Source organism: Neodiprion lecontei, chromosome 1, assembly GCF_021901455.1.
Source record: "Neodiprion lecontei isolate iyNeoLeco1 chromosome 1, iyNeoLeco1.1, whole genome shotgun sequence".
Classification (NCBI taxonomy): Eukaryota; Metazoa; Arthropoda; class Insecta; order Hymenoptera; family Diprionidae; genus Neodiprion; species Neodiprion lecontei.
In genome coordinates, this window is record NC_060260.1 from 21908592 (window position 1) to 21980680 (window position 72089).

The following is a 72089-nucleotide window of genomic DNA, read 5'->3' on the forward strand; positions in this document are numbered from 1 at the left end:
TAGCCTACGGGAGATGGTGCTATTGAAGTAATGCGTGGATTTGAGAGAGCAAGTGGTTTTCCTAAAACAATAGGAGCCATTGATGGGACTCACATTCGTATAAATGCTCCAAAACAAAATCCAGTAGATTATATCAATCGGAAAGGATTCCATTCTGTTCAACTACAGGTATTTAATTACTATTACATTTAAGTATATTAATTTTGGTATATAATTTAATAGATTTACAAGGAGTTAAGTTTGTTTTGTAGCTGGTATGTGACCACAAGGCTCTGATAACCCATTGTTATGCTGGAAATCCAGGATCTGTTCATGATCAAAGAGTTTTTCGTTTGTCAGAAGTTGCAGAGTACTTGAACGATGACAATGCATTTCCTGAAGACAGTCATATTTTAGGTGATTCTGCTTATGAAATACATCAGCACTTACTTACTCCTTATCGAGATAATGGACATTTAAGTGAGAAGCAGAAAAAATATAATTATCGTCAATCAGCTGCTCGAGTTACTGTTGAAAGATGCATCGGATTATTGAAAGGACGAATGAGGAGCTTATTAAATTGTCTACCAATGGCAAGAGTCGATTTAATGGCAGAGTATATTGTTGCATGTTGCGTTATTCATAATATCTGTATTTTACGAGAAGATGAAATAACTATTATCACTATACCCAAACCTAATGACGAAAATAATGGTAATAATTCACGCGAAGTAAGACGTAATGCAGGAATTTTGAAAAGAGATATTATAATGAATTCTTTGTAATAATTATGATGGTTAATTGTCAACTATGTTTCCGTTCGGGATGATAATTCCTTAGCACTTAAAATCATGAGAATGTCATGAAAGTTTCTTTGGCAGTTGAAAATTTTTTCAAAGAAAAAAAAATATTTTCACGGAATATGAAAATTTCAAATTTTCCAAAAAATTTGTTAATACCATAATAATCTTAAGTCAATAACAAAAATTGAACATAAAAATTGCACAAAATTGAATTTTGTAAATATGAAACTTTATTAATTATAATAACATAAAATGTATTTTTTGGTTTTTAATAAAAAAAAATACTAAATAATCGTGAAAAGGTTATAATCTAGTTTGTACGTAGAATTTGATGGTTTAAAACTTTTTTTTCAATTGAATTTAAAAATATTAAAACTTATTATTAAGGAATTATTATAACATTAAATGTACTTTTTGGTTTTTAATAAAAAAAAATACTAAATAATAGTACAAAGGATATAATCTAGTTTGTACGTATAATTTAATGCTTTAAAATTTTTTTTTTTCAATAAAATTTAAAAATATTGAAACTTATTTATAGCTAATTTTTCTAGAACGTTGAGAAATTTTTCATCCATTTCCATTCGCTCTTTGTGTCTTTTATTTTTCTGTGCTTCGTGTTCTTCTTTTTGCTTCAGTCTTTTTCCTAATAAAGTGGCAACTGGTGTCTTCTTTGATTCTGAAATGAAATTCCATTTTTTACAATATTTTATTGAAACAAAGCTTTCAGACGGAATTAACCTACTTATTGAACATCCACTATCAGATCCTCCCATACTATCATTAGTTTCTAATGATTTTTTTGATAAACCCGTAGAAGATGCAACGGCAACTGGATCACACCAAGCTTTTTTGGAAAAAATCTCTTCCATTATCTAATAACAGTTAATGATACATTACGACGATTGGAAAGAAATAATGTCTGTATTATTATTAAAAAATTCGCTACATTTTAAAGCTAAGAATACTATTAAAGAATTTATACGAACATCAAAAAACTGCCAAGTCCTTCTGTCATTTCCTGATTTATTATTATGATCTTTAATAGATTTGTAAGTTTTTTTTAAGCTTCGTAGCTTTGAAGAACATTGTGGTCCAGTTACATCATGTCCTTTTACCTTCAATTCTTTGGCAACTTTTTCCCAAATTTTCTTTTGGGATATTTTTCCACTATAAAAATCTTTTTCCAATGCTCTATAAGACTCTAATAATAACAAAACACAAGGCGTGCTCCACCTATACAAAGAAGCTGAAATATAAACAAATGCAATTACAAAGTTAATTAACTCCGTTACATACTACATGTAATAATGAAGATAATTATACAATTGATCATTGTTTATGAATACCTTCGCTTTCTTGAGTTTCAGAGTTGGAATAAACAGTATCTTCTGTAGTGAGGAATTCTTGATCAATAAATTGATCTGTGTCAGCCTCAGAAAATTGAAGATTTTCATCAGTAAGATCAACAGACGTTGATGCTTGTGGTTGTTCGTTTAAAGCTTTATTCAAAAGTCGTGTCGCAAATTCTGCATCTATAATAGACAAAATTTTCATGAGTGAATGTTTGTAATATTTGTCATAGTTTTTTAAATAAAAAAAATCACAAAATTTCTAAACATCAGCTCACTTAGTTTTCATTCATAAAGATAGGTTATGTTATTGGGAATTAAGGAAAAATGAATATATTTGTATTCATTATAAGCTGTAATTAACTTTTTTAGAATTTTTTCATATAATTATATATATCTGTAGATGCACGTTGAGCATCTGCTGCAGAAACATCCACATCTACTAAAATATCTTTTTCCGCATTATATAGTGTCAATGTCACGGTCGCCATTTTTGTGACTTTTAGTTTTGAAAGTGCCGCTGACTTTTTCAACGCTCACTCCCACTGAGACATACTGATAAATATCGAAATCAGCAAAATATTATCAAATAAGTGATATTTCCATTGTAACAGTGAAGTGAAAATTTGAAAATAATAACGAGTTGAAACTCCAGTAGTATGTAGCAATATAATATTAATAAATACACAATGAAAACCACTACCTTTTACGAATAAAGGTTTTTATTATTCTACTTGATAGTTGTTGTTTTATTAGAAAAATTGGTGGCTGTAAATTTACTAATACGCAGATAACATGAATAATATTATCGATGCAAAAGAACAAATTTTCTGGAATTTTATACAAAATTTGATATATTTTAAGTCGTTGCATAATTCTTTCTACATGAATTCGAACTCTTGCGATGTTGTAAGTCAGATCTGTTTCTTCTTTCGAAAATTCTGATTTTTTTTCCAAAAATGGTGGCATAATTAAAAATACTCGTTTACCACTTGCATCAATGATAGATCTGATTTGAGAAAAACCTTTATCTGCTAAAACCACATCACCATCTTCCAATAAATCTACGAAATTCGATTCAATAGTTAATTGGGAATCACCTTTTCTACCGCCAGCAACTTTCGATTTGAAACAGATGAACCCAGATGGTGTGATTCCAATCAGTATTTTTGCTGTAAAACCTTTCTTATAATGAGAGTAACAGTAAATACGGTCGTCAACACTTGACGGAACATCTATCTTGAATTCAGTGCAGTCTATGATAACCCGAGTATTAGAGTACTGAGGTTTAAAACATTCCGGCATAGTCTTCTGTACGGCAGCTCTACTTGGCCAAAACACTAAATTTGCAGTTGACGAACTCAAATATTGTAAAGTTGAAAAGAATATCTTGGAGATAGTTGACCGATGTAAACCAAAGAAAATTGCTATGGCTGAAAATGTGAGGCCAGTTTTTATTTTCACTAAAAAAATTGAAAGCCTCTGTTTTCTTGTTATTGTAGATCTTTCCGATGGGTTTTCAGTTTTAGATAATAAAAAATTAAAGTTCTGGAAGTTCACTCCAGCAATATCTAATAAATCTTCATTGGTCTTAATAGATGGAAAACCACAGAAACTACGCTGTTTCCCATTTTGAACTATTTTATGTGATGCAGTTGGAAACTTGTAAAATATACAATCACTAGTTTTCCGTTATTTTTGCAGTTAACAGCATAACAAGTGTAATTCCACATACGGTATATTGTTTCTCATACAAAATGCTATCACAACACACGCTGGCTCAACTCACTACTCGCCACCCCGCGCGCTGCAATCGTTTCGCAGCTCCCCTCCAAGCAGCGGCTCACAGCGAATACCAGGCTGCCTCCATACTGTATATGCTCTGAGGTCGGATGTTACAGTTGCACTGCGCTAAGTGGCGGAAATGAGCACTACGCTTTGCCACACTATTTGAGTAACCCTCCGCCCGACGAGTTCCCAGACCTGAATGTAAAAACCGTGCCCTAATGAAATATCTAGAGATTTCCAGATATTCTTGATCTTCAGTTAACGTTCGCTCTGACGTTGACTGAAGAATATATTCAGTCAACGCCAGAGATTTAGCGGATTTGGCGCGAGCATATTATGTATAAGACATTAAACATCTACTAGTCTAATTGAATCATCTATTTAATTACCCTTCTTTTAGTAATAATTTTATGATTCGTGAAAAAGCATTCCCTACTCTAATTTCGAATTTCCCCGTACCAATTCCCCATTACCTCTTAGTACTGGTTGCAGCTACGGCAAGGTAAGTGGCGCTGACTGCAGAAAAACTTTTCCTCACCACGTAGCCGTAATATCCGACCGGAACGTCCGTATATTTTATCGACTATTGTTACTGCATGTTACTTTTATCAACTAACCAAACTCGAAGTACGAGAATCTTGTAACCATAAGAAATTAAAACAACTGTCTAACTATTTGGAATATCCCTAGATGGAAATAACTATGAAATTTACTAACCAAGGCTTAAAAACCATGTTACGAGATCTTCGTACTACAGAGAGCTATAATATTATTATACGTTACTATATATCACTATCATATTAACACCATAATTAACTAACACGATTATATCCAATTATTGTATAGCACTCGACAATGCCATTTGTGCATTCGGAGCTGAGAGCTATACTATAAGCAACTTACGCTTTACCATATAGCCTGGAGTATAGAAGACTGTAAAACCATAGATAAATGTATAACCAATATAATGTAAAGATAGCACTGCTGCAATAACCCATAAAACCAGAGACTGCAAAACCATCAAAACCGTGAATACTAATTATCCCGCATGAACTATACCTTCCTCCGTAACGCCGTATTGTAGGCAACACGTGCAACGTTTTGAAGGCAATGCAGATCTCCAATGTGGAGCCATACAGAGCTTCACCTAGAGAATACATTAGGAAACTTACCGACGAAACGATCAAAGGTAAATCAAGTCGCACCAAACTCAAAGATGCATACGTGGCAACGCCCAATGACAGGCAACCAACAAGTATAAAGAAAACGTTCTAGAAGCTTCCAAGCCGATTTATATCAATATAAGAATTAACAATTACAGAAGAGAATTATATACAAAAAGCACACATGTAACCTGCTCTAAAGCTATGAATTATCAAATTATTAAATACCCTAAATCTGTTAAGATAGTTATAACACAAACACCTAAGAATATTCGCAGCAGCGCGATTCTAATAATGTTAAGCAAATAGCAACTATGTTTCATAAACAATCGCTCTTGTACTCCAGGTGAATAACGACAGTAATCGATTATAATACATATGTAATTCTATATAGATACACGCTATAAAACTAACAAACGACAGGTAACCGATATGACATATGGACTTTGTAACGAGCAAGATAGTAAAAATATTAAGAAGTAAACAGGAAGAAGTTAAGTAGCCGAGGGGCCAAGGGGGGGCTTGCGCCTCAACAAAGAAGCTCACGCAGGTTGGATAATTACAGAACAAAGTCCCCGCACCTACACCACCGCACCAGTGCAGCGTTATACCATACGTAAAAACTTACAATATAGTAATAGCTAATGAACTAAGATAACAGGCGTGCATGCGGCGAGGATGTCGTGTCCTAATTAGAATTCCTAGAAAAAGGGGGAGGTGCGCAAAGGTGACCAAAAATCTAAAGAGGGGGATCGTTCTGCGCAACGATCGACCCCTATAAAAACGGCGACCGATCACCCGATCGTCCTCTTGATTTCTACCTTCAGATTCGTCATCTTGTTCCGGTACAGTCTCGCGGTAAAATCCGTTGGCCTTTTGCATTTAAACTTTTCATACAACGTTACTCTGCCCAAAAGTCCAGCGAGCTTTCAGCTCCATTGTGTCATATTAAGTTTAAGATCTTACACTGTGTAACTCCGTTTTTGTGACTTTAAATATTGAACTTATAAAATAAATCAAAGTTAATCAAAGTATCCAAATACATTAGAGTCAGTTATTCCGCTAAATCCTCTCACCAATCTACGCTGCAAGTCATCACATCCAGAATATTCTCAAAAAGGTAAGCCAATTAATTAAATCTTTTATCCAACAATTACTCCTCCTTCGGTTCGTTCGATTAGAGCGACAGAATGCCCGTTGCCCGGTGTATTTCAATAATTAATCGGTAATTGGTGACCCAAACTACTGATGTGAGTCTAGCTGTAGCTGTGTGTGAATGTTTCCGGTGTCTTACATCTGGAGATTTCCACTAGGTACCTTTCCGACGTCACACCACCGCGATATCCTAGTCCTACTAAACCATACTGAACTCTATTATGTCATTGTGAACAACCAAGGATTTTATTTTATTGTTAAGTTTGAAAAATTATTATGTTAAAAACTGGTGCGAGGTTGCTGTGTGACTAAATGTAATCAATTCTTTATACCTGGTGGTAATGTTACATTCTTTGTGCAAGTATTTCGACTTGAGGAAGTCTGTAAGTATTTTGAAAGAAACCAGTCCCTGCTTTAATTTTTCCTAATTTAATTATTACGAAATCTCTATCCAATATATCAATATCTTATGTAAAAAAAAATTGGTAAACTTTTCCCAAACATAAGATAATGCAAGAATTCGTAAAGAGATTCAAATAGAATGTGTATGTAGGTTGTGAAAATAAGAGGACAAGCTTTTTTTTGGAATGCTGTACACGGAGCGAGTGAGAGAGTGGTCTTATTTGATACCTCTCACTCGGCTGAAAGCCAGTCCTATCCCTTACCATTGCAGCGAGCCTTCCAGTTATATTAGAGTTCGGTGGTCAATGACGCTTCTATTTGCATCTCTTCTAGGTCTGGAGGGTAGAAGTAAGGAGAATCGACTTATGTGGGAGACAAGTTGAAAAAGTGTCCAGCTGTAAGCTGCAAGTAACAGTTCAAGAACCCACCAAAATAGCGCTAGCGCAGCTAAAGGATATGACATGAATTTAGCAGTTGTAATCGGAGTGAAGTGAGCTGAGTTGAACAATTCAATATTTTTGGTGACTAATGTAGTTAATGAAATCACAGTATACAAAACCTCAACTATTTACGTAGCCCAAAATAATTTAGTGAATATAACCCATAAAACTGCTGTGAGATAACGTGGAGAGTGATTTAATTTTTGTGAATTGTTGATCATACTTTTTAGTGATTTTGTAGTGTGTACTGTTATAAAATTTTTTAAAGTTTGGTCAATAATAGGTAAAGTTTGCATAGTGAAAAGTTGTCCAAGTGCACGAAAAATGAAAAATAAAAAGAATGATGCGCCTCAGTCTCTGTCTTTTTTCCGACCAATAGTATGTAAAATTTGCACATGTAGTTCTCTCAAATTTTGCACATGAACTTCTTTTATTTTTGGAAATTAGTTTATCAAAAAACAAAATTTATGTCAACGTTTCTCCATTTCAATATCATCTTCCATTTAATATTTATCGAATCATTGAGCGCTTAAAAATGTTGCTTTCTTTATTAATGTTTATTTTGAAAAATGTACCATAACAAAGCGGAAATCTTTCTTTCCTTGTTTACTTCTCTATCCAACTCAAATATCTTTTGTTGCTTTCTTCAAAATATACCCTTCTGCTACCGTAACGCCATCTTCAGTTGACATCTTTCGACGCAAGCTTTTTCGTACACAGAGACGGTTCTCCTTATCTCTACCGTCCATACACTTCTGGGGCCGGGCGGCCGGGTAATGAACGGTTGTCGTTAGTATGGCCAAAGCGTGGTCCTTGGTAGATTGTGTCCAATTTTCGGTTGTGCTTTGGTTTGCGATGTCTTTATATTAACACGTAAAATTATAACGATAGAACAGCGATAAAATGGGTGAAATGAAATCGAATGATTACAACAGTCTCAAAAGAGCTGAAAAATTCAGAAAAGTAGCCAAACATATCGAGGTAAAGTACCATCTCAAATATTTGTAGGTTATAACTTGATTTGATGTAATCCTACCTCGCCTAATAATGCAAAACTACAAATGCACTACGCATACCGGGCGGGTATAAATAAACGATTTTAATCGGGTTATTTTCAAGATTTTATTACTCAACAATCTCCGAATTCCAGGCAGAGGCAACTTACGGTCAAACACTGTTATTAATGACTCGATTATGTATATTTTGTTCTGAAATTTCAACAAATTTACCATATTTCTAGAACTTTATATTAAACATTTTCAAATATGTGCCAAAAAAATTGAAAGTTTTTATAAATCTTGAATGTATCTGCTTAGGAAAATATGGGGTGAAATTCGCACTAGTCGCAAGAAATGAAAATCCTTAACCAAGAAATCAGTTATTCATCACTTAGAACTCTAGTGCAATCCTTAAAAAGCCAGACTTTGCCTGTTACTTATTATGTCAATATAACTTGTTTGATGTTGTAGGATAAGTGGAAGCTCGTCCCTGCATTCCTCAAAGGCAAAGGCCTCGTTAAGCAACACATTGATTCGTTCAATTATTTCATTAATGTTGAGATAAAAAAAATCGTCAAGGCAAATGAGAAAGTATTAAGTGATGCTGATTCCTTGTTCTACGTCAAGTAAGTAGTATGACTTATCAAAATCGTGTATAATACAGGATGTCTAGCGACGCCGACTTCCTGGAAAACCGGGAATTTGAAAATGCCCTTGAAAATGTGAGAAATATATGGGAATTTCAAATAGCAATATGGAATTTTTTCATCAAATTGAACATGCATAAAATTTTGACTTAGGTCTAATAATGAAAGTGCTTACTCGAGTCATTTCACATGAAAATCATATATACGAAATATTATACTAGGTGTATAAATTAATTCTCGGCCCCTAGATTAAATTGATTTTACACCTATTTGAATCGAAAAATTTTTCCGTTATATAGGGCGTTTTGAGGCGCCATCTATGAGCTATCAAACCACTTAGTCCGATTGTGGTCCGATTAATCTAACCTCAAAAAACATAGTAAACAAAGATGTCGTTCGACAAGCAGCACTTGAGGCACTGCCTTCTTTTCGTCTTCCAACTTACAAGAAATCACAAGAAATGATTTGTTCGGCCTTGGGAGAGAGTGCTGTATCTTATAGCACATGTAAAACATGGTTTCAAAGTTTCGGGATGGAAATTTTGATCTCCAAGATGAAGATCATCCTGAAAAGCCATAAAAGGTTGAGGACGAGGAGTTGGAGAACCTACTCAACGAAAATCCTTACCAAACGCAAATGGAGCTTGCTCGAAAACTCGAGAGGATACAAAAGGAAGAGCGTTGGGTGCCCCATGATCTTACCCCAGCAAACAAAAGTCGACGCTGTGAAATTCCAATGAGCCTGCTGACCAGATTCAAACAAAAAGACTTTTTACATAAAATTGTGGCTGGGGATGAAAAGTGGATATTGTACGATAATCCTAAGAGACGAAAGTCGTGGGTTTATTCGGGGGAGCCGACAACGAGCACTGCAAAACCAAACATCCACGGGCCAAAATTGTTGTTGTGTAATTGGTGGGATTTCAAAGGTGTAATGTATTATGAGACAATCAAACCAGGGGAAACCATTACTGCTAAGCGTTATCAGGTGCAACTGATGAAATTGAGCGATGCTATCGAGGAAAAAAAACCCTTCAGCGGTAGTGGACCAAGGCAAGTGATTTTGCTGCAGGACAACGTGCGGCCATACACAGCAAAAGAAACCCTGAAAGTTACCTTCACGTTGGGCTGGGAAATTCTCCCTCATGCGGCGTATTCTCCAGACCTTGCACCTTCTGACTATTACCTTTTTCGGGCGCTACAACATCACCTGGTGGATACCCAGTTTCAATCTCCTGAGGAAGTCCGTCAGAGCATTGACGACTTCATCCAGTCAAAACCACCATCTTTCTTTCGAGCCGGGATCCGACAATTGCCCGATAAATGGAAAAAATGCGTGCAAAGTGACGGCGATTATTTTGAAGATTAGATCTGTATTCATTTTTTTATAAATAAATGTCAAAATTGTTGAAAAAAGGCCGAGAATTAATTTATACACCTAATATATTAACTCAATGGCAATCTACATGCAGTGTACGGAATGAACATAAATATGAGAAAAAGTATTTATGTGAAGGTATATTAGAATTTTATCAAGCGAATATTTTTGGTCAAGAAATATTATATCTTGGTACATTTCATACATTGTATGATTGTCAATCGACAACACTCGAGCGAGAATGAACATGCATAAACTCACTCGGCATACGGCACGGTGCCACATCGCAGTTTGCTTCGAGAGCATTACTTAATTTCAGTCCGGACCTATACAGTGAATCGAAGAGTATCAAACAACAGAGTGTCAACAAAAGAAATTGTATGACAAAAAAAAAGCAAAGAAACAAATCGCAAATTACAAGGTAAGTGTTGATTAGCTTTAATCATAGAATTTTGTGACTGTACATTGGCATAACAATATTTAGCCAATTTTGATTGTTCTGTCCTTTCCGAGCCGCTTCTAGGTCGCATAGGCCTCAGATTTTACTCCTCAATGCTAATACCCAAGTGCCAGCAGTTAAAAATACTGATTTGTTTGTTGTTTTTTTTTGCTAATATAAAAAAAAACACCTTTTTTACGTCTAGATTTCTGGCTATATGTATTACATGTGCCATAAATTTATATTATTATTTAATTTCAAATGCATTTCTCTCGTTGTAATTGTTATTTCATTGTAATTGTTATTTTTTTAATGCCGATAAGATGGAAATCTTTATGTGCTTAATATAAAAAAGTTGACATCAAAATTTAACAAATGCGGAATTCAGGGAGGATAGGATACACGTTCGGATTTTTCACAATAATAAAAACCAGTCGTGAATTAATTTACCATGTCTGTATTCAATTAATGAAAATGAGAATATGATACTCATTTTATATTTTGAATGTGCAATTAATTTCATATTGTTCACTTTTTGAATTTCAGTTGTTTCCACGTGGAAATGTTATATTTTTTAACTTTCAACTCATGATTTGAAATGTATAAACTTTAAACACATACAAAAATATATTTAAACAGGGTGGCCACTCTTCTGGAAATCCTGGAATTGTCAGGGAATTCATTCCAGGTCAGCGACTTTATAGAAATACTTTTCTTAGGGGAGCACATATGCCCAGAATAGAAAAAATAAAAACTTGCCTGACATATTTCGATAACCCTATGATGCAAGTAATCAAATATTTTCACCCTCGATCTTCTTTACCGCGAACTCTGTTAATACTTCGCTGCGTCGTACAGAAGAACTCAATTCTTGAAATTGTAATGGATAGTTGTCATTTATGCTGTGCCTGATTTGGTAGTTGTACGAACATTTATGAAAAATATTGGCAGTGAAGTTCGGTGAGTGCCAAAAAATGAATGAAAATCAATATTTCTAGTTTATTTGGCGAGAAAACTCGTCCGGGAAAAATTTGAAATTGGGTCAGGGAAACAGGTAAAAGTCAGAGATTTTTCAACTCAATATTGAGTGGACACCCTGTTACATAACTTTCCACGATATTGAATAATCTTTTAAACATTAAATCTTTTCATAGATCACTTTTCATTCGTTTAAAGCTTAAAGAAATGAATAATGCATTTGATTAAACCACATGTAACTCTGATTTTAGCAACAATATAATTGCACATTGATTAAAAAAATTAACTGTAGGTAAGTTGGAAAATTTGAAAGTTATCCACGTAATGGATAAAGTAATCAAAATCTATATTTTTAATCTTAATTTTTCTTTCGTTAAACTCCTATATCGGACTTTATTATATCATTCATCATCATATGTGATTTATGCAACTCATATATTATATATTTATACTTAATCGGATTACCCATATGTAATGATATGACATTCTCATATTCTCATTAAAATTCTTGATGGAAATTTGGTGCACGGCATTCAACATTCGCGCTGTGTAACAATAAATTAACGCTTGGTCGAACAGCATAACAATGAATAGTGTTTTCATAACCAAATTTAATATTATTGTGTATTGTCCGATAACATTTGCAAAAAATAAAATTTAAAATCAACGTTATTTTGCAAATGAGTGAGAGTTGCCGACATCCGATGTATCTAACCCTACCACACCTTCCAGAGCATTTCTTTTTATACTCTAAATCTCCGGCGTTTCAGATCTGTCTCTAACTACGTGGTTTTGATGTAATTCTGAATTTGCGTTTTTCCATTAAATAGTCAGTAATCGCAGTTTTTAATGCAATCTTACTTTCAATAATAATACTTCCTTTTTCTAGGGTATTGCAGTCATGCCAAAGAAACAAAGTTCCAGCCTGCATGGAATAGTGAATTTTCGTGGGTACACCCCGTAGATAAAAACCTGTAACAGGCACGCTGTGAATTGTGCAAGAACTGTTTTTCCATTGACAGTATGGGTAGACAAGCTGTAGTTCGCCATTCTATATCCAAGAAGTAGGAAGAGGCTTTATACAATACATCCGCTAAGGCGATACCTCTGGAGACTTTTTTCACACCGGTTTTATTTAAATACATGTTCTCCGAAATTGAAGTCCAAAAATTAGAACTCAGTAAATCTAAAATCCCATATGTAGTTACTAGACTGGGCCAAAAAAAAAAATGAAGAATTTTTTTTTTTTAATGGTACTGTAAAAACGTTGTTCATGACGACAAATGAAAATTATCCTGAAAGTTTGAGCCCTTAATATTAATATTAAGGGGTGTATCGTTACAGCTATTGATTTTTTAACAGTTACTGCATTTTTTTACCCAAAATCCGTCAATTATCAATCTAAAAAATTTTATCAATCCATATTTTTGAAGGAAATTAAATTTCCTACAAAAAAGCTCTCTTACTAAATTGACGTAGATCGAGCCGTTTCCTTGTAATCGTGCCTTAAACATTGATTTGTTTTTTCAAATTTATGTTTGAATTTGTGATTTTTGTAATTACCAGAAAAATCAATATTTTCATAGATCAAACCATTATTTTTGTGGGAAATTTGATGCTCTACAAAAAAGGTCTCTTAACACTTTTCATGAAATTCACTCCTGTAAAAGTTATTTGACATTGGAATTGTATTCAAAAGTAATTAACCGTTGATTTTGCGTTTGACATAATTCTTTTCACTTGTTTGACAAATTTAAGACTTAAATATTAAAACTATTTTTTTTTTCGTCGGATGGTTAAATTTTTTTCAAAAAATCGATATTTATTACGATATTATTCAGTTAAAACCTTTCTTTATCTACATATTTTTATTTTTACCGTATTTTACTAACTTGAATATTAAAAAAAAATTGGTTTCTCAAGTTATTTTTTTGTGTAGTAAATAATGTCGGTTTCTCAAGTTATTTTTTTGTGTAGTTAATAACTTGAAAAACCGATTTTTTTAGTAAAAATCTCAAGAAGTTGGAATTGATTCATGTGGTATGCATACGTTACATTGTGCATTCAAAGCTGGGATGCGCTGTACTGGTTGGGAAATCTTCGATTTTTTGAGAGCCTTGTATAACCTTTTTAAAGATGTTCCTTCTCGACGAGGTGATTTTATAGAAATTATTAATAGCACTCAATTTCCATTGAAATTCTGTGCAGTTGGATGGTTGGAAAATAACAAAGTAGCTGCACGTGCTCAAGTGATCTTGCCTCACATGAAAATATACTTTGAAGGTATCAAGAACACGAAGAAAGCACCAAAATGTAAAAGCTTTGGAATCATTGACAGAATTGTAAACGATGAACTTCTACCAGCAAAATTAGTCTTCTTCCGTTCCATTGCTGAAGAAATTGAACCGGTCCTTCGCAAGTATCAAACCGATTCTCCGATGGCGCCGTTCCTCTTTAATTCCTTGACTCTCGTGGTCAATGGTAATTATTGAAAGGTTAGTAAAAAGTGAAATTTTCAAAACTAATCCCGTTCGAAAATTGACTTATCTAAAAAAGAAAATCTGCTAAAAATCGCAGGACTTCCACTTAGGGTATGCTGCGAGAGATGCTCTTCGACAGTGCAAGAATGTTGGAGACATAGATATTTTAAAATTTCGCAAGGAATGCATGACCTGCCTGCACCTCTTTACTGAGAAAATTTTGGAACGATCGCCCTTGAATTACCGACTTACGTAGGCACTGTCATGGCTCGATCCTACAGTTATTTCATCTGCTAGTAGTGCTATAACACCTCTAAAATCGGCTTTCGAACTTCTCTTCCAAAGTAATCGTCTCTTTGGACACGTGGCAGATAAAGTAGAAAAAGAGTTTAGAACATTAACCGAGACCGAAGTATTGAAAGATATAGTGAAGAATTATAACAGGACCGACGAAAGATTTGATCATTTTTGGATGAGAACATTGAGAAACACTGACGGTAAAGATCATTTCAAAAGCTTTATTAAAACACTGCTCATTATATCATATGGTACTGCCAAATTAGAAAGAGGCTTATCGATCAACAAGGAGTGTCTTGTAGAAAATCTTCATGGACAATCTCTGGTAGCACAACGGCAGGTTTATGATGCTGTTATCACGGTTGGTGGAATGCGCAATGCCCCAATCACTAAAGCACTTATCTAAGCTGCAAAAAATGCTCACTCGAGGTATAAGGAAGCTTTGGTGCAAATAGCAGCAGAGGACAAGGCCCAAAAACATAAGAATGAAAAAAAGAAGAGGATCGCTCGGGAGCAAGGAGAACTATCAGCAACAAAGTTGAAAGTGCTCAAAGAAATAGACGAGAAATGAGCTAAATTGGAAGAAATTAACAACCAGGCAGTCACTTTGTCAAGCACAGCGACGAGGAGAAGCAGCTACGGAAACATTTCCGTCCTTAAAAATGTACAATCTCTACCCACCATGTTTTACTATTCTATAATTATATCGAGAAAATGATGCCTTTGTACTAGTCACTAAATTATATTTGTTTTTCATACACCCACCTACACGCTCACAATGTGTGTTGTTGTGTTAATATTTAATTATATTATTAATAAATATAAGCTATATAAGAGGTTTTCCATTTTTCACCTCAATTTCCTCACCACATCTCATATACTTACATGTCTTAAGCAGGGCATATGGATCATCAAGCTTCCCTTCTTTTGGAAAATTCAACTGATTCAGAGATTTATGTTCATCGACAAGCATATTATTTACTATTAGTATCATGCGTATTTACAGATTACCATTTGAAACAACTAATATTTAGTAGTTATGCAGCTCAAAATAATGTTATGAATGTCCGAGAATTTTTATACAATGACTGGGAAAATACGGGAATTTTGAAGTCCTGTGTCGCTGGACACCCTGTAATAGTATCGAAGCATGTGGAAATTATAATTTTTTGGTTTACAGGTACCTGAATGTTTACATTGGCACACCAGATGTTGAGGAAAGTTTCAATGTTAATCGCATAACAACGCCACATGAATGTCGACTCAGGGATCTAAACTATTCTGCACCTATATCAGTGGACATTGAATATACCAGAGGAAATCAACGCATCATTAGAAATAACTTATTGATTGGAAGGTAATTGCTATGATTCAAAGTCAAATTATACAATCTATATTTTGCTTTATGAAGCTGAAGCTAGCGGCTTCTTCTAATTAGAGTAAATTCTCATTCAAATAATGCAGTCCAGTTGAGTGTTTACGATTTTTTGAAAGTGTTCGATTTTTGTGCACTGTAACATTTTCCGTTTTCGACCTTTACTGCTCATTTTCATCAACCTTAAGGGTTCTGGCCACCCAGACTACTTGGTTTACATCACCGTTGCATTTTTTATACTTTACAAATTCACTAATTGCCAAAAAAATTGTTATGAAGTTTAGAATCCAATATCTAAATTTCGTACTAACCGGTACATCGATGTTGTGGACACTATTCAGTTTCTTTGCTATATGATTAGTATTCGCTTTCTGCTCCATTTCAAATTGATTGAGCGGGAAATTTCTTCTATATATACTTGTCGATCGACTCCTTCGAGACTTTGTCTCTCTGGGTCATGCGTTCATTTTTTTCCCATTTACGCGAAATTATAATGTATAACTAGTGATACATCCTTGTACGGTGCTTGCCGAATACTAACTGATGCTCTCAAAAGTCGAAATAACGTTGTCTGTCTTGAGGAAAATCACATCACGTAGCTCAAAGTATAGAATGGATGCATACAAAAGTAAACAATGGGATAGCTGCATGTTCTAAGCTGTGCAGGTCGAGGACAGTGGTTGAACCGTGTGATTCACTGCTTGCAGCGGCTTGACCCTTCTACCGAAAAATAGCTGTAATTTTGGCAATTTTGCGAATTTCAATATAAGTAATGGTTCAAATTATTTGTCATCCTTCGAGGTTAATTATAATTAAAAAAAAAAATAGTAAAGAAATTGAAAATTTTTGGGTGGCCAGACTCTTTAATGCTTGTGGCTGCTAGCCCTGAGCGTTGAAAGCCTTAATAATATTTTTTTTCAAATTTGGAATAACTGGAGTCTCATAGAAGTTCCTCAAAGTTTTCAAAAAGTTGGAATATTGATATTTATATTATAGTACTGTGACGTGATATTGATAGGCATGGAATAGTATATTATGCCTCTAGGGAAGGAAGCAGGTTTCTTGTCGAGCGTGGATGTTTGCAAAACTTATCTTCAATCTAAATGTGCGTCACGACATACTGCTTCCATCTCCAGAGTTTGTCTTTGATTTCTATCATCATATCTTGACCTTTCACATAATATAATTTTCGATATTTAGAATTAATGTTTAGCTATAATTCTGACTTTGTATTTAAGTATATCATACACATAAATTTTAGTAAAAACATTTCTTCAACTGACAAGGTTACCTTATGATTTATTACTCACCGATTTCAATGAAACTTATGTCGCGTGTAGGTCATGACTCGAACTTCAATTGCCCAAAGCTGAAACTTCAAATGGACACACATTTCCGAGAAAATCAAGTTCAAGTCTCGTTGGGGCAACTATTTTTTTTTTTTCCAAATTTTCAGTCCATTTTTAACTCCAACATTACTTACATTATAGATTTACGAGAATTATATGATTAATTAAGCATTTAATTAGAATTTTCTTCCCAAAAGCACGCCGTTCATAATTTTTTTCCGAGTTTTTGTGTGAAATTAAACAATAATTATCTTCGATATCTTTCATTTAATTTGTAATGGAGCATAGAGTAAAACTTAATCATCCAAAGCATCACTGTCAGAAGCAATTGAGTAAGAGTCAAGGTGATACGTGACGGAAAAACACGAGAAACAGTGACGAAAATTAAATAGGGGTCATTCCATGTCAAATCGACCAATGGTTGTACTCGACCCCTTTTGTTTTGGATGAAATTTGGTCAGAAGTTCTCATTCATCATATAAAGAAGAATGCGTATTTTTTTTTGGGGAAGGTTATGCTAATTAATTGCTTACTCATTCATATAATTTTCATAAATCTATAACGTAAGTAATGTAGGTGTTTCGGCGAATGTCTCATATATAATAGCGATATCCGTACCTGTAATGTGTGTCTCATATGTTCGAAAATTTAACGTATCTTTATGACTCTTGTTGCTATACTGTCTTTCTCTATGCATTCTCTGTTTATATCGTTTCTATGTTTACTTTTCTTATGTTCTTGTAACGTGGAATAAAGGGAACCAGTTGAAGGAAATCTTTCTCTTTATTTCGATCTCCATACATCTTCAAACTCTTTCCCTTTCACGAATGTTCTAGGATTAAAATTAATCAACTTTCTCTATCTCTAAACAGTAGGAATCGAAAATGGACTGATAAATTGAAAAATATATACATAAAAATAATAGCCCCAGCGAGACTTGAACTTTATTTTCTCGGAAACGGCTGTCCAATGGGAGTTTTTGCTTTGGGTAATAGAAGATCGAGTCATGGTCTGCACACAACATAAGGTTCATTGAAATCGATGAGTGACAAATCGTAAGATCTCCTTGTGAGCATAGTCAAAATTTAATACTCAAGCAAGAAAAATGCCTCTATTTATTGTTTCTATAAAGCAACTAAAAATTATGTTCTTGCACTTCGATGGTTCAGAACGAAAATCTGGTGTAACAAAGTATCGAAATGTACAGAAAATTTACAATTACCCACCCCGGAGCCATTCGTCAGTCTAATGTACATGCAGTTAATAGAAAGTAAAAAAAAGAAACTCGTAAATGAAAAACTGAAGTTACTTTTTCTTTTAGAATGCCCATAATGTTGCGTAGTTCCAATTGTGTTCTGAATAACAAGTCTCACTTCGAGTTGGCAAAAATGAATGAGTGCCCTCATGATCCGGGTGGTTATTTTGTCATAAATGGGCAGGAAAAGGTGATTCTGATCCAAGAACAGAAATTGAGAAACAGAATTATTCTGGAGGAAGATAACAAAGGTTGTATTGTCAGTTCATGCAACAGTTCCACCCATGAACGAAAAACTAAAACAAACGTTGTTGGGAAAGGCGGAAAATATTATATGAGACATAATATTTTTCAAGACGTACGTATTCTTTGTTCTGACGCCTGCATGTTCTAGTATTGCTACTCTTATAGTTTGTGTTGTACCCACGTCCGTTGACTGAAGATTGCTAATGATAGATATGCTTGCTTCAGAATAATATGCTTCGTTGGCTGTGTTTAGTGATCTTCAGTTAATGTCATGTCTTACCACACATAATGTTTCAAACATTCTAATAGATACGCTGGAGCTATCTGCATTCTGAATAATTCTTAAACAACTTTTCCAGGATATTCCTATTGTAGCAGTATTTAAGGCTATGGGCATTGTATCTGATCAAGAAATAATGCAACTAATAGGAACTGAAGAAGAATACATGAGAAGGTTTTCGGCTTCGTTAGAAGAATGTCACACAGCAAATGTTTTCACTCAAGACCAAGCAATCAGGTACTGTGTAAAAGATCTTTCCTCTTTAGTGCTTCCCTTCTTTCTCAAGTTTCATTCATTGTGTAAGCAGTAATGTTATTATTTGTATATTTGAAATGACAGTACTAGTTTTTTTATGCAAAAATCAATTTTAAGCGAGTTACCTGACAAACGTAAGTTTAAATTGTCTTCTATCTTTTTGCTTTACCCTTAATTTACAAATACTCAAATTCATTGTGACCCTTTCGAAATCCCTGGTAATTTTACGACCCACAGTCTTGAATGAGCCCCATTGGCGCTGCCGGCAGCATGCCTCAGGCGTTTTTCTGCTCATTGCTCAGCCTGAGGCGCATAGCTGGCATTCTCCTTCGGAACTGTGGGTTGCAAAATTAATAGGGATATCGAAGGAATCCGAATCAATCTAAGAGTTTGTACCTGTATTAACAAATAAGGTGAAAAATAGTACATCACGTAACGAGGGGATAAAGTCGACTTTTATTCCTGTGTTACATATAGGACTTTATTTCCCACTTAACTTTGGCCGCATTATTGACGTGAAAATAGGGACTCAATGTATCTTTTGCCATATTGGGTGTAAAATTGAGATAGAAATGGGTACTTTGTGTACGGAAAATATTCATGGAAAAACGCGTAAATCATGCTCACGTTATATGAATTAAATTAAAATTTAAAAAAAAACTTTGATATACATAAAAAATAATTGTCTCGAACTTGCAGAAAGAATGGTTGACAGCTGTGTCTGCTTTCTCTGTTTCCCTTTTTCTCGCTCTTACTCTTTTCAAACGCTATGAAAATATTTGTTTGTTGTGCTTGTAATATGCTGCAGCACAAGTGTCAACTGTAGGCCGCACCGAAGAACCATATTACAGTAAATTGAATAGCATGCGCTTTCCTCTACTTCCTGTTACACATTTTAAAAAAATGTTTTGGAAAAAAGTTGAGAGTCAAAAATATGCCACATTTGTTCCGCTTTTCAAGTCAAAAAAGTTAACATAAGGTTGAGTCAGTATTAAATATAATTGATTTTACAGATATTTAAGTAATAGAAGAAAACAGAAGCGATTTCCCACTAGTAAAATGGGCGTTGTTGATGAAATAAAGGATATCTTGGCAATAAACATCCTGTCACATGTTCCGGTGAGTATAAACTGCAATAGGGATAAGCGGTGCCCTTTGTTGCGAAACATCAACTATTTTTCTGTAAGGTTGTGCATTTTGATAGTACTGGTAGTCACAGGCAGCGTCTAGAGTTTACCGTAGAGCACTATACCTAGTACCAGGAGGAAGTCTACTATGTCTTCACATAAGTGGGAAGTGTCTGATAAGATGATATCATAGTAAGATGTCGTTTAGTCTCTTTCATGGATGATCTGATTGGACGAAATCACTTTAGTTAAGTAACCAGTTGGATACGTGACATGTTAGGCAGAAGGAGAGAGATATCATCCTACTGTTTTTTACTGGTTTTCACTGTAGTGTCTAAATTCTCAGCAGCTACACTTACTGCGTAAGCAATATCAGGGCGAGTTGAAGTTACAAGATACATTAAACCCTCTCATTCCAAACTTTTCCAAGACCCTTTTAGTATAAGTATTTTGATTTAAAAAAAGAGACTCATGATCTAAACGTGTTATCTGCACTCAAAGATGATAGTCTAAAGCTCCAATTTTAATTTGAAAAATCTTTTTACGTTTTTCAACAACAGGAGTTATTTCATCTAAACTTGTTCCTCCGAGTAACCCATCATCAATGTAGATTGCGATTAATAGCTTTTTACCAACTTTCTTCTTTATGAATAAACAGTGCTACAGACCATATCTTCTTTCTTCATGAAGTCTATAAAAAAATTATTCTAGGATCGTAGAGCTTTTTTTAACCAACATAAACTTATATACAGTCTGCATACTCTTCCGGTTCCATCATCAAAACACTCAGATTGTCTTATGTACATTTCTTCTTGAAGTTTCTTGTATAAGAAAGCAGTTTTGACTTCAAATTGTTGGAATTCCAGATTTTCAAATGCAGCAACACTAAGAACTGTACGAATTGTGTCAAATCTTGTCACTGGACTAAAAATTTCTATGTAGTCGATTCATGTCTCTGGGAATAACCTGCCTATAGTTTTATTGATATATCTAGTATGAATCATAGAGCGTGCAGTTTCTACTATTGTGCGATATTCTCATTCTTCAGCTCCGTTTGGTTCAGGTGTGTACGGCATAGACTTTCTGAAACATATACCCTTTGCTTCAAAAACTTTATATGCTTCTTGATTATGAAATTCCTCACCACCATCGCATAGGAATTCCTTTATTGTATGTTCTGCAGTATGAAATTCATTCAAAAACGTGTTCAAACACGTTACGACCTCAAACTTTGCTTTCAAGAAGAAAACTCGATAAAATTTAGAGAAATCATCCTTGAAAAATATGCAGCCCTCAGAGATTCTTCTTGCATTGGTCCACAAATCAGCATCAGCATGTATGAACTCACCAGCATTGTCCGGTCTCTTTGTCCTAGTTTAAAAAGTTCTTCGGTGCTGCATTCCAAAAATACAGTCCTCATAGAATTCTTCACCGCTGCTTACAACTTTAATTCCTTGCTGCTTGAGAACCTGCATTCAAAGCTTTGCTAGTTAATTCTTTCAGGCATTTACTCGCATAATGACCTAATTTATAACAATTAAAGTTTGCTCTAAACAACCAACCCGAGTAGCTAATTGTAAGTCTTCAGTCACTCTCTTTTCAAGTGTAAAAAATTATTCTAACAGTCTATCTACTCTCTGCTCTGAATTCTGTTAGTAGATTGAATTCAATTTCTCGCACGTTTCTTTTGCCGTATCACACGTTGCAGTTTCTTCTATGTGTACATCATTGACGCTACTAATTAGAATTAGTTGAGTAAGAGTATTCATCTTTTTGAGAATCCACGTCATATTTCAACCTCACAATTTCTGTAGAATCAGCTGCTTGAGGTTCAGGTTTGCAACTAGTACCTAATGCTATCTCCTGGACTTTATGGTGTTGCAAGAACAGCATAATCACATAATATACTATGAGCGTCCTTGAGCATAAGCGCACGTATACCATGCCTTGTTATCTATGTCCTCTCATTGACAATATCGTTAGTCATTTCGTTAATATTTTATGTTTTTGAAGTCACAAAATGTGTGTGTAACGTCGATGTATAATGAAAAAGTACAATTGAAACAGATTTTGGGGACAAAAAAATCATTAGGAACTCATCTCTGGTCACAATTTTGAAGATTAGAAGTTTCCGTTTCTTCACATGTTCAGAAGACGATTTCAAACAATCAATCGTTTTGGGTTGCCAATGTCTTCATTTCTTCAAAAACAAACATCTCGCAAACAGTCTAAAAATTTTTAAAATAATTTCCTTTTTAAAATAAATCAATAGCTCTCTATGCCAGTTATTAAATAGGGTCAATTTTAGAGTGCAGCCCCCCCCCCCCCCCCCCCCACAGCCTTAAATAAGAAAGCACTCCAAGGAATATTTAAAATTAAGCTTTGAATTGGCAGCTTCCATTCTTATGAATGTTGCAAATAATCAACATAAATTTTATGCAAAGTATTTTTTGAAACACTTCAGAAAGTTTGGTAGATGTTCAGAACTTTGTTGGTTGGGAGTCGAAATGTTAGAAGCTCAAAATGTAGAAGTGTCACAATATCAAGTTTTCAAAGACTTAAAAGTCTGTTATATAGAATTTTGAAAATGTTGAAAGTTGATGTATAAAAAAGTTTAAATCTAGATAAGAGTATAGAAAACAAAAAAAAAATCATTAAAATTATGCTATATTCTTGTTCATTCTGATGATTTGATAGTCTCGCTTTTTATACTTATTTTGGCTTTCTAAACTTCAACAATCCTCTAAAACAAATTCTCGCATCTGTGAAAATTTAATATTGTGATCCTTCTATTATCGAATCTTTCTACATTTTCACTCTTACTCATAGCCACTTTTAACTTGTTTTTTTTTTCCACCCATTTCAATAATTTTTAGTACAAGGTTTTGACTTTTGGAGCGGATCAGTTATTCAGAAATTGTTCAAACTTCAATGATTAGTTTAAAAAAAAATTTCCCCAGAACTGCATCAACATATTTTTACATAGGTAGTAGACTTCAACTTCAAAGTTAAAGCAACTTACATTGCATTGATGATACGTAAGGTTATGCAAGGCCAGATTGATAAAACGCTAATCGACGACAGAGATTATTACGGTAACAAGAGGCTGGAATTAGCTGGTTCCCTACTGTCTCTCATGTTTGAAGATTTATTCAAAAGATTTAACTGGGAGGTAAGTGAAAATAATGTTGAAACAATATATTACAACAATGAAAAACTTTTGTTGTTCATGCTTTTCTTAATGCAAATCAACTGTGTACAAAGTTTTTTTGTTTAAATACAGCTCAAACAAATTGCAGACAAAAATATTCCCAAGATCAAAGCAGCCCAGTTTGACATCGTTAAACACATGAGGCAAGACCAAATTACAAATGGTTTAGCATTTGCTATTTCTTCGGTGAGTTAGATATTTTGTAATTTTGTGAAATTGTCTTCAAGCTGCAACTTTCATTAATGGATATGGAATCTGATAACATTGGTTCTAAAGGGTAATTGGACCATAAAACGGTTCAAAATGGAACGTCAAGGTGTAACGCAAGTCCTTTCAAGATTGTCGTATATATCTGCCCTAGGAATGATGACCAGAGTAAATTCACAATTTGAAAAAACAAGGAAAGTTTCTGGCCCCCGCTCCTTACAGCCTTCCCAATGGGGAATGATGTGTCCTAGCGATACGCCAGAAGGAGAGGTAGACTAATACACTAAATATTATTTGTTACTCGCAATTATCCAATCAAAAAATGTAAAAAATATAACGTGTTATAAGTGCGGAAGGTGGGTGATTTCCGGGTACTGTGAAGTTTGCAGCAGGAACCAAAAAAGTCAGTACTGCGTGAACACAAATACGAGTGCTGCAATTGTACTAGTATCAGTGTGAACGTAGCACAAGCTAAGGTGAGCGCTGTAATCACACGAGTCAGGTGTCGCCCGTTCGCTCATGTGACGCACGCTTTTTTTTCTAACACCTGTGAAAGAAAGTTTGATTTTAAAACCATCGGAAGTGCCACTGACAGCGTGTAAAATTAGAGTGAGGTAACTTACACTCAATGATACAGTTCGTAAAATTGAGTTATTAGCAAGTGGACATATTCCAAAGAAAGCTTTAGTGTATGAAATCGAGTACTACAGTTCTACGTATGCGTCAACGTTATTTTACTGTACTACTTGGAAATAGGGCATTCAACGCAATTTTTTTTGTGCAACTTTCACTCCACAGACTTTAAAAATGGGACTTTTTAAGCAAGTGTTAGAAAAAGCTTTTTTCACGTTATTGCAGTCAAGTAAATTCAGAACCGTAACTGAAGTTTCGATAAAGAAGTTTGTGAAACTAACATGTTGTATATCGAAATTGCGTGTTACATATTTCAGGGTTGTGGTTTAGTTAAAAATCTAGCATTAATGACTCACATCACAACAGAGGTGGAAGAGGAGCCAATTATCAGACTAGCCTACAATCTTGGAGTAGAAAACGTCAATATTTTGGGAGGTGAAGAAATAAACAACAAAAATGTGTACATGGTTTTCTTGAACGGCAATATTCTAGGAATTACTAAAAATTACATCCGACTTGTCAATGTATTCAGATTGTTACGCAGAAAGGCCATGATCAATGGCTTCGTTTCAATATATCCTCAGCATCATCATAGGTAGGTCTCTAACGAATATATCCATGCAAAACTTTCTGTTTAATGAATTGACACTGTTTGTCACAAAAAAAGCATGACAAATATTGTTTAAATTGAAAAGTTTTGTGTCATCGTTTATTTGTAGATGAACAGGGTTTCTTACAATTGGTGCTTGGACTTGAACAATTTTCCAAAATACACATGTTTCAAACGATATCCAATTTAAGATGGTGAAACCCCCCAAAAGTGTTTTTTTTTTTCCTATCATTAATTGTATTGAAATCCTTAGAAGTCTTAATACTGCAATAATTTTCTCCAGATGTGTGCAGATATGTTCGGATGGTGGCAGACTGTGCAGACCTTATATTATAGTCAAAGATGGAGAATCTCTTGTTCAGCAAAAACACATCGAAGCACTAAAACATGGTTTCAAAACGTTTGACGACTTCTTGCACGAAGGTTTCTAAAACTAGAAAATTATACAGAGCTCATTACAAACGAAATGCTATACTATACACGTTTTAGTGGCATACAGCGCAATGGTAAAATGAGCGTTGACACACAAATATTTGGTGCAGAGAAAATATGACACCCAAATAAAAACCTAAACTTGCGGCTTAATGGAGTTTTGGTGCACGGGTCTATGGCACACAGTAGTTTGGCAAGCGATAAATATAACATATGGGTTTATGGTATACGAGCAATGCCCACAGCCTTTTGGTGCACAAGATTTATGGCTCACTAGCGTAATCATGTCTAGGCTGATGAAAGAAACGTCTGAAATAAGATAGTTTTGCTAATTTAATTCATTGTACAACTGAAAAAGATTGCAATCAAAGCATTTACGCGCACTTATATATACTAAACATATTATGGAGTGAATCCTGAATGGTTAAATGTTTCGTTTCCACTAGTCAATTTCTAAGTAACTTTGAGGAACTTTGATGCCAACCCACCAACGTTTGACCGTCACCATTTTGTGAAATTCCTTGCGATAAGTTGGTGCATCATGATTCCTGTGTGCTGTGTGAAGAATATCGTATTCCATTATGCCACAAGGATAAATTTTTATGGAAAATATGTAAATTTGAACAACTGGTGAATTTGAAAAATTAACGACGGAGCCAGGAATCGAACCTGGTATCTAGAGATGCTTTACCGGAGACTTACTCCATTAGACCACCTAGCCGCCCTGACTCTGTTGTCGTTAATTTCTCTCATAACCAGTGAGTTCAAATTTGTTTTCCTGCGCCCGATTTATGTATGAGTAAGAATTTCTTCTCTGCTCTCTGTAAATTGTTCAAATTTACATATTTTCAACAAAATTCTCTCGTAGATTAATGATTTGACCACCCGCATCTCATTTATTAGACGACATTGCCGTCTTACGGGCTTCTCATCGGAAGCAAAGGATTGAAAGGGTAAACACAACATCTACACACTACAGTCTCCTTACATCGTGCATGCAGAGAAGAAATTCTTACTCATACATAAATCGGGCACAGGAAAACAAATTTGAACTCACTGGTTATGAGAGAAATTAACGACAACAGAGTCAGGGCGGCTAGGTGGTCTAGTGGAGTAAGTCTCCGGTAGAGCATCTCTAGATACCAGGTTCGATTCCTGGCTCCGTCGTTAATTTTTCAAATTCACCAGTTGTTCAAATTTACATATTTTCAACAAAATTCTCTCGTAGATTAATGATTTGCACACCCGCATCTCATTTATTAGACGGCATTGCCGTCTTACGGGCTTCTCATCGGAAGCAAAGGATTGAAAGGGTAAACACAACATCTACACACTACAGTCTCCTTACATCGTGCATGCAGAGAAGAAATTCTTACTCATAGATAAATTTTTATATTGTGTGACATATTTCCCATGTGCCACTGCTCTGTGTGTGACCAGAACGTGTACTCTTGGTTTTACCTCATTACAAACAAGGACATTTAACTGGTGACTTATTTATACTATATTACCCAAATTCACAATTTTCTGTTTCCTAGGTCTCATAGAATTCTTAGATGTGAACGAGGAAAATGATAGCTCAATTGCTTTCAATGAGTCCCAAATTGAAGCAGGAACGACTCACTTGGAAGTAGAGCCATTTACTTTGCTCGGCGTTTGTGCTGGCTTAGTGCCATATCCTCATCACAATCAGAGTCCTAGAAATACATATCAGTGTGCTATGGGTAAACAAGCTATGGGAACTATAGGATATAACCAGCGTAATCGCATAGATACACTAATGTACAATCTGGTTTACCCGCAAGCTCCAATGGTCAAATCTAGGACCATAGAACTGATCAATTTCGATAAACTCCCTGCTGGACAAAATGCAACAGTTGCGGTGATGTCCTACAGTGGATACGACATAGAGGATGCGCTAATTTTAAATAAAGCAGCGATTGACAGAGGTTATGGAAGATGTTTAGTCTACAGAAATGCTAAATGTACTTTAAAAAGATATGCAAATCAAACTTACGATAGAATAATGGGCCCTATGATAGATTCAAATTCTAAAAAACCCATTTGGAAACATGAGATAATAGACAATGATGGTATAGCTGCCCCTGGAGAAATGGTAGAAAATAAAAAAGTAAGAATAGCTTTCTACAGTTTCTCAACCATGCTATTTTATAACAGGTTTCAACAATTGAGCCTTTGGTTTCATTTATCCTATGTCTAGGTCATGGTGAACAAATCTATGCCTGCGGCAACAATGAACCCAGTAAATCCTGCTAATGTTCAGACTCAACCTGATTATTGTGACGTACCAGTTCTCTTCAAAGGATCAGTTCCAGCCTACATTGAAAAAGTTATGGTATCCAGTAATGCGGATGATGCATTTTTAATAAAGTTGTTGCTACGACAAACTAGACGGCCTGAAATTGGTGATAAATTTAGTAGTCGACATGGACAGAAAGGTGTAACAGGTAATGGTCATAATAAAGTAATAAATACTTAGTTTGAATAATTGACAAATTTGGAAAATCAATTTCGTAGTCGATTTTGTTATGACCATCTGCATTTGCAGGTTTGATTGTGGAACAAGAAGACATGCCATTCAATGACCTAGGTATCACACCAGACATGATCATGAATCCACATGGATTTCCCTCAAGAATGACAGTAGGTAAACTCATCGAATTACTTGCTGGCAAGGCTGGTGTAGCTGAAGGGAAATTCCACTATGGAACAGGTATTTGCTTCACTCATTTTGTCGCAATTCAATAAGTCATATAGTAGAAAGTAATAGCTTGGTTTATTTTATTCGTTTCAGCGTTTGGTGGTTCAAAAGTAGAAGATGTTTGCGAGGAATTGGTAAAACATGGCTATAATTATATGGGTAAAGATTTTTTCTACTCTGGTATTACCGGGGAACCACTTCAGGCATATATATACTCTGGTCCAGTAAGTTTCGATTACCATGAAATCAGTATTGCTCCATTCCTTCTCTGGCTGATCATTCATACCTGTTCTTTCCAGTTTGAGATTGAAATATTTTTATCTAAACATTTAACTGCCGAAGGCAAAGAACATGAACCAATATAAAATAAAACCTCGCCATTGTTTTGGAGAATTCCATGGGATGATCAATATTTAAGGATATTACGCAACCCCTAAAAATTATATTGTATTCCTAAAATTATATTACATATATATATATATATGACTACTATATATATATATTATATTGTATATAATGATCACTATATTTAACACGAATACAATACAATTTTGAGGGGTTGCGTAATATCCTTAAATATTGATCATCCCAAGGAATCCTCCAAAACAATGGCGAGGTTTTATTTTATATTTATATATATATATATATTTATATATATATTTTATTTATTATATTTATATTTATATTTATATATATATATATATATATAGTCAAATCTTATAGGTGTTGCGATGTATATGTAGGGTAAAGGGTTAAATATTCAGAACTTTAAGGGCATATTCGTAGGATAAAGGGTTGAATCTTCATAGCTACAAGGACATACACGTAGAGTGAAGGGTTCAGTCTTCACAGGTATAATGGTATATACATTAACGTTGCAAAGGTTGGAGGTCGATCAAAGATAGAAAATCAAAGGTCGAAGATCGAAGATCAAAGGGTGAAGGGTTAAATAGGGGAAGGGTGAGTGGCGGATGGAATGGTTGGGGTGCGGCAGGGAAGGAGGGCGGGACGGTGAAGGGAAGTGGAAGGGGATTCTTGACATGGCGGTGGCGGTAATATTTTTTTATAATGTAGAACGACGATACGATATATACAGTTATTTAACTCTATAGGTATAGGGGTATATACTTAGAGTAAATGATTCAATCTGCGTAGGTATAAGGGTATATTTTGGGTGAAGGGTTCAATCCCTGATCCTCAGACGGATGTATATTGTATATATGTGGGGTAAGAGGTTATATCTGCTTAGGTACAAGGGTATATTTAACGTGAAGGGTTCAATCCCTGATCCTAAGATGGATGTACATTGTATATATGTGGGGTAAAGGGTTAAATCTGTAAGGGTGTGAGAGCATATATGTGGGTTCGAGGTCAAGTCTGTCAACATCTGAGGGCACATACGTGTGTTCTAGGTTAAATTTGTCAAGGTATAAGGGCATATATGCAGGTTCGAGGTTGTCTGTCAAGATCTAAGGGCATATACGTGAGTTCGAGGTTAAATTTGTCAAGGTATAGAAGGAAGGGCGGCCTTTCTGGTGAAGGGCCGTGGCGGGAAAGGGAGGGGCTGAGGTAGTGACGGGTAGGGCGGGTGATGGAAGGAAGGTCTGGATTCCTGACACGGCAGCGGCGAAATATCTATATAACAGAGAGATGTGTATATATATATGTATATATATACATAATGATATTTATGCATAATTTATATAAGTATACATATCATCATGTACATGTACAATTCAGCACAAATTAATTTCGAGAGGCTTGTAGTATGCTTAAGGAGGTTGTCTAGTGTCAGGGCTATTTTTTTTTTATTTTAAGGTTTTTCACTTATTTTTTTTTACGACAAACCATGGAAATAAAATTTATCATAATTCTTGCTTCATATTTATTAGCATTTAAACAAACATTGTGATTTTTTCGGATACAAAATATTGAATATAATCTAACGTATACTGCCCGATGGAAACGTAAATTAAAAAAAGTGTAGACATGATATCTGATAAAGCACTAGACCAATCCTATTCAAATTTTTACAGTATCTTTATTATACCTATACCCATCGTGTGAAGTAGGATAATCACGATTGCTTTGGTAAATTTTTTTTTATGAAAAGATAATTTGAAATTGTTGTTCTTTTCCATCTGATTAGCTTGTAGAACAAAAACTACGAAGGCAATCATGATAATTCTAGATCACGTGCTGTTAAAATTTGAGCAGGATGTGTCTAGTGCTTTTTGAGATATCATTTCTACACTTTTTTTTAGATATGTTTCTATTGGGCAGTATACGTTAGATTATATTCACTATTTCGTCTCGAAAAAAAATGTACATAGTTCGTTTAAATATGAATAAATATAATGTGAAAATTATGAGAATTTATATTTCAATGATTTGTCATAAAAAAATACCCAAAAAGCCTTATAAAAAACAGCCTTTACACTAGACGACCCCTTTAAGGGGGTATTCTGGTCTAGAAATTTCGAGAAATTGATTAATTTTTTTTGTACATTATTATAACTTCATCTTTCAAGAATATTTTGGACTAAAGCCGGTTCAAATTTCCAAAAATTTATAAAGTTGTGAGTACTTGAGTGAAACAACGTACGACCGCTCGGTATGCACCTCAATAGATTTACTGGGTTCAAAAGTACAAAGATCAGCCTGTAAGGAAGCTGTGAATGCGGCAAAAGGCCTATATGCCCCAGGAATCTCCGATCAACTTTAAAAAAAAAATTCCTCTTCCAGCAGATACAAAAAGAAGCGTCAAAACTGAGGTCAAAATTTTAAACGCGTTATGTTTAAATGCCTTTACTTCAAAACCACATTCTTCAACCTGGTTGACATAAAATCTCGACTTCTATACAACCGATTGACTTGAAATTTGGTATAAATCTTCAGTATACATTCCTCTATCGCCACTACTATGGGCAAAACAAAATTATTATAGCAACTACGTAAAAAAAATTGAAAAAAAATTGGAAAAAAATAGGGGAAAAAAATTAATTTTTCCTTGAAATAGTCGCCATTTTCCTAATTTTGTCTCCTCTGGTACGGGTTATAGGGACATTTTTACTAATCAATGAAGCTCATTGTTTATCTTTTACGGATGAACGGGAGCATTGGAATCGTGTCAACCACCTCAACCAGTTTTTTTATTTGTGCGAGCCGTATTTAGATGCCTATAACTTCTTTAACTTCCATTTTTATTTCACAAAAATTTAACTGCAAATTCTTCAAACACCAATAAAAAGTCGGCGAAAAAAATAGATGGTGAAAATATACATATATTTTTCTTTTTTATATCAAGCGCGAAACAACGCCCGAAATGCAAACCTCTAGACCAGAATACCCCCTCAAGTGTGGAGCACCATATTTTCGCTCCATATTTTCTACCCGTGGTTATCTGTTTTTCTATTTCTTCGCAGTAAATTTTCAAAAATTTCGAAAGTAATTTTTTCTGTGTGTTATATTATTGAAATAAATCTAAAAAAAATAGATTTATTCATATTATATTTTATTTGTAAATTTTTTCATTACTGCTCCTGAAGCCGTCAGATACGAATACCATAAGTAGAACTAAAAAGTAGAGTTGAAAATTGAAAAGAAATTGCTTCTGTTTGAAGTAAATAATGAAATACGTTTCTGAAGCTGACAAAATTCTTTATTCATTTTGTAAAATACCCTATTATAGGTGGTATTCGTTACTTCTTTATCCTCAAAAATGTCGATCACACGCATGATTACAAAATTTCTCTTTCGTGCAATCTCTGAGGATCACGCATAACTTACAAATTTAAATACGGCAATGAATACCTAAGATTCTGAAGAATATGATTGTTCCCTAGGTGTACTATCAGAAATTGAAGCATATGGTTCAAGACAAGATGCATGCTCGTGCTAGAGGACCAAGAGCAGTTTTAACACGCCAGCCAACAGAGGGAAGAGCTAAGGAAGGAGGTTTGCGCTTGGGCGAGATGGAGAGAGATTGCTTAATTGGTTATGGTGCTAGCATGATGTTAATTGAGCGTTTGATGATTTCAAGTGACATGTTCGATGTCGATGTATGCAATACGTGTGGACTAATGGCGTACAGAGGCTGGTGTCATAGTTGCCAGACAAGTGCTTCCATTTCTACAATATCCATACCTTATTCATGTAAACTTTTATTCCAAGAGTTACAATCTATGAATATTGTACCAAGGTTAACGCTGAAGAACAGTGGTGACTGAAACGAATGGAAAATTTAATAAGAACATTAAAAGTGTGGGTGTCAGTAATAAGTATTTTTTTTTTTTCATTTACAACAGTTAAGTAGTACTAAGGAGTATAGTCCTATAATTTACAATCTTCTGGCGATCTCAGTACATGTACACTTGAGAAAATGAATCTGAGACTGGTAATTTTTTTACACTAGACAGTTATGTTGGCGACACAGAGAAACGTACAGCGCCACAGTCGGCCGAGCGCGAAACTAACTCAATCTCAATAAACAAAACATAACCCATGACCGTCGAATCTAACCTTAGAATACGTGTCGATCACGGTCTTACATACGGGACTTGCAACGAACTGAAATTTGAGTGGTGGGGGTAGCCGCGTGATTGTCTACATTTTTTTTGCAACTACTGGCCACTACGCGGCGCTGTCAGTTATTCATAAACAAATGAGTGACATTACACGTAAGGTTACCTGTGTATGAGTATCAAAAAGATTGGTAGGGTTCCGCCAAATAATAATAATAAGCTTATGAATAACTCGTAGCGCCGCTCTTGTGGCCATAAGTTGTACTTTTGTTTCGGACGTGAACTGACCATCCCCCACCACGTTCGTTGCAAAACCTGTATGTAAGACCATGGTGTCAATACAACAAATCATTATCCCCGCGGTATTTTAAGCATGGAGACTAGAGGTAAGGAGCCCGTACGCTATACTATGAATGTGGATCCTGAAAGCGACGAAAAAGATATGTAGGCTGTGGTGGCGTTGTGTCGTTAGTATAGGGTCAATGCCATACTTCACATCCTATACTGACAACACAAGCGCGCTCGTGACTAATTTCGAACTACAACCAACGTATATCTTTTTCGTCGATTTCACGGTCCAAATTTATCATGATTCTCCTATGCCGTTCGGGCTCCTGACCTCTAGTCTCCATGATTTTAAGGTTAGTTTCGACGGTCATGGGTTATATTATGTTTATAGTATTTCGGTGATGAGGCAGCCGGACCACGTCGTAAGGTGGAAATTCCAGAAGCCACAAGCAGAATGCAGTAAGTTATTGCGCATGCGCTATGGCTTTTATCGTACTTTCTGCATTCTGTTTATAGCTTCTGGAGTTTTGTGTGTTTCGGCCTTAATTCTTACACCGTGGTTCAAATAGATTATAACACAAGAAAATCATGTGACGTTGCAAAATTTATTTTCTGATCATTTGAGGAATTCAATGCTCACAATTATTCGTTGGATGGCGTTACTGTCGCTACCCAACTACCTAGGGGTATGTTCCGATATACACTGCGAGCACTGTTCAGTGCTCTTACTGGGGAGAAATTCGTTCCGTTATAGACGGACAGTATACAGTCGCAGTATCCTAGGGAAATATATGACGTCATAAATCGTCGCCATTTTTCTACTGTGAACACTGGTGCTTTCGAGGTAAGGTGCTCTCAGTGCTTTGATCACGTGATCAACAGCGTTCAGAAATTTAACAGCTTCCACTATTGATAATTATTATTATTGAATATTGTCATTTAAAAATATCGGCCGTTAAAAACAAAAATGGAAAATTTGAATAAATTGTGTTTATTGCAATGTGAAACAAATATTATGTATGAAATGAAAGTAACGCCAAAAAATGTCGATCACAGTATACTGTACTGCGTTCCGTTTTAAGCAGTAACCAGTATAGCTGACTATACAGGAACGGCTTCGCAGTATACTAAATTGACGACACACCTTACAGTGCTCGCAGTGTATATCGGAACATACCCTAAGGCGTTACGCAATACACTGTACAGTATCATGTAACCCATGCATATCTATATTAAATTTTTCCCTCAACGTCTGTATACCTGCATTTAATTTAATTTAATTGCTCATAACTTTTGCAATTATCATTCTTAAGGTTATTAAGAAATACCTCCCTATTTTATTTAAAATCTTGGGTGAAATTTTTTGCCTGAATTTCAACACTGAAATTTAGTCGTTCAAAAAACACTGTCACTGAGGCGCTGGCAACCATGACGCCTGTAACCCGGCAACTCAACTTACAGGCATCAACGTGCAAAAAATACTTAACCTCAAACATGAAGAAATCGTAACAAATCCACCTGGTACGTTTTGCGTAAATGGTGTCAAATCGGTTATGCATATCATCATCGCGCTCTGAAAAGGATACAGCCAGATTTATCTGAGAAGTTCAATTGCGGAGATGAGTCGACGGTGCACGTGATCGTTGCGGACTATTTGAACCGTCTAATACAATGTTAATATATGATCTGTAAAGTATGCTGCCTGTACTGTTATAAGTTGTCTGGGACGTACTTCAGAAACTGTTGATCCTCCCGGTACAGAATTTGCTTTTGTAATACTGCGGTAAAACATGCGTTGTTTACAATCAACCTTAAGTTTTGAAGCACAAAAATGTTGGCAAAATTTGTTCTGTTCGTATCTTGCAGACAGTCGCACTAGTTTCTTTTTCCTCCAGAATGACTGATTGGTTTCATAATCCTGATTTTTTACGGATATATCACTCCGCGGATAAGGAATGGCCCGGCTTTGAAGTTCCTGGTAAGAATTTACTTTGATTAACACAAGTACGTAGGTTTATGCGTTTTTTTGCCTGCGTTCTGTACGCAAAGTAGTGGTTACTGCAACAGTACAAACAGAAAGCATCGCAGTAGAAAAAATTTGTACACTGTTCCATCCTAGTATGATCAATAGAGTGTCCCAAAAAAACCGACTATTTTTTTTTTTTCGAAGAACATTGAAAAATCGTCAGAGTATCTCTAGAAAATGACCCTGTGAAAATATAAGCTCTTAATATTAATATTTAGAGGTGGCGATTTGTAATTTTCTATTTCCCATTTAAATAACATGGGAAAATTTTTTTTTGAACTTTGGAATTTTGTGATGGGATAACGAGCTACTTCATAAGTATGACAAAATCAGGTCTTATAGGAAATTTGATGCTCTACAAAAAAGGTCTGATTGACATTTTGCGTAAATCCAGCCGTTTCAAAAATATCGAGCCTCAAACTTCGGACTGTTTGAAATTATGCTTTTTTTTTTTCGTAAATACAACAAAAATTAATTTATATGTATTATAAACCCAGAATTATCAACTGAACAATAAATATATGCATATATTTGACGGAATGCAGATCCGAAATTATTAATAATTTGACAAATGATAATTTTCATTGATTTTTAGCGAAAAATATTTACTTACCTAAAAAAATTCGTAGAAGTTTATTATAAATTTATTTGTATTATGTATTAATAATATATTTACTATTTGCATAGTCATATGTTTATAGTCTATTTCACTTCATATCAATTTTCTTCTGTTATCTGCTAAGTTAAGTGGATTAGTAATCCCAATTTCGGTAGGATTAATAATACAATTGTTATTTGCGCCCTCTACCAACTATTGTACATAATTGCCTTCCAAGCTTTTGTACTATTATACGTTTCTTCTCGTATCATTACGCTACTGATTACATTTTATTGTGATAATTGTTTAACTTGACAGTTTATTTATTAATAGGTAAGTAAATATTTTTCGCTAAAAATCAATAAAAATTATCATTTGTCAAATTATTAATAATTTCGGATCTGCATTCCGTCAAATATATGCCTATATTTATTGTTCAGTTGATAATTCTGGGTTTATAATACATATAAATTAATTTTTGTTGTATTTACGAAAAAAAAAAGCATAATTTTAAACAGTCCGAAGTTTGAGGCTCGATATTTTTGAAACGGCTGGATTTACGCAAAATGTCAATCAGACCTTTTTTGTAGAGCATCAAATTTCCTATAAGACCTGATTTTGTCATACTTATGAAGTAGCTCGTTATCCCATCACAAAATTCCAAAGTTCAAAAAAAAATTTTCCCATGTTATTTAAATGGGAAATAGAAAATTACAAATCGCCACCTCTAAATATTAATATTAAGAGCTTATATTTTCACAGGGTCATTTTCTAGAGATACTCTGACGATTTTTCAATGTTCTTTGAAAAAAAAAAAAATAGTCGGTTTTTTTGGGACACTCTAATATATACAGTTTTCGAACATGACTACTTTGGATTCCTCTAGCGTCGATCTTATTGGTATATTCGTGTATAACACTGTTACGATTGGTTAATCCTTTCCAGAAATCTAGATGTAACTGTGCGATTGAAACGCAATTATTCTTTAGGATTTTGTGGAATTACGCGTAATGCTCGAACTGCAAAAGCACGAAATTAGTTATTATTTTATTTTTCATTATATAAAGAAAATATATAAGGGTGTCTAATAGGAAGTTGCTAAAACTAAATAATTGTGTCTTCCCTCCATGCATTCAATATGGGTCCTTTTTCTAAGACGCATACCTGAGGCCCCGCAGTTTTATTCCAGCCGTGGTTGAAGCAAATACGCGCGCGTCAAAATGAGTGAGCTCACCATGGAAGAAAAAGTATATCTTATTGAGTGCTTCTTCTCGAGAGGAAAAATATATAGTAATGCGTATAGAGGGTTTCGTACTAAGTTTGAAACTCATAGAGTTGCCAGTGAAAACACTCTGAAAAGGTAAGAATTTAATATTTATTCATATTCATCTATCACACAACTTATGTTTCAATTCAATTAAATTACATTGAAGTAATTGTATGTTAATTTTTGTAGGATAATCGATAACTTTGTGGAGTATGGTACACTCCAGGACCATAGACACGAGTTGCCAGGTCCATCTGTTACAGTGACTATACCAGAGAAGATCAACGAAATTGAGAATTATTTCAAATAAAATCCAAATGATTAGATTCGGAAAGCTGTTCAACCATTAAAAATAACCAAATCATCATTACACAACATTTTAAAATATTTTTTAAAGTTACATCTATATAAAATAAGCACTCATCAATTGTTAACTGAACATGCCATGACGAAACGCATTGAATTTTATAACACTATTACAGGAATGTTTGAAGCTGAAGAACTTAATGAGAAATTGATTATTTATTGCGATGAAGCACATTTTTGGATGAATGGGTACGTAAACAAGCAAAGGTACCGGTTTTGGGGAACGCAAAATCCCAACATATCGCTAGCGAAGTCCTTTCATCCACGGAAAGTAACGGCATGGGCAGCAATTTCGGTAAAAGGAATTTATTTGCAATTCTTGGAATCTACGGTAACAGCAGAAAGTTACAAACAGCTTTTGGAAACGAAATTCTTTCCTTATGCAAAAAAGAGGGGACTGGTTAAAAATTTTTACTTCATGCAAGATGGAGCGACGCTGTACTGGACTCATGAGGTGTTTGAAGCTATTCATCGCGTATACGGGAATCGAGTAATCAGTCTGGGGTACCCTAAATTTGCTCAAGGCAGACTAGAATGGCCTCCGTACTCACCAGACCTGGACCCTTGTGATTTTTTCTTGTGGGGTTAGATCATTGTTACGCTAAAAACCCCAGCACCGTAGAAGAACTGATCACGGCCATCCAGGAAGTGGTTTGCGGCATTACGAACGATATGTTAGACAAAGTTTTTCACAGTTTTCAAAAGAGAATTGATTTTTATGCACAATCTAATGGTTCGCACTTCGAAAATATCTATCCTTAATCACCGTACTTTTTCGTTATTTTTATAAGATGTAATAAATTGACGTAAAAAATATATTATATTAATTTATAAGATGTAATAAATTGACTGAGTTTTATTTATGTGCGTTTAAAACTGCAGTTTCCTCTATTTAAAGCAAATTGGCTTTTCTGATTCTGTGCACGTGTTTTGAAATGACAGTCGATTAGTTTAAGCAACTTCCTATTAGACACCCTTTACACAATACTGTTTACGCATCGAACAGAAGGCTACACATTTGAAAGAAAAGCTGACACCATGAAAGAAAATTTCTTCCAAAATCACAATTCTTATATTGTATTTTTTTAAAAAGTTCACTTTTAATTTTATTTCAGGTAATGAAAATGCATCTTTACCTCTACTAATTTCAGAAGTATACCGCCTGATACCTTACATTGGGTCGGAATATGTACATTTTCACCCAAAAAATATGCCTGATGTTAAGATAGATAAAATTGAAATTATTGGCATTGTCACAGACAAGATAGAACTGCAAAAATACATCTCATATACTGGTAAATCCATTAACTTATGCAACACTGATTACACGATTTAGCCTGTGACAGTGCAGAGTGTCCACAGAGCCAAACTACACTGAAATAAACTCAATTTTCTTCAGAGAAATAACACTTTGTGATAAGAATCTGCATCTTGATGATCAGCCATCTATGTTATTGCAATTAGCTGATTATAATACTGTTATTACATGAACACGATAGGGCAAAAATATGGAAACTCCTAGAAATCTCACGGGGTTTGGTGAAAAAAAAATACAAAGGTTAAATCTTAGATCATTATTAACAAAGGATTCAATGGTGTCTTTTGATTTCATTTTGACCCGCATCTTCAAGGTCAAGTTTGATTTTTCAAAAGGCAACCCCCATTTTTGATGCCAGCATCGGAAAGAGCGGAAAATCTTACGTTCAACTGGACGTAGAAGAATTCTATTCCCTTTGGGGTGTTTTTTGGAGTGAGTTTCCCATGCCTCTCACTTTTGGGTGCTTATGGGTGTATTTTACAACATGAATCAATTCATAATAGATGCTCGAATTGTTATCCATGAACTTCTTGACAGTAACCAATTCTATTGTAAAATGCACCCAAAAGCACCCAAAAGTGAGAGGCAAGAGGAACATCGTTGTTGCTGCCTCGTGCCAGAAGAAGAATGCTGGCAATGATAATGATAACTTCAATAAAAAATAGTGAACCTTGAAGTTTGACTTCAAGATCAATTTTCAAAAGCTAATGAGATCATCCTGATCAAAGCTGACAACTTTTTTGTGAAACATCTTGTGTGAGACGCAGATCTTCAAAAATTACCTGCATTATTGTTACCAAGCATACTTTTGACCTTTATTTGACCTGCAGAGGTCACGTTGACCCTAGACCTTAACACATATTTGAACATAACACTTCCTGCTCTTTCTGATGTTGGTAGCAAAACTGATAGTTTCTTTTTGAAAAATCAAAGTTAACCACAAAATGACCTTGAAGATGGGATTCAAGATCAAATCGATGGTCACCATAGAATCCCTTGTTAAAAATTACCTAAGATTTAACTTTAATCATTTTTTTTTAATCCAACCCAGCGAGATTTCTAGGGATTTCTTAGGGATTTAGGGATTAGGGATTAAAAATAATAACCCTAATAAAACAACCATAATTTAGTAAAGATATTTGTTTTCTTCCGTTTTTATGACACACACTTCACTTTTTACACATTAATTAATGTGCATGTATTGCAGTCGATGACAGCACTGGCATAGTTCCGGTATTATGTCCAAAGAAACCAGTAAATGAAGATGAGTCAACAGATTCTCAAGAGTCAAGTGATGATGAGTCTTTTGCCCATAAGGAGAAAAAACTTGAGCTGAAACCTCCATTTGGACTTGCGCCTAGCGCACCATATTCTTATCAGACTGTAGGTTGCATTATTATGAAATTCATGATCTGATACAATGTTCAACAAATATTTTTTCGAATAAGGGTATTATTCTTTGATAAATGTCTAATCTATCAGAAGCAATAACTTCCCCACTGAAAATGTTCATGTGTTGAATCATATAATGTTTGAAAGAATTTGACGTGTAATTTATTATATGATTTATTTTGTTAATTCGATAAAATATATAAGAAATCACATAATAAATTAAGAGAGCACAAATCATTAGGTATACCAGATCAAAAAACATTTAATCAACTATATCGTAAACTATATGAATTTTGATCTAATATATCTGATGATTCGACCTTTGGTGATTTATTATATAATTTCTAATATGTATGTAATATTTATTATTCCCCTTGGGGTTATGACTCCCGTTTCTCCCACCTTTTACAATCCTTTTACATATTTTCTTACACTATTCTTACTTCCTACCTTATTACTACTTATTCTCTACCTGCCTTAGCCCTGTGCCTTGTCTCTCCTATGTGATTTCATATATATTTTATCAAATTTACAAAATAATTCATGGAATAAATTACATGCTGAATTCTTTCAAAACATTTTATGATTTGACATATGAACATTTTAAGTAGGGTTATTCTCGTTATTTCGAAGCTTGCAGAGGAAAACTACATACTATTTGAAATGGTTTCGGGAAGCACTAGAATATGTACTACTAAAATTAAGCTGAAAATGTAACAACTATGTTTGAATACCAGAATGAAGAGAAGGCACAATGAATGAAATTGATTGAAAGTGGAGTAAAATTAATTTAAATTGAATTTCTCAGTAAACTATTTTTTCTTTCAGCATATTCAAAGCTTATGGTTTCAAGCAAGAGGTAAAGAATTCTGTTACGATGAAGTTCTGTTATACGACTACGTGCATGTCATTGGGTTTTGTGCCATGGATATCAGACATCAAAAGAATGTTAGCAAGCTTACTAATGATGATATAGAACTTGGCAGGTTATTTATGTTTGGAATGAATCTGAGAAAAATAAGTGAAGCAGATCACAATGCTATGACAAAAAGCTTGATAACTCGTGTCGCCAGACAACGATACGTCAAGCCCAAAGTTGAGTAAAATGTGATGATCGTCTGTGATACGTGTGAAATTTGGAAGCCCTGAAATTGTTTGGTCGAAGAAATCTTTTTTTTGTTACGTTTATTATTAAAGAATAAAATTTATACAATCACTTGACTATTTACAACGCTATTTATAATATTTTATTTTGAATCGATTACCTGAGTTAAGTGAAGTAGTTTGAAATTATGGTATTGTGTTACAGTTTGGGTGCCATAACGGATTTATAAAATATTACTTTTCACGTCAGCTAGACCTGCTTTTTGCTGTTATTGTTGAATCTAGGGCCCCAATTTCTCATGAATAAACCTGTAAGAAACTTGTGTACATCTCAAAAACACATGATACAATGTGCTAATTTTATAATATGCAAATATATTTTCAATAAAGATTTATAAATACATCTGAAAAATAGAATCAGCAGAGTATAATTTAGCTAGGAAAAGGATACAAAAACTGTGTGTACAGTTTTCAATGTGCAGTAGATCAAATGCTAAAGAAAACAGCATTCTGCAATCATCCGCTCGGTTCACATTACACTTACATTCAACGAGTGAATCAGTGCCAAAAACTAGAATTACTTGCAAGCCTACATGTGTGATTAAAATTTTGTTAGGCAGATCTGCATATAATAGGGTTAGCGGTGTGCATAAATTTTTAGGTAAGCAGCTTGGGATTGGTCTCAAAGAATGTGTGTGGAATACTCGATTACAAATAAAGGGGGTGTACGGTTTAGTTAAAAAATTGGAAAAAAGAACACATTACAAAAAGTCCCTAGCGGGACAGTTAAGTTGACAGCACAGGAAACGTACAGCGCCATAGTTGGCCGAGCGCGAAACAAACTCAATCTCAATCACGGACTTAATCTCTATAAATGTAACATAACCTATAACCGTGGAAATTGACCTTAGAATATGTGTCAATCCAATAAGTCATGGGCACGGTCTTATAGACAGGTCCGGCCACTCCAAGCCCCTTCCTATCATAGAGATATAAGAATAGAGTACGTGAGTCAGCCGATGCGACCAGCACGCAATAGAAAGAGAGAGGACAACTAGGGAGTTTGGTTGTCTTTGTCTAATCACGCATGCTCAGCAGGCGAGTCTCGGCCGCGCTCAATACGAAAACATATATAAAAAAATATTATCATCAGTAGTAAGACTATGAATAGTAGTATTAGTATAATTTAAATAAACTAACATACAATATAAGTGAAATCAATTTATGTCTGTGGTCACACAAGGGATCTTGTTACAAAGAATGTTTACCATCATCTAATATCGTGTTTGGTAATATTTTCAGAGTTTCCGAGACAACTCTATCCATGATATTTGAAAAAATGTTAAATGTCGATTTTGACGTAACATTTTTTCAGCATTAATACAAATAAAGTTTACGTCGTCAGATGCAAAATGCAAGCCTCCACGATTTCTTAGTTCAGTTAATTTGGAATAGCTGCTGCTATCAGTATTCCCTTCTATCATAGCAACGCACTGTTTACAATGAATTTTATTCTTTAACGAAAATACTATAGAACCGCTAATATGTTTGACTACTTCATCGATATATTCTGTGGAATACCAACCTCCTTTTTTAGTATAATCATATCCAAATAGAGTATGAAGCAGGTTATGTTTGTGTCAACACCTTCGGCACGCCAGCGCATGCGTGATTAGACAAAGACAACCAGACTGTTGCTCTCTCTCTTTCTATCGCGTGCTGGTTTTCACTTATGTGCGCTCCTGTAGCTCACGTACTCTATTCTTATATCTCTAATCTCTATGCTTCCTATATAATGCAGCGTGACAGTCTTGAAACCTGCGTTTCTCAATTTGTGCACCAAAGACCGGAGCGCTGCAATCTCCGAGGCCGGTGTATGCGTACTAACTAGGCCTCTCCCTCACTAGCGCTAGCGGCGAAAATTCACAACATCGGCTTTATTTTCGAGCACGGTTTTACAACCGGAGTACCCAGACCTGTCTATAAGACCGTGGTCATGGGTTATGTTATGTTTATTGCATGGACTTATGGACGGAGCCTCGCCTAGCGCGGCTACAGCGAAAGACGGAAGGGGAATCAGCGCCGTCAGCCATATTGATGAGCTAAATAGATATAGATAAACAATTATACATATCAGCTAAATATATATATACATATGAATACCACGGATATATATAGGTATAAGCGTTTACGGCTTGCACCATGGCTTGCACTTTGACGGATCATTGTTGTTATTGTATGGGTTAGGTCAGAAGGCAGCCAATAATTTTCCACAGCGATATTTTTAATTGAATAATGAGTGAGAATAATACCTATACAACATGCCTTATTGTGTATCTCCTAACTGCAAAAACAGATCTTTTTCAAAACCCAAAAATCAATGTGAGATCGAAGTAGAGAATAAGACTACATTTCACCTGTAAGTATACGTAACGCTTCTGGAATTGTGAATAATGTCAATGCTGTGATACCAGGTAATGTATTTGTATCTATATTCATTCCTGTTTGGTTCTTTCTTTGTATACATTCATACTGAGTATTATTTTGATTCTATGTCAGCTGCATACCTATACAGTTCGAGGAAATAGTTTATGGCCACGATCTGTCCGAGAAACTAATATTACCTAATGTGAATCGTTTAAACATGGCGCCCGAAACATAGTTCATCTATATGGCCGCCATGCTACCATATATACTCTCCCCAAGATTCATGCCCCTCGCCGACAAGCCTAGCTTGCGCTCCGTCCATAAGTCCATGGTTTATTGAGATTGAGTTTGTTTCTCGCTCGGCCGACTATGGCGCTGTAGGTTTTTCTGTGTTGCCAAAATAACTGTCTAGTGGAAAAAATTAGCCGTCTCAGATTCATTGTCTCCAAGTGTAATACATATACATACATGCTCTAAGCTCCAATCATAGACTTATAAAGATAGACTGAGCGCTCCTATAAGAGGCACTGAAGCTTACATATAAACGACAGAGATATGACGGGAGTACTGCTCTTTTCAATCGGTTTCATAGCGGGAGACAAGGGCGCAGTGGAAGTGGAACAGCTATAGATTCGCCTCATTCTCCTCTACCGCCTCGATCCCCGCCACATATATCGTCAGAGAGAGAAAAAGGAGTACTCCCGGCATATTTCTGTCCTTTAAATGTTTGCTTCAAGCGGCTCATAAGAGCGCTCAGTCTATCCTATAAGTCTATGGCTCCATGCTACGAGGTGGGGAAAAGTCAGCGCCACTTATCTTGCCGTGGCTACAATCAGTACTAAAGAGTAATGAGGAATTGGTAGCGGGAAATTCGAATGTAGAGTAGGGAATACTTTTCCACGTATTATAAAATTATTACTAAAAGAAGGCTAATTAAATAGATGATTCAATTAGACTGGTATACATATATTTGATGTCTCATAGATAATATGTTCGTCGCCAATTTTGCTAAATCTCGGTCGTAGAGCTCGATGTTTCCATATAAGAAATGCATTTTTTTCATTTTTGGAAACCTATGCCGCACATATCTTACATCAAAACAATTCAAAACACAGCACTTTGCTTTTCTAGGTATATTTGCTTACAACACTTTTTATATCAGGAGAATCAGAACGAACGCCTTCAATCCACAGGTAGTTGTGAAATGTAACACAATCTTAGGTATTTATACGGTTAAAAATACAAAAAAGTCTTAATAATACGTGTATTAATAATAAAAAATATGCAAATCACATGAAAAAATGGAAAACCAGTACTTTGAGGAAATATTAATACTTACGCTAACAACACTCTTTGCAGTAATTACAGTATTAATTTTTTTTTTTTTTTTTAATAATTTCAATTCATCCTTAATTTTGTGTTTTGTTTCAAATTTTCAAATTCTTTTATTTATTTGCTGAGCCTGAGCTGCACTTTGTAGTTTGCCTTCTTCTTTCAATTTTCACCACAATATAAATCCTCAGTCAACGGTGTCTGTATGCTTTGAGCTGTTAGTAACATCTAGTAAGTTACTGAACTGCTGTTGTTTTCTGCTGTCCATGAAATCTCACCTTTATTCGGGGCCTGGCGACACTGATAAGTAGAATTCACGCCATCCACGGATATGTCAAGAAGTAAACATGGCCAATGGTGAGTACTCACGAAAGGTTCGTATCAATAAATAATTAGTGAAACTGCGATCCCAAGACGTTTAGAACATATTAAACGACATCATTTCATTGAATATATTTTTACAAATCCATATACGCGTTTTCACGAATACAACTCACCTATCAATTCCCTAACCTACAAATATTGTTTTGTTTGCCTGTATCGTAATATTGAACGTCAATCGTACATTTAGCAGTAGTCTTAATTTTTGCGATGATTCAGATAAGTACATACTGAAGACTACTGACTTACTGACTATTCAAATTATTTACATGCAAATTATATGTTTAAGCTAATCTGACGATTTGAAGTATATGCACATTCGTGAAGAGTATATCCTATTGGTATTGCAATTCAGTATAACATTTTAATCTTATTTAAGTAAAAAACCTGTTGCTGAATTATTTGACCCCCCTCTGAGGGACTTACATTTATCTCCTTTACTTTTCTTCAGGGGTGGAGAAAAGCTTGCTGGTTATAGTGTTAGACACAAATCCAGTTCAGAAATTCGTGCGTCAAGATACAAGGATATTGACGCAATGCCTGGACTCTGTTATTGTATTTGCCAATGCCCACCTCATGCAAAAGTCAAACAACCAGCTGGCTGTCATGGCGTGCCATTCTCATTCATCGACCTTCTTGTACCCTGACGAAAAGCCAATGGAAGTCCGGCAGATAGATGGACAATACGAAGGTTTTATGATGGTTGAAAGAACAGTCAGACAAAATCTGCAGAAATTAATTCATGAAATTGTTACAAATAAACCTTTGAATACTGAGAGCCTGATCGGCGGAGCTTTAGCCATGGCACTGTGCTATATCGTCAGACTGGAGCGGGAAAAAGCTGCTGGTGAAAAAATACATTCCAGAATTTTGGTTGTAACTGGGAGCAATGATTCTGCATCTCAATATATGAACTATATGAACGTCTTCTTCACTGCCCAGAAATTGGTAAACTTTCGTAGAAATATATTTTTTATTTGTCACGAGTCTTCTAATTGAAAGTAATTTGAAAATGAGCCAAGCAAATTACTTCGCCAGAAATAAAACAGAATAAGGTATTTTTCACAACCAATTTCTCATGGTTTTAGGGTGTTGTAATCGATGTTTGCAGTTTGGATCAAGAACTGGGATTACTTCAACAAGGCTGTGACATAACAGGTGGAAATTATTTAAAAATACCACAACTGGCTGGTCTCCTGCAGTATTTGCTGGTAATAATACGATAATATTCTTACGATATATGTCTACATATTTTCTTTATTCAGTTTAGTCAAAGCCAGCAAGGCAACTTTTGAAATGCAGTTAGAATGATGGGGATTTCACAATATCAAACTAGAAACATTGGTATTTCTACTTTTGATATTAAGCTATTATTTTGTCCATTAAAGCTTTCAACTTTGCATCCATACTTCTGCAGATATGATGATACTTTTTGTAACATTACCTTGCAGCCGAAAAACTGAATAAACGAATTCTACCACAAAGTATGGTGACCCATACTTAAAAATGTATACACCTCATGTCTATTTGTTTACGCTGATTATTAGAGCGAAAACTTATTTGCATACTAGTCTTAGGTGGATGGGCTTACTCTCTTATGTATTACATTACTTCAATTTTCCAGTGGGTGTTCCTTCCTGATCCTAAGGTTCGCAGTAAGCTAGTCTTACCTCCCCCAGTCAAGGTGGATTACAGGGCGGCTTGTTTCTGCCATCGAGAACTTGTCGATATTGGATACGTTTGTTCTGTGTGTTTGTCGAGTAAGTATTATTCAATGGTTTCTAATGATGAATTTACATCTTTTACTTTTGAACCAAAGTTTTTCGATTTATAGTAGTATAAAATCATTTTCGACCTCAGTATCAAACTGTCAGCTACATTTTTGTATTTGTGTAACGGATTGAGGGTTACAGTGAGAATTTGAGTTCTAGTGCAAAAGACTATGCGAGCAATTCTTGAAATAATGATGGAGTGAGTAATCATAACATGATGACACGAAGATTGGCGAAGATTTCTTGTCCAAATTTGTGTCAAAAATTAATTACGTTCTTTTAAGATGAGTCGATGGTACAAAATACTAAACACCTATTCTTTATAGTAAAAATATTACCTATGTACCGCTTTCGATGTTAACTTTAACTTCAGAAGCGAATTTGGTATAAACGGAGTATTTATTTTCACAGTATTCTGCAAGTTCAGCCCCATCTGCACGACATGTCAGTAAGTATGTTTGTTTATCAGGGGTGGATGTGTCATGAACTTAATTTGCCAGGAAATAGAGGTAGATAATTTAAATAATTCATACGGTGGTTTTTGTTTCCTTCTTTCTCTTTGTTTTTTATAAAAATGTGAGAAATTAATTACCGCGAAACTGGTGGCTAATCGCTGATTTTGCTTGCTTCCTCAGCACTGTATTCAAGATGCCTGGTCCTATGCCCACGAAGATAAAGAAGAAAAAGAAAAATCCAGACATAGTACACTGACTGTTTGTACTATCAACTATATTGTATAATTACCTGTGTCCGATATTCTTATCTCTTTCCAATAAAAATTTGTAAAATATGTGCTTTGCTGAATTTTCTACTAATTATACCGTTAGGGTGACACTATTTTCTTTCCCTGACATTTTTGATATTTCTGTGCAATCTGAAGAAAAATGGGTTGTAGACCATGTCATTCTAACGGAAAATGTACGTGATATTGAAGCAATTGTTTGAGTACGTATAGTTATACCTAAATGTTCTCTAACCCAACAAGAATGCAAACCTTACGAGGGTATTTTACCATGGAAAGTGATACTTCGAAGTATTAACCTCTAAGCCGCCGCTTGGCCAGTACACTGTACACTGTTGAATACTCAAGGATACATGCATGGGGCTATTCGTTCAGGGATATCACAAATCTCTAATTCACAGTAATTATGGAAGTAGAATTCACTTTCATCCTTCATAAAGAATACTTCCATCCCAATATTTATTAATCCAATTTAAAATTCATTTCTCGTGAAACCAACTTCTATTCCAATTATTACAAATCAAGTACAATTCCATCTTTTAAATAGACACGTAGATTACAAATCCTAATCTGTTTTCGATGAAGTGAAATAAAATAAAAATTAGCATTAAATTTCGCGCCGGGTAGGGGAGAAGTGGGCAAAATGGGCCCCTTAAGAGAGAAATATAACGTCAAATCAATTCCGCTAACGCAATTTTTTTGTCGTTGGCCTAAAAATGTATCTCAAGCATTATCGACATTTTTTGATATCCCATTTGATTGTACAGGGGGTCCATTTTATCCGCTTCTCTTCTATACGTGGTTATCGGATTAGGTTGATTTCTCATGAAGTTATATAACCATCAAATCAGTTATAAAATCCGTGTCACCGCCATATTATGCAACACTTTATGCCCAATGAACCAATTTTGACCCTTGCCATTTTTAATTTCACTGAAACTTTGTTAGGCTATGATATGCCCCGAAAAATTTTTCTGATAAGCCTGTATATAGTCTGATAGGTCCATATATGGTCATACCAGAAAATGATGTACAAATATATATGACCATATCTGGCCATATATCGGAAAATAGTTTGCCAGAATATACATAATCATATGCAGACATATCTGATCGTATTTGGCGGCACGTATTAAAACTTGATTTTTTTTTATTGACGTATTGATCTATATATTCATATAAGGTTGTATAAAACGATGTCAAGTAACAAAATATAATTATATCTGGCCAGATATAGCAATATACAGGTAAGAGATCTTTTGATATGGTCTTATATGACCTGATGTGGTTTTATATGACCTCTTATGGACATATATACTAGGGTGATTGAAAGAAAAAATTTTTTTTTCTTCCAAACAGGCTCAAAAGTTTCGTTTGGGTGTAAAAAAATTACTGTGAAAAAATGAGCTCTTAATATTAATATTAAGATAGTCCTCATCGCATTTTTTTAATTCCCATAAGAATAACATGGGAAAAATTATTTTCGCTTCTTCTGATTTTTATACCTTTTAAACGATCAATCGACTAAAAAAGCGCTATTCTGATCTTTGTAGAGAATTGAACGTTCTACAAAAAAGGTCTGAAAACATTTTTTGATTAGTCCACTCGTTCAAAAGTGATTCAAGATCAGAGTTCAATTTTTCAATAATTTGATTGAATTTTGTATATTACACCAAAACTGTTGGTTTCATTATCAAAATGAGGATCAAATTTTTTGTCAAACATGAATTGGACTTCTGATGAATGTTGACCAATGATTTTTCTTTTTGTTAAATCAAATACGTATAATGCTGTTAAAGAATTTCTTCGCAGAATATGGCTTAAAAAACTTATATTACCATTAAAAAATCATATGGATTCTAATTTAAAGACACAGCTGTTCTTAATTTTATTCTTAAACTTTTTCTTGTTCTGGGCAAAATATAAAACAAAAAATAAAAAATTCTATTTTATTAATCTGATCACTTTGATTAATAAGTTTTGCCGAAAAAATTGCTCATTTATTTACATCAAATATTTATTAATGAAGAGATTTTTTGTAACAATCGGGAAAACGTTGTCGATGGTCGCGAACAACCTGTAATAAATACTGCAACTGTTGTTCATCTTTAGTTAGGTAGCAATTATATTCTTCAATTAATGCGACTTCGCGTTCAGCAGCGTCGTTGGTAACTTTGAAATTTTTTAAAAATTTTATTTTGATCTGAATCACTTTTGAACGAGTGGACTAATCAAAAAATACTTTCAGTCCTTTTTTGTAGAGCGTTTGATTCTCTACAAAGATTAGAATAGCGCTTTTTTAGTCGATTGGTCGTTTAAAAGGTATAAAAATCAGAAGAAGCGAAAATAATATTTCCCATGGTATTCTTATGGGAATTAAAAAAATGCGATGAGGACTATTTTAATATTAATATTAAGGGCTCATTTTTTCACAGTAATTTTATTACTTCCAAACGAAACTTTTGAGCCTGTTTGGAAGAAAAAAAAAATTTTGTTTTTTGCAACACCCTAATTTTTACCCTATTATTCTTATATATTTCTATGTTAGAAAATGGTTTACCGGAATTGCATTTTGATATCGGTATATTAGACCATGTATGGTCATATCAGGTTACATACGTAAGGCCATATCAGGTAATGAAATGTATATCCGGCCACATATGGCAATAACAGCTCTTTTACTTCGTCAATAGATCTTGTGATATAATCACATATGACCTGATATGTCAATATAGGTCCATATCAGAAAATATCAATAAAAGATCAAGTTTTCATACATACAGCTGGATATGTCCGCATATGATTTTGTATATTCCGGTGAAATATTGTCAAATATATAAATGTGTGACAATATCATAAATATATATAAAAAAAATTCAACCCAAACAAAATGTTTTATTCTCTATAATTTCAGCTTTCAAAAATCCAGTCCGTTTTACAAATGCAGTTTTACAGAAAAATTGTCTTTTAATAAGTTATTCAGAGTCTTAACCATGATATCCTTTTTCGTAGGAGGTGTAATATTTCTAGTTTAATATATACAGAAGTTTCCAAATGATTCTATTACGTATTTCTACGTTTGAGTTATAAGTGTACAGCAGATCTGTATAATGTATTGTACTAAGTTGAAGTTTCAAGTGCATTGTACAGCGTGACATTGTTGTGGAAGGTGTACGTCTGTGTTCCATAAGTATGGGAGTTATTTGGATACAGCCATATATAGTCTAAACGATCCATATAAGACCAGATCTGGCCATTTTTCGTATCAAGCCTGATATGGACGATTCATATCTGATCATATCAGGGCTTATCAGAAACTTTTTTTACGGGATACTATTTTGGGTCTGTGCTTTCGCTTGACCCATATGAGATTACCTGTCACTGTCAGCGCTTTTGCGTCATAAATGGTGCGCACACTGCCCGCGTGCCGTGCGGCAGACAGCTAGTGAGATTCAAATTGTTTATCGGTATTCTTTTTGTTTTCAACGTAGGCTGCCATGTGCATTGTGAGATTGAATAATTATCTTTCAAAGAACAATTGTCACGAAATTTACGATATGTGGACCTATAATAATTTTTTTTTTTTTTTTCATAAAGATACAGTCTGTATAAAGTCGAAAGTGAATAAATAAAACGTGATATGTAAGTTTAACACGTTCATTCTTGGACTGATTGTGAGTAAGTATCGGATCACGCCTGTTTTACTGTGTATGTTAATAGCTCATTTAAAGATTAGGTAAGTATTTAGACCAAATTGAATATTTTCATCAATCGTTCATGGCTAGCAGCTAAAAATTTGATCGTACGTCCGGACGACAAGCTATCGATTCAATAATGAGCCGATACCGGCTCGATTTTGAGTCGTAAGATTAGTGGTCTTAAAAGTGTACGACCTGCTCTGTTTCCTTTGGGGAACCAATTCGGATTTGAGAGTGAAAAAACAGATCGAACGCCTTAAAGGCTTCGATCGCTCAAGCCACCCCAACCACTCCTACTCGTGTAATCGCATTACCTTTTCAGATGACGAGCTTTGCAGAGGTGGTCTCTGTTACCACTCTAACGTAGGAAATACCTCGAGACAACACAAAGAATTATTAAAGTCCAAACAATGTTCGCCTTGAAACCCCTTCTTGTTTGATGAACGGAAGTTGTGGTACATAAAAATAAGAAGACTTGTAAAGATAGAAACAGAAAGACAAAAGAAATCTTACGGGCGTTCCAACTACACATGGAGACAAGAAATCAAGGCTAGACAATCTAGAACATCGTCAAACAAGAATCGAAACCTTGCTGGAAGAACTGGTTGAAAATTCAACAGGAAAATCGGACTCTGAAGTGCAAGACGATTTGGAAACTGAAGAAAGCTGCGAATCCTCGGTGGAAATTGAGGACCGGTGATCGCCTCGTCCTCATTGACAAAAGAACAAAAACTTTCTCTGCTACATCCCCTACCAGAAGATTGTAAAGATTGTGATAAATGTTATATCAGCCAATCATCGCAACATTTACAAATACGGATTGCCAATCATAAATATGATGTAAAAATACGGGATTTAGACAGATCGGCGTTGGCTTATCACTCATTGGTGGAAGGGCATAGTTCTAATTTTGAAAATGTAAAGATTATAGATAAGGAAACTAACTGGCATAAGAGGATCATAAAAAAATGATACATATCTCGAAAAACAAAACAAATTGAAAATTAAAGTCACCTCTATTCAGACATTATGTAAATTGTCAAGAGGAAATATATTGACTGTTATGTAAAAAATTTGCCAACACAGCAACAAACACATAAATTGACGTATGACTTTCAAAGATAGTTGTTAGGCTTGTCAGTATAGGTGTCTGGGTAGTCACTTCCTTCTTGAACACCATGTAACAAACATCATAAATGCTAAGGAATGTCGATATATGTAAGTTTGGAATATTTTAATTCTACACAGTAGTTCAATAATAAGATTAAGTAGTGGAATTTTTGTACATTAGTTAAATTGTAAACTCTATATAGTTCTCATGTAAAAACTGTTATTTATTTTACATTAAAGAAACGTGATGATGGTAGGCGGGGTCCTGCCGAAATGTCGAATAAAAGCATAATCTAATGCGAATAGTACATGTTTTTATCCTTGACCGTTCACCCAATTTGTTTTCACATCAAGACAATCACTTCCGCGAAGCTTTTTATGGTCATATTAGAAAACCTTTTGCACCTAGAGATGGCGAAAATAAATATCGCACTATGGCTATAAATAAACAGGTTATAACATACTATTATAAAGAATGAGATTATCTCTCATGCTCTCCTTTCTGATCTAGCAGTTATCATAGATAAACGACACACAACATAGTCATCAAATGTTTATCAAATAAATTAGGTTGCTGCGTAGACCCAGATTATTATAAAGGAAATCTTGTGTTTGACTTCCAGTAAGAAACACGTATTGAGAATGAATAAAATTTTTTTCCAATTTTCGCCAGTTTGGTTACTTTCTTCTTTTTTACTTTATTTTTGTTTTGGAACGCTATTTTCCTTGCGTTGGAACACGGTTTTGCAACAGTATCTATAGCATCTGAAAGACCTCCAATTTATGTTTCAAATTTTATGTGGAAACTTTGACATTACGAGTATTCAAATCTTTTCAAAGATCCATCTGTTTCCGAATTCTCAAATGATTTTAAAATTTTTCTTTCTCGTTGCACTCATTTCAGCCCACACGTAACTAGATATCAACGATTTCGCGAAGCCGCAGTTCCATCATGGTCAGATCATGAGCGCGGCATGAGGGTGTAGCACCCTTCGATCGTTGACGTAAGCAGGCACAGGGGGTCGATTATGTAATTTCACTTTTCACATCTCCTACCATCCAAGCATTCTGATTAGTTAGCAAGGTTTAATCAACCAATCAGAATGTTTGGAGGGTAGGAAATATGAAAAGTGAAATTACATAATCGACCCCTAAATCCAAGAATTTACCAGAAGCGCGCGTGTGGGGAGAAATACTTCTTTTTCTCAAAATTATGAAATATATAATAGAAAATACATTTTCGATAAACAAACTTTGTTGGAGAATCTCATCTTTCAAATTGATGAACTTTCTGTTTGAAGCACTTTATTTCCGTAGCATTATTTTTTAAACTATCACGGTGGATTTAATCGTTCGATCGGAGAAACTTAGCTCGTCACTTTCACGCCGCAACTTACAACTTGCACACGGAAGTCCTTGGCTGAGAACAGGAGATGACGTACAAGGGTCTGTATTCCTGTGACAAATGTGTGGAGGTTAGTGAAAGAAAAAATGGGAGGTGTCATTAATTAATCTCTTGGAGTAGGGGATGAAAATGTCTTCTGGTTCTTATCCTGCTGAAAGATCGTATAAATCCCGAGCATATGCTTGCCGTTACCTTTGTGTATAACGAAACATGTGAGAACAAGGGTTATGTGTGAAATGAGTGCACAGAAAAAGGTATATCTACTTTTTTATCAAGCCCAGAAAGCGCGAAAATCCCCAATCAGCAGTTACTGCAGCATGATGAAGTCTTTTCATCTCTAATGGATAGAGTCTTTGTGTTTCTGTTATTCGGTAAAGTTTCAAGTGATTTGCGTCTTTTAAATTATTTGATCTCGAATTCACCATAATCTGCTATAGTACATGCTTATTTCGTTAAGTGGTACTTGCCAATTGAATCTTGCAAGATCTCTGTGGAATACTGGCTGAAACTCCTAATTATTTGATACTTTTGTACCTTGATAAATTTTAAGCAACTTTATTTTACGCAAACTTGTTTGATATTTTACCATCTTCATGTTCACAGTTCTGCGCTATCTCGGTATCTGGTCAATATGTACATTGCTTTCAAGCCAACTCCGAATGAGTTAAATTATCCTTAATGATATTTGCATGCATTATAATTATGATAATGGATTTATTGATTTCTCACAATTGATGTACCTAAAAGTTATAATAATCCAATGGATCAGAATAAACTAACCATTTGATGAATGGCTAAAGCAGTGTGTACGTATGATCATATTATATGAACGATGTAATAAATGATGTTTTTAAATGTTAATTCACCGGTTGATGCTTATAAGCTTCTAGTACTTTTATCCTAGAATCCCTAAGATGAACTTTTAATTTCGTTTGCCTGAACAATTGAACACGGGTGTATGTATAATGTACGTATACATGTATGTATATATGTAGATATGTGGGGCCCGGATTAATCGTAAGGTTGAAAAGACTATAGCCTTAGGCTCTCGAAATTTTCAGCCCTTGAATTTTCGAAATGTAATTATTCAAAATAGTACCTAGATGTGAGAATCTTCGGGTATGTGAACTCTTAATTCTTACTAACATAGGATCGCATGAATATCAATGTCTCGCTGCAACCCGTTAGTAGTATAGATATGACAGTTCTACCCCAAAAATGGTGGCGTACCGGCTCTTTCCTTCCTTACCGACAGTCGGTATGTTACCACCGCAGGGCAAGCCTCACCCATGACGTACCGGCCCCTTCCTTCCTTACCGACAGTCGGTATGTTACCACCACGATAGTAAGCCTTACTCGTGATATTGTTACCAGCTATTAACATACATGGCGTCACCAGTATTTTCACCCATATCCATGATATTGTTACCGGCTGTTAACTGCATGGCGCCACCAGTACCTTCGCTCGATTTTGCCGTCAGAGAAGCAGCCATTTTGATTTTTTTATCGTCAGACAGTTTGATAATAAGTTTTTTTGCTTGGTCGGATTAGCAGCCATTTTGATTGTTTCACCGTCTGATGAGCAGGCATTTCAAATTTTTTTTATTGTTAGAAGGTGAATATTTTACCGACGAAATTGTTGTCCCTGATCTTACCGGCAGCTTGGGGTTACCGGGTGTGCTGCCGCAGGTTTGTCGTATGTGGCGCCCCCTCCGCCGCATCATCGATCGATCGATATTCCATCGAGCGACTCTGCGCGATGTTTCCAATGCTCGCCGCCAGATGGCAGTTGGCTGACGAGATGACGGAGCATGTAGTTGGTGTGTTGCCGACCTAACCTAACCTAACCTAGCCCAGCTCAGCCTAACGCATGTAAACAACAACATGGCGGACAGGATTGCAAAGCAGGATGACGATGCAGGATGACGAGGCGGTATTGCGAAATGGTCGACCGAATATACCGTTGCGAAAATAATATTTTCGACATTCTTCGAATACGTTCTTTTGTGTTAATCGACCGGATGGCGACACCACAATTAGATAGGCTGGGAATGTTGACGATGATCCGTTAACTTTCACGCTAATAGTTTACCTCCAGGCTTATTTCCCATTCGATGGGGTGAGTGGTATATAAGACGTGAGCCCATTCCGATTATCACACTGTTCTCATCGTCTCTTCGCGTCGTGAACTGCTCTTACTCGTGAAAAAACAAGAAACCGATTGAAACACGATGGATCTAACAAAAGTTAACCACGTCGGCCGTCTGGAGAATCCACCAACCAAGAAGATGTCGGAACTTGAAATTGGAGAGGTGTACAACGTCACCGGGTTACGGCTGGTCAAAACGAAATTTGGGGTACGTGTTTTGGCGACGATCGATGGAGAATACAACGTCTTCTTACCACCGAGAATCGCAGGGTTTCTACAAGAAGATTCCAATCAGCTGACGGAAATGTGCAACATGGCTGGGCAAAATCGTCTGCAAATGAAATACCTTGATGGGGAATTCAACAAGTTTGAATTTTCATGCAGTTGTGCGCCATAAATAAACTATGCGATCCCCACCGCCGCCTCTACAAAAATTCATCCGCGAGGGGATAAAAGCAGGTGTGCTTGAGATCGAATAGCCAGTAAAATCGAGCGCAACATTCACACTCCTCAACATGGCGATGATCCTCGACGTGCAATGTTTTATAGGCCATAACATGAAGTTTGTACCCAAAGAAGTCGCAGTCATCAACGTGAACGGACATAGTCTGGATTACATCATTTTCAAACCACCCTATGATTTGGCGAGCTTACCACTTGAATGTAGAGCTACTAATGTCTGGTTGACACACAATCACCATGCTTGGGTACAAACTTTATGTTATGGCCTATAAAACATTGCACGTCGAGGATCATCGCCATGTTGAGGAGTGTGAATGTTGCGCTCGATTTTACTGGCTATTCGATCTCCAGCACGCCTGCTTTTATCCCCTCGCGGATGAATTTTTGTAGAGGCGGCGGTGGGGATCGCATAGTTTATTTATGGCGCACAACTGCATGAAAATTCAAACTTGTTGAATTCCCCATCAAGGTATTTCATTTGCAGACGATTTTGCCCAGCCATGTTGCACATTTCCGTCAGCTGATTGGAATCTTCTTGTAGAAACCCTGCGATTCTCGGTGGTAAAAAGACGTTGTATTCTCCATCGATCGTCGCCAGAACACGTACCCCAAATTTCGTTTTGACCAGCCGTAACCCGGTGACGTTGTACACCTCTCCAATTTCAAGTTCCGACATCTTCTTGGTTGGTGGATTCTCCAGACGGCCGACGTGGTTAACTTTTGTTAGATCCATCGCGTTTCAATCGGTTTCTTGTTTTTTCACGAGTAAGAGCAGTTCACGACGCGAAGAGACGATGAGAACCAGGGTATGGACACTCAACAGTTTTTGAGGCAAATTATTCGTCGGTGTGGACTGGGCTATAGCCAACATAATAACAGTTTTCACTAACAAAATTATAGGAATTTCATATTTTTTTCCACAATAGTTGGTACATGTTGATTACGACGACCTCTGTTGATACTTACAAACAATAATCAAACCTCCTTCAAACAGTTTATCATTAACATTAACTTCATACAAGCCAATTATCAAATCTCCAGAGGACGCCTCGATATGTCAGTGATACCACTTAAACTTAATACATGGGAATTTTACATCTTATTGTTGTGGTATGGCCCTGGTCCACTGCGCTTGAATAAGGAGTGGAGGGGAGGTCTAAGTGTCCATACCCTGATGAGAACAGTGTGATAATCGGAATGGGCTCACGTCTTATATACCACTCACCCCATCGAATGGGAAATAAGCCTGGAGGTAAACTATTAGCGTGAAAGTTAACGGATCATCGTCAACATTCCCAGCCTATCTAATTGTGGTGTCGCCATCCGGTCGATTAACACAAAAGAACGTATTCGAAGAATGTCGAAAATATTATTTTCGCAACGGTATATTCGGTCGACCATTTCGCAATACCGCCTCGTCATCCTGCATCGTCATCCTGCTTTGCAATCCTGTCCGCCATGTTGTTGTTTACATGCGTTAGGCTGAGCTGGGCTAGGTTAGGTTAGGTTAGGTCGGTAACACACAAACTACATTCTCCGTCATCTCGTCAACCAACTGCCATCTGGCGGCGAGCACTGGAAACAACGCGCAGAGTCACTTGATGGAACATCGATCGATCGATGTTGCGGCGGAGGGGGCGCCACATACGACAAACCTGCGGCAGCACACCCGGTAACCCCAAACTCCCGGTAAGATCAGGGAAAACAATTTCGTCGGTAAAATGTTCACCATCTAACAATAAAAAAAATTTGAAATGCCTGCTCATCAGACGGTGAAACAATCAAAATGGCTGCTAATCCGACCAAGCAAAAAAACTTATTATCAAACTGTCTGACGATAAAAAAATCAAAATGGCTGCTTCTCTGACGGCAAAATCGAGCGAAGGTACTGGTGGCGCCATGCAGTTAACAGCCGGTAACAATATCATGGATAAGGGTGAAAATACTGGTGGCGCTATGTATGTTAACAGCCGGTAACAATATCACGAGTAAGGCTTACTATCGTGGTGGTAACATACCAACTGTCGGTAAGAAAGGAAGGACTCAGTACGCCGTCATTTTTTGGGTTAGAACTGTTATATCTATACTACTCCCGTTTTCGAAGAATTTTCTGCGCAAAGTTCAAGAATTTTGTACACATGTACGTGCCTAGTATTTGCCTAGTATAACAAAAAATCTAAATGTTTTGTCTCTGTTGAGTGTAGAGACTGAAATCGCTCGGGATTTGGTTTTTATAAAAGTAGAAGATAATTTTGCCAGCGTTAAGATGCTAAAAAAATATGAAATATAATTATTCAATATCGCAATACAAACTTAATTACTCAAGAGAAATCTTATAATAAAAATGTTTTTCTTAACCTTAGTCAATTTAATCTTCTGTCCCGATTTTTAAAATTTAACCTATTTGAACCATCTTGCAGGACCGACATTCGGCCTTTTTTGTAGAGCAGCCTTAGGTATCGTGGCCCCTTAATCCAGGCCTATTAAATAAATAAATAACAGTCTGTACGTATGTATAGTGTACATCTACCTCCACGTATTACACATAGGTATAAGAAGGAGGCATGTTTACAATTAACGTAAAATATCCGCTGATGCATGGGATTGCGGGTGAGTGATAAAGATTTGCCGTTACCATAGCACTTCCATTCCTGGTAGCATAACGTAAATACATTGATAATAATTGTTTTCCAGGAGTTGAAATTCATTTCGCCCATTTGAAATCCGGAGTATCTGTGAGATGAAGTGGCTATGTAATTATTATCTGCCAACTGATACCATTTACGCGATCAATGATCACAGCTGTGTTCCTGTTCCAGGACCTATTTTCATCCATACTGTCGGCTAGCGAGTACCCGCAGAGAGTAAACCCTTGCCGAAAATTGGTAATATCGAAGTAACAATAAAACGACTAGTACGATGGAAAATAAAACTACAGGTTTGGTACTTTGTCAGTCCTTGAAGAACTAAAAAACCAGTATTACTTTTCACCTTATATTACGCATCGATTTTCATGTGAATAATCTGGGCCATGACTATTAAATCATAACTATAGTAGATCAGGATATATCGATTTGAAACGACCTGTACCAAAGTATATATAACAGGAGGCAATATTGCGATGCACCCATAGATAACAACTGTTCGACATTATAGGAAAGATGGATGATTCTCCGAGGAGATATAAATCCAATATATCTAGTGTCGATATTGGACTCAATTTTCGGGACGAAGAGAAAATCGCGTTGCTTGCATTTCATCCCCAATTCGTTTTTTTTTTTTTTCTTTTCTACTACTCTCTGTATCTAACCTATAAGGTTGGTATAGCCGTTAGCCGACGGCAGGCACCTCAAGCCCGGCTATACGATCACAGCTATACTTCGAGTTGGAATCAAATAAAGAAACGATCAGGGGGAGATACGCAGACATGCGCGACACCCATGGTGTTAACGGTACGCCTGAATCAGTCCAACACTCTGAAGATACGGAGATATATCGCGTCACTGGCTCCTACGTGCGGTATTTCCCTGTGTCAATATACGTATGTTCCACGGTATAAGGTATGGGTATACAGGGTATTTCCGAGTAAACGCCACAGTACGTTGAGTTGCCTACCACTGAGGGGAACAAATATCGGTACAAGTTATCGGTAGGTAGCGCGTTTAAAGTCCTTGCGAGTGAGTTGAAACTTCCCGCGTTGCCAAGTTGTGCGGGTTTCGCCAAGAAGTTGTTTGGTCGTTTATAACATATGCCGAGGCTACTGGAGTCACGTTAAAATGATTATATAACTTGACTTGACTAAAGTGATTATGACTTGCTCGGTCTGTTTTACCGATATTTGTTTCCCTCCGTGGTAGGCAACCCAATATACTGAGGCGTTTACTCGGAAACGCTCTGTATAGGTATGCAACCTACATGTAACACTCCTCTGGAATCCAAACATAAAATGTTTTCCAATGCAACTCGAGTCGATGGAATCCGAATAAATGTGGATACACGCTGGCAGGAAAAGAGCGCGGGTTCAATCGGTTCTATGTGGACCAGCGTATATCCCAGTTTACATAGTGACGGCAAATCTAGCAATTGGATTATAAGTATGTAGTTATGTTTATTGCGACATTAACTAGCCTGGTCATAATGCAAATGTAAAATACTTTGAGGGCTTTGAATTAAAAGAGGGTAACCCACATCTCGAAAAAGATCTATTTCAATACGAAACTATTACTTTGTTGCTTGCTTGCTGGCAAAAAAAATGTATTTAGTTGAAAGAAATACTTGATCCAGTGGAATAAAATTTTATCGCTCACGCCAAACAAATTATTTACTAGAATCGTATTCACATGAAATTCTTTCGTTTCAAAGGAATCTAGAAGAAACATTTTCTGAACGTACTATTCTTTGGTCTTCGATGATCTTACTTCCACAAGGACGTATTTGCACAAATTAAGAAAATGGGACTTATACCACAAGAAATTAAAAAGCGCGTATTCGGCTCTTCTGGTTGTAAGACAGCGATAGAAAACTGGAAATATTGTATATAATTTCTACCAGAAAGGTGTATGAATTTATATATGAATTTAAAAAACAGAGGTTTACGCTTTCTGGCTGTAAGGAGGCGATAATAATCCGGGAGAAGAACGTAACCCTTCTTTTTGTTTTTTCGGGTATCCCCGTTTGTCAGTGCAATTGTGGTGAAAATAAGTATCGCTTCCGGTTCTTTGACGGAAGATTGCTCCATTTTTCTGTTTTCAAATATTTTGAAGTTATACTTCTTTAGGCGCGTTATGAAAAACTGATGAGAGTGGAATTTCAGGATGCGCGCGCATCACTGTAACACAAAATTGTAACATAAAATTAACAGGATGAAGTTACCCACTCAACCGAATTTATGCGCGCGCATCACTGTAACACAAAATTAACAGGATGAAGTTGCCCACTCAACCGAATTCATTAAGTCTCGAAAAAAAGCTAAATATTTATCCACATGGTTTTAGTTTTTACAGTCACAACACGTGTTTTATTTTCATACAAGTGCGAATTATATATGTGGCAATAAAATATATTCAGTAGTGATTTGAATTGAATATTTGGATTAATATTATTTACTATTTGTGAATATTAGTGAAAAAATTGTGTTAAAATACTTTTTCAAGTGCTCCAATATAATTGAGGTTAGTTATCCGTATGTATTATTTATTGATATAAATTAAAATATCATTATTTAATATAATTAATACTAAATATTATTAAATTATCAATGTTGAGTATTTATTATTGGTTTTTTAATATTTACAAAATGAAGAAATAAATTTAATAGAACATTTAATAAAAAGTTCGTGACAAAAATTTAATAGATTATTTAAATATAATGTTAGACATCCGTTATTCGTTTTATTGTTTTTTATTACATACTTCTTTTCTTTATCATTGTGTGACAGAAGATTTTGACATGTTGTGTATTTTTTAATGATGCCAAAGAAGTATAACTTCTCACGCGCGTACATAAGTACACGCACCCATTTTTTATTAAAGTTGGAGATACACCCTTAACGCAGTATCCCCCGTCTTCTGTGGGTTACGTCATTCTTATCCTCGGCTCGCGAATTATGTGAAAATAAATCGAGAAATTGCACCCGGGAATGTGTTCTGAAATGCCATTGTAGTACTCAAAAGTTCAATTCAGTGACATCGAAAGTTTTTACCGGTTCAAATTATGCATTGTCACTGCATCTAGCGAGGGTCGCTTGTAAGCGTGGACTTTAAAGGAATAGAAACCGAAAAGGGTAGCGAAGAGTGAGGACGCCGTGAGTAGGGATATAAGAGGTGTCCGAGGAGCTTTCGACCTGCTTTTGCCATCACTATGGGGAGCATGTGGTGCTCCGCGTAAGACGACCCTAAAGAATTTCAATATTTTATAATATTAGGGAAATGTGTGCCTGCAGAGAACGTGTCTCAGGTTAGAAAACGGTTGTGAATTCCTTATGAACTGGATTGTGAACCGGAGCAGCGATAGCTCCATGGACTGAGACAACTTTCATTTGTTGGTGTTATTCAAAAATTCTAGTAAAATGGGTGTCGAAAATTTTCCATTGGTTTTGGTCATGGTCGTTGTATTATTTTAAGACAAGTTTGACGTTTCGACCAGGCATCGCACTAATTTAATTTAATTTCTAATTATCATAAGAATCAATGTTACATAATAAATGAGGTTCCCAGCCTAGAAAGTAGAATAAATTTGTTTTTTCGTATAGCTTGAAAATGGTCAACCGGGCACCTGGCTGAAATCTCAAACTTGCTCTGAAATAATAAAGTAGATATAACCAAAATCAACGGAGAAATTTTTATAACAGATCTGGTCACGCAAAAGGAGACAAAATGGCTATGGTTGAAATAACGGCTTCATTATTGCTAGCTTTATAAGAAAATATGGTAAAAGTGACGATTTAGTTTGATGTAATCTGCCAATGTAAAATTTTGCTGTTATTGCATAAATAAATTTCGTTGCTTAGATTAAAACATTTTTTTCGTTTAAATAAAGACTCAACATTGGTTTATTCTTCCATAAATATCAAATCATCCCAGCCGTTACAAGAACTTACAGTAGAAATGACCAGCATTAAAAATAAGAGGAACAGATACTAGTTTTTTCGGTTAAAGAACTTACAGTACTACTAAAGTCATTTTCATTTTGGACCCAAAACTATATATTTCGTTTATTATAGTAAAGAATAAAAATGGCTAAGGACTGTATCATACGGTAACCGTAATTGGAAATTATAGTAAGGTGAAAAATTTGTTTAGTAGTATTTTAGGCACGAAATAGCTATGTGAATTTTTCTCGAGGCCCGTGCTAGAAGACCTGGATTGAGCCTTTGCGCTACCTAACTTTGCGTTCGGAGCCCATAAGTCCAATATCGCTAAAATATAGACCAGTACTAGACAATTTTTTCAATAAAAAGTTTAGATTTTGCATCGAACTTCGGGTTATTTCTTTCCGTCTAATATGTATTTTAATTATAACAGTAACTATATATTTTCGGCAAGTGTACATATGCGGATGCGCGCGTGTGAAACGTGAATCAAAAATATGTAATCTTTAATATATATATATATATATATATATATACATGCATTTATTAATACATTTCATACTTATTCCTTAAGCAGAATATGTTGGGCTCATCAATTATAATTCATTTACTTCGAATAAATTATTTTTGTTCGTTTATCATTCGTTTTACCGGCCATTTTTTTCCTCTTCAATGAAATTCCCGAATTTCATCTTTCACTGTACTTACATATATTTTCATTGCTTCGAGTGAATTTTTTTACCAATTTCCGAGCAATTCTTCCCGCTTTGATTTTTATCCAGATATCATTGCACGGGACTTTATTGAAGTCCAGTTGAATTTTAACAACCCGCGTCAGAATTGATTTGTGACGAATCTTTTGGTGGTTTCATCCAATATTACATTCATTCACAGTCTAGTTCTACTGTCTTCAGAAAACTGCAGTCTAGGAGAAAAAGACGAACTGACGAGTATTACAGCTATTCAACTCATTTAAGTTCCTGTCACTCTCCCTTTAACACCTTGAGCGAGTTACGAGTTAGCCCCCCCCCCCCCCCCCTCCTCCCTCCACTCCACCCTTTCTCCCCCTTTCCCACCTTTCCCCCTCTCCATCCCTTTTACTTCCAACTCCCACCTCTTCCAACGTGCCTGAAATTGCATGGAATTAATTAAATCCACTCAAAACCGGGGAATATGTTTGTTTTGGGATGCAATCGGTCTCATTATTATTAATTAACCGCGGAATCGTGCTACGCGGTCAGTTTTGCTATTGCATAGCGACCGACTGTTCGGATTTATATTGGAGCTCTCTTGGTTTTTAGCAGTTGTTTTTTAAATTTTCAACGCGATTAATTTAATTACATAAATCGCCTGAGTGCACATATTCCAACATCCTCTACGTCGGGTAAGCATATCCGCTAATCATGCAAACATGTGCAACGTCAAACCATTGATGAAGTCAGCGAAAATGATGGTATGCTTCATAATGCCGTTGTCCGCACGAGTACCGCTGGAAGCTCGCTTATAGAGTGAAACTAATTTGTTTCGTACATCAAGAGCTTTCCAGTAGCTCAGAGTCTGTTTGTCTTATTCAGCTAGTCTTGCAGTATCGTCTCAAGCAGGATCTTTCAACGTAGAGATGATGGTGCTTCTACTTATTGTTAAATATATCTAACCGTTCTGTTTCACTCGGGCAATAAGTTTTCGTATACATGATATAACGTGCAGTACGCACTAGACCTACGTAATGTATTACTGCCATTGCAATTCTATCTTTACGACATAGAAATATCCTCATACCTTACTCGTAAATGATAACGAGAAATTGTTTGAGCTACTATTTTGAATCGTATTAATTAACGAGAGTGTAAACGTATATTTGAGTTATTAGGTCCTACGGGGTTTCAAGTGGCTTTGATATACATAACTTACAAAAACTTGAAAGCACAAAAACATTGGCAAGAGAATTATTTTATAGAACAATCTTTGAATACATTGAAAACTATAATCTTGATTAGAGAACTTGAGAGAAAGAAAGAATTTCTTTTGCGGTAGAAAAGTCCATTCAACTGTATTGTGTTTCTATTGTTAATAATATCGGTATAGTACACGATTTTCACTATGGAATTGTATAAAACAAACGTGAAGACGTAATCCGATTTTGTACGGTAATTAGTTTTACACTGAGTGTATATATAACCTGCGGCATTTATATTGTTGTACGATTTCAGTCCAAGCGACTATTCAACTGCTACAATAAAACTGCGTTATCAAAAAGTTCCCTCAACGCACCCGGGGTGTCCAAAGATAAGCATCCACTTTCAACTGTAGGTATATATATTTCCTCCTATCTACGCGTATTTTAGGTAGTAGAGTAGCTAAACATATTTTGTGCAGATGCGGTTCTCGAAAATTTTCAAGACAAACCGTACAGACTCTTAGGATTCATATAGAAAAGTTGAACAATAAATCAATTTTCACCTTGTACAATCTTGAAGAAGAAATTCTTCGTATAATTTATGAGAATTCTTTCAAAAGCAAATAATTTTTGGAGAAACTTATTACGTCGACAAACGTCGCTATGTTTTTTTTCCGTTTTCCGAGATAGACAAGAGTTGCAAATATTTCAGAACAAGTTACAAAATTAAAACAATTTATAGTAATACATAATTACGGAGAATAATTCAAAGGTATACGTTGGATTTTCGGATTGCCGGATGGAGTACAAAAATTCTAACCGTAGATGAATTAACTAAATTGAATATCCAACTCATGTAAACTTGAATTTTATTTTGTGTTCTTCTGGATGTCGGTCGTTGAATAAAAAATTCCATTAGGTCCGTCAGATAAAACGTCGAAAAATAATTAACACATATTTTTTCTTTTTTTCGATTCGATGTTTATTAACAAAGATACAACAGTTTGAAATTGACGCGTGACGTCACAATGTGCATAAACATAGTTATACTACAATCGAACATTATACGGCCGTCACGCAAATTCGACTGGCTACATCTTTTTTTATAAACATTGATTCGAAAAAAGAAAAAATACGGTCAATTATTTTTCATCGTTTTATTTGACGGACTAGATGGAATATTTCAAAGTTACTCATTCAACGCCCTAATTCAGGAACGAGTCAAGCGAGAGTAAAAACTTGTAACAATTCTTCGCAAGTTCCTAAACTGAAAAGCGCGCTGCACGAGCGAACAGCATTTACCGCAATAAAATCAGTTCAGCGGACTTGGAGCGAGTGCACCAAATATTAAGCTAATTTCACAAGTTTCTCCGCCAGCAAAGATAAACCTTCGTTATTCTTCTTTTACCCGAGCAAATGCAATCGTTAATTAGAACTTGGAATTTTCCGGTTTATCCTGAAGCGAAACTACTTCCGGACCGTTCGCTCGCGCTCGTTCTCTAGGTTCCTCTTCCGGTTGGCTAAACTCCGACGAAGAGTGCGCTGCAGAATCAAGCCCATCATGCGGGAGCGAATCTCTCCATGGCGTGTAGGAATTAAGGTGAATTTAGCAAAGAACACGGACGTGTCTACAGAGGACCAATTAGATTCTGCAGCTGCACGTTTGCACCGCGTACATGCGGATGTAGGCGGGTAGGAAAATTGCATTCGCGATTCCCCGATAGGTGCAGGACCTAAAATGCGACGGTCTACTTTATAAATAATTCATCACGCCTAACCGGCCAAGAATTTAATATTCCATTTGCCCGAGCAACCGGGGCTCAGCATAAATTAGAAAAACACAGAAAGCTCTGGGATAGATTAGCCGAGTGGCGCGTAGTGGACGAACGGATCTCGGTAGGTACCCGCGTCTTTCTTTTGCGGGCTAAGCGTAAGCTTTTGCGGGGAAGATCCTGCGGTCCAGCACTTCTGTCCGGCCATAACACGGACGTGGCTCGCATTTCGGCTGTCCGGTTGTCCGTATAAATAACTAATATCTGCTGGCGTCGAGCGTTCATATTTTCTCCCGGTTGTATCCCGGAACGCAAAGTAGTTCTGCGGTTGGAATGATAATTCACCTTGTTTTAGGATATTACGATGTGCGATTTGCAAAGCAGCTTACCATCTTTGTCGCAATGCTCTGCCGAAATTGGCGAGTTACACGAACGAGACTGCGCGAAATTCTAAATAAACCTAAAAAAAAATGTAACCAAACCTCATCAAGTTAAACATAGCACAACAATGACCCTGTGATCTAGGAAAAAATGTTTACGCGCTAAATTTCAACCGTAACTATCATGTTATTGACCAAATTAGCACGATCGTATTATTATATAACTATTTTTACAGCCAAACAAACCATGTATTATTGGTAATCCATGTACGGCTGGTAAAAAATCTGATACGTACAATCACTGTAATTTACAGATGATAATGCAATTTAGCAACAAATACAACACAGTTACCCAGAATCTAACTTATGACAGTTATTCAGTACGCGACGTCCCGGCAGCGATTCTCGGGTTCTCTGTACCTGCTGAATAGTTGCTGAGGAATTAACCGTGTCATAATAGCGTTGTTCCATGCTGCCCGATTTCCCATAAATAGCCGCCACCCTCCTCTTCCCTAATATAATACGGTTTAATTTATCAATAGTAATCAATTGGCGCAAGAAGGCATTTTTTGTTCCAATAGGATTTGAATAATCGAACTTTCACTATCCGCAACTTTGTAGTTTTATCAGAATTTGCATTGAAAGTTTTTGCAGTTTGAACGATCATAGTTCTATAATATCTCTTGGCTCAAACCATTTTTCAATACATTGAAACACCCGATTTCTGTATTTTTATTGATCTGACAAGAGCGCGTAGGTGTTGCGTCCGGCATATTGAATATTGTACAATTACTTCGCGAGCAGGAATTGTAGGAATTTGTTAAATAACCCAAATTACAGCTGAAAGTTCGAACTGTAATCTTGTAGTTTGATCATGTTCTCTGGGGTGCCCCAGTCGATGATTACCGGCCGTATTATGTTTTCAAACATTATTGAAATGGTGCAACGGAACGGATTGTCCTTTCGGCAGTCGATTATTTTGGAGCAATGAGATACTGGTTGGTTCACGAAAGTTATTGAAATCGAGAAGTTTTCCAAATTATTACCGTAAAAGTCGGCGTGAAACATATATCGGTCTTTTTCTCAGGCTTGACGGGGAAAAAGAGATGCATAGCGGAATTCGAAATTCAATTCTAAACACATCCAGCCCAAAACAGCTTTGATTGACGTAGAAATGAAGAAATGGTATTGCAGATACGAAATTGTAATAGTTGGCGATTGTCAACTGCTTGAAAACTTGCTTGGAACCATTGACTAGGGCACCTCCTCAATATTATTTGCCACGAACATATTTCCATTTCAAGATGCTAAAAATCGCACATTTTTCTAGTGATTTCAAATAAAAAAGACATTTATTTCTATGACGTAACAACCATTACGTTATCAGTCAAATAGTTGAAAATCAAAATCATTCATATCTTGAAATCGTTCTATGAGACTCGTCGTTTCGATCGTTTGATGGCTTCTTTTTAATAATGATGATTCCACTTGTTCCGGTAATTTACGTATTGGTTTCTTCTTCCGATAAAGCTAGAAGATTTGTGATCAAAGCCTCAAAGCAGATAGGAAATCTGTTGAGTGTGAATACCTGTCGAGTTTAAAATTCGAGAATTTCTTCTTGCGCATTGAATTCGAAATCTGCGTAAATCACTATGAAATCACGAATTTTCGTTGGATTCCTCATCGCTTTCGGACCTATAATAACAATGATTCATAAATAGTCGGGTATCGTTTAAAAAAAGAACTACAATACGTGGGTTACCAGAAGAAGTGGCATTAATGTTAACAAAACGAGAAAACGATCCAAACGAAGAGTCTGATAATGAGTCTGGAGAGGATGGAACAATCACTTTGAATTGTGGTCATGAAAATTTTTTCATTCCGCTATTTAATTTGAACTATTATTCGTGCATTGTAATGATTGATACATCAATTTAACCTACAAATTTGAAAAGGAGTATTAAGTATGGTCGTTATGTAAACTACAAGGAAACGTCCGATTTTTGCCTGATCTTCAAACACGAATATGTTTGTAACTAATAATTATCTTGGAACTAATAATAATTATGAATAATATTTTACTAATGATAATCTTGGAAACCAAATCGAAGGCTCAAATTACAGTTTGGTGTTCAGGCTTTGATTTGGTTTTTTGAACAAGTTTCTATCACCTCTGGAATATATTAATTATGCGCGCGTTTTATACAGTTTAGTACCAATGCGCGGTTTTAACAGATCGCTGTCCAAATCAGTAGTCAAGAGATAGAGTAGCTTTGGCGTCTGAAAAACGAGTCAGTCTGAGAAAGTGCAACTTTGGCAAGTCAGTCATGGCCGACTCGGTAAAACTAACAGCTATATAACGTAGGTAAAAAGATTAACCAATTTTTATCTCTTTTCCGTAACAAGAGGAGTTATTCATTCTTCTGAGCTTTTATCATCAACATATAATGGTACAAAACACTCGTACACAATAACGACGGACCAGACAAGCCGGAGGCTCACGTGACCTGGACACGTTACAGTCCCTAGACTTGAAATTTAGCGTTTAAAATTTATTTCCAATCGTACAAATTTGGCTTCTGAACTGTGTCGCATTCAAAAGTACCTCAATTATATTTTATCATGGAATTTAACAAAACAATAGAGAAATGAAATTCACTCAGTGCTTTAATACCAGGAAGCGTTGAGCAGACAACTTTTCAACGAATCCGTTAAACCGTGCGATAACTGTACTTGTGGGAAAAATTAACGGAGATTACTATGCATGCGTGTAGAAAAGCGGTTATATACGTGTTGGAATAAACTCGTCGTGTTTTAACGCGCGCACCGGTGCATCCTACGTACAATACTCATTTCACACAGCGAGTAATCGTGTTTGCATTGTTTTCCGGTAGATTTGACGTTTTTACGTACTTGTCTACACGTTTTAATAAGCGGATCCGAAACGACGTTTCCATAACATGTGTTTCAACGCCGCTGCAAGGATTTACCAGGAAAACATAATTTATGTGCAATTTATTCCGGTTTTGTTTCACCCACGTTATTTTTTTTTGATCAATAAATTTTTGCATCCTCGACGTGAAATGTTGTAATACTGACCGACGCGACGCTCTTGCGGACGACACTCGGGGCACAGCAGCAGTGAGACAAGTTAAATGTGTTTTGTTTCCAAGAGTTTTAGACGTATCCTGTCCCTGTGCTCACGTCGCGATAAGTTTCAAGATTTGAATCTAAGTATTCTATAGTTTGTAGCGTATACACGTTACGCATATAAATAGAATATACATATATACGTTACAAGCGAATAATCCAATCCTCATTCTCTCTTCGACAGAAAGTTTTGCTTTGAATAAAAGAAGAAGAGATTGAATCTCGGATTCGGAAACTCACACACCCGGGAAAGGCCGGCAGCGTTACTCTGCAAACTCGAATCTGCGAACGTGCACGCGCTCTTGCGGAGATTCGTAATATATATATATATATATAAGGTAGGAGAGGTATAATCTCGGCATGATCTTTTAAGCCTTCGAAATCTGGAATTGAAATTTATAATTCAAGGCTTATACCAGGGAGGATTCGGAAAATGTTTGCTAATACGTGATATATTCCTCCTGGCGCGTGGCTGGATGGTTTATATGCTCAATGTACGTACGTAATAAGGTTATCAGTCGTGTGTATACACTGCAACTTGTAACGAGAGAGGTTTTATTGAAAGGACCTGTTCGACTCTCGTAGCCGTCTAGTTTATACGCGCAGCCAACTTCGTAAAAATGTTACCAGAATGGTGGGCAGAGTTGGTGATCCTCTAGAGAGTGACCGGACCACTGAACCATAATAACACATGATTTCCTTGACATACATCGCACTCGTACTCGTTAGGCAAAGTCGCATGCACGCATGCTGCTTGGAAGGTATGGATGGCCAACACGAAGCATGGTTTGCATACTGCAGTCAGCGGTCTATTCAACGAATTTTTAACAACGATTAGATTTGACGAGTTATTTACAACGTGAAATTGAAGAGAACGTATTTTTCGGTAAGAAAAATTAACGGACGACCGCGGGACTAGAACTCGGGGCCACGAAACGTCCCCACCATAGTCTCATCTACTCGTAATCAGTTCGATAGTCTTCGACTCTGTTATTGTGCCGAAGGTATTGTGGATACATGATTTTATTGACGTACAATTAATATGTTCTTATCTCGTATGACAAAATCAAATAGAAGAAATAGCAGAAATACTAATTCTACGTGAGAAATTTAGTGAAAAACAAATCAATTTACTCCGTAGCAACGGTAGCAATACGCTAACTTACAAGATTCATAGACTCACTGTGAGTTTATGACAAGATCTTATTGTCATACCATTACCAGCATGCTCTATCATTAGATAGTGAACTGATTGTAACTTGAAATTTTCAATTCATGATATTATTGAAAAGTGTAAGCACTAGATCAGCGAGTTCTCAAAAGAGCATTTTTATTCACTGTGTCCGCAGATTCAAATCAAACAGTTGTACACATGTTTCGAATAGTGGGAACTTTGAAGGTATGTTTGATATTTTGATATATATATTGAGATTTTAAAAAGCTGAAGCAAGGAGATCAAATTACTGTTTACATTTCGACACAGACAAATACGATGGGGCAAATACGACGAACTTGGAAAAAGTTCGAATGACATTTCATTTTTGGTATAAACACATTAAAGGATGAGAGAATTTTACGACTTTCGGTAGCAGGTATTCTGAATGCCTGATATAGTAAGCGAAATATGTGCATTTACACTTTTTCCATAACAAATACCAAATTTAAATCATACATAGCCCTAAAACTATTGTTTTCATGGCTAATAGTCTATTTAAAAAAAATTCCAACTTATTTTTCGACGATGAATGTGAATTTAATATCGAAAATTTAATAAAACTAAAAACAACCCTAAAATGGGGTGTAAAAGGGGTGAATTATTAACACTGTTTTAGACAGTGTGCTTCAACGAAATTTATATAAATATTTATTTTGAGACAGTACGATTTCACGCCAAGAATATGTGCAATCCCCAATACTATATATATGAACTCCTAAGAAGG

At 35.7% G+C, this 72089-nt stretch overlaps 4 protein-coding genes and 1 long non-coding RNA gene across 12 annotated transcripts in view; 4 read left to right on the top strand and 1 right to left on the bottom strand.

Moving 5' to 3' along the window:
• Positions 1 to 1025, top strand: part of LOC124292803 — a 1793-nt gene extending 768 nt beyond the window's left edge. The window contains exons 3-4 of the long non-coding RNA XR_006902726.1: positions 1 to 168; positions 252 to 1025. The exon at positions 1 to 168 is cut by the window's left edge and continues 100 nt beyond it. This is a non-coding gene — a long non-coding RNA (uncharacterized LOC124292803). The remainder of the gene's footprint in view (positions 169 to 251) is intronic.
• A 72-nt stretch (positions 1026 to 1097) lies between these two features.
• LOC124292798 lies at positions 1098 to 3737 on the bottom strand. 4 transcript variants are annotated; one of them, XM_046730761.1, is made up of 5 exons: positions 3235 to 3737; positions 2132 to 2317; positions 1772 to 2031; positions 1528 to 1657; positions 1098 to 1461 (listed from the first exon to the last, which is right to left on the bottom strand). In XM_046730761.1, exons 1-5 carry the CDS (start codon positions 3437 to 3439, stop codon positions 1298 to 1300), a joined length of 945 nt encoding a protein of 314 aa, XP_046586717.1. In that variant the 5' UTR covers positions 3440 to 3737; the 3' UTR covers positions 1098 to 1297. The 4 variants fall into 4 exon arrangements, 2 of the variants coding, with proteins under 2 accessions (XP_046586717.1, XP_046586721.1); XR_006902724.1 differs by lacking the exons at positions 1528 to 1657; positions 3235 to 3737 and adding an exon at positions 2499 to 2859 and having other exon boundaries at positions 1229 to 1461; XR_006902723.1 differs by lacking the exons at positions 1528 to 1657; positions 3235 to 3737 and adding an exon at positions 2413 to 2856 and having other exon boundaries at positions 1229 to 1461.
• Positions 3738 to 7887: 4150 nt separating this feature from the next.
• On the top strand, positions 7888 to 37884 carry LOC107227230 (DNA-directed RNA polymerase III subunit RPC2). 3 transcript variants are annotated; one of them, XM_046730736.1, is made up of 19 exons: positions 7888 to 8063; positions 8552 to 8706; positions 15479 to 15655; positions 18344 to 18635; positions 18883 to 19040; positions 20072 to 20177; positions 23172 to 23357; positions 23469 to 23582; positions 23673 to 23873; positions 24554 to 24831; positions 25130 to 25269; positions 26817 to 27409; positions 27500 to 27746; positions 27848 to 28012; positions 28094 to 28224; positions 31846 to 34566; positions 34678 to 34789; positions 37185 to 37363; positions 37494 to 37884. In XM_046730736.1, exons 1-16 carry the CDS (start codon positions 7986 to 7988, stop codon positions 32227 to 32229), a joined length of 3405 nt encoding a protein of 1134 aa, XP_046586692.1. In that variant the 5' UTR covers positions 7888 to 7985; the 3' UTR covers positions 32230 to 34566; positions 34678 to 34789; positions 37185 to 37363; positions 37494 to 37884. The 3 variants fall into 3 exon arrangements, with proteins under 3 accessions (XP_046586692.1, XP_046586697.1, XP_046586704.1); XM_046730741.1 differs by lacking the exons at positions 7888 to 8063; positions 8552 to 8706; positions 34678 to 34789; positions 37185 to 37363; positions 37494 to 37884 and adding an exon at positions 13753 to 14016 and having other exon boundaries at positions 31846 to 34064; XM_046730748.1 differs by lacking the exons at positions 7888 to 8063; positions 8552 to 8706; positions 34678 to 34789; positions 37185 to 37363; positions 37494 to 37884 and adding an exon at positions 14722 to 14962 and having other exon boundaries at positions 31846 to 34064.
• LOC107227857 lies at positions 36656 to 41736 on the top strand. Its single transcript, XM_046746654.1, has 6 exons — positions 36656 to 36795; positions 36892 to 36964; positions 37028 to 37652; positions 38184 to 38363; positions 39594 to 39769; positions 40607 to 41736. The coding sequence occupies exons 1-6, from the start codon at positions 36656 to 36658 to the stop codon at positions 40880 to 40882; spliced, it is 1470 nt and encodes a 489-aa protein (XP_046602610.1). The 3' UTR covers positions 40883 to 41736.
• A 3196-nt stretch (positions 41737 to 44932) lies between these two features.
• Positions 44933 to 47584, top strand: LOC107227858 (general transcription factor IIH subunit 3). 3 transcript variants are annotated; one of them, XM_015669127.2, is made up of 6 exons: positions 44933 to 44998; positions 45474 to 45970; positions 46111 to 46233; positions 46647 to 46782; positions 47206 to 47242; positions 47430 to 47584. In XM_015669127.2, exons 1-6 carry the CDS (start codon positions 44989 to 44991, stop codon positions 47503 to 47505), a joined length of 879 nt encoding a protein of 292 aa, XP_015524613.2. In that variant the 5' UTR covers positions 44933 to 44988; the 3' UTR covers positions 47506 to 47584. The 3 variants fall into 3 exon arrangements, with proteins under 3 accessions (XP_015524613.2, XP_046597531.1, XP_046597533.1); XM_046741575.1 differs by having other exon boundaries at positions 44956 to 45015; XM_046741577.1 differs by lacking the exon at positions 44933 to 44998 and adding an exon at positions 45060 to 45363.
• Positions 47585 to 72089: the final 24505 nt, after the last annotated feature.

What these genes read in the sequence shown, in the direction of transcription:
- LOC124292798 (XM_046730761.1), bottom strand. Translation starts at nt 3,439, where the DNA reads ATGCCGGAATGTTTTAAACCTCAGTACTCTAATACTCGGGTTATCATA. An exon ending in AGTTGCTGGCGGTAGAAAAG is followed by an intron (nt 2,318 to 3,234) that starts GTGATTCCCAAT and finishes TGTCTATTATAG; the next exon opens with ATGCAGAATTTGCGACACGA. An exon ending in GGACTTGGCAGTTTTTTGAT is followed by an intron (nt 1,658 to 1,771) that starts GTTCGTATAAAT and finishes AACTGTTATTAG; the next exon opens with ATAATGGAAGAGATTTTTTC.
- LOC107227230 (XM_046730736.1), top strand. Translation starts at nt 7,986, where the DNA reads ATGGGTGAAATGAAATCGAATGATTACAACAGTCTCAAAAGAGCTGAA. An exon ending in ACATCCTGTCACATGTTCCG is followed by an intron (nt 20,178 to 23,171) that starts GTGAGTATAAAC and finishes ATTTTTACATAG; the next exon opens with GTAGTAGACTTCAACTTCAA. An exon ending in TATCCTCAGCATCATCATAG is followed by an intron (nt 24,832 to 25,129) that starts GTAGGTCTCTAA and finishes AATTTTCTCCAG; the next exon opens with ATGTGTGCAGATATGTTCGG.
- LOC107227857 (XM_046746654.1), top strand. Translation starts at nt 36,656, where the DNA reads ATGAGTGAGCTCACCATGGAAGAAAAAGTATATCTTATTGAGTGCTTC. An exon ending in AGTGAAAACACTCTGAAAAG is followed by an intron (nt 36,796 to 36,891) that starts GTAAGAATTTAA and finishes TAATTTTTGTAG; the next exon opens with GATAATCGATAACTTTGTGG. An exon ending in TGCCAGGTCCATCTGTTACA is followed by an intron (nt 36,965 to 37,027) that starts GTGACTATACCA and finishes CCAAATGATTAG; the next exon opens with ATTCGGAAAGCTGTTCAACC.
- LOC107227858 (XM_015669127.2), top strand. An exon ending in TCTTCACTGCCCAGAAATTG is followed by an intron (nt 45,971 to 46,110) that starts GTAAACTTTCGT and finishes TCATGGTTTTAG; the next exon opens with GGTGTTGTAATCGATGTTTG. An exon ending in TTGTTCTGTGTGTTTGTCGA is followed by an intron (nt 46,783 to 47,205) that starts GTAAGTATTATT and finishes TTATTTTCACAG; the next exon opens with TATTCTGCAAGTTCAGCCCC.